This window comes from Bos grunniens, chromosome 13, assembly GCF_055505025.1.
Source record: "Bos grunniens cultivar Pamir isolate PY7600 chromosome 13, Bosgru_T2T1.0, whole genome shotgun sequence".
NCBI classification, from domain to species: Eukaryota; Metazoa; Chordata; class Mammalia; order Artiodactyla; family Bovidae; genus Bos; species Bos grunniens.
This window is the reverse complement of record NC_141177.1, coordinates 45,141,936-45,202,883: the sequence shown is the minus strand read 5'-3', so window position 1 is coordinate 45,202,883 and position 60,948 is coordinate 45,141,936. Positions and strand designations below refer to the sequence as shown.

General features: G+C 45.4%; 2 protein-coding genes across 5 annotated transcripts; both read left to right on the top strand.

The window, feature by feature from the left end:
- Positions 1-350: 350 nt before the first annotated feature.
- Positions 351-4,398, top strand: PET117 (PET117 cytochrome c oxidase chaperone). The gene is made up of 2 exons (XM_086333822.1): positions 351-533; positions 4,190-4,398. The coding sequence occupies exons 1-2, from the start codon at positions 438-440 to the stop codon at positions 4,337-4,339; spliced, it is 246 nt and encodes an 81-aa protein (XP_086189948.1). The 5' UTR covers positions 351-437; the 3' UTR covers positions 4,340-4,398.
- A 168-nt stretch (positions 4,399-4,566) lies between these two features.
- Positions 4,567-30,431, top strand: KAT14 (lysine acetyltransferase 14). Of its 4 annotated transcripts, none has more exons than XR_015139488.1 (10): positions 4,567-4,825; positions 6,886-7,004; positions 9,322-9,443; positions 13,843-14,024; positions 15,679-16,095; positions 16,208-16,776; positions 23,825-23,961; positions 24,818-24,993; positions 27,133-27,406; positions 29,393-30,431. XR_015139488.1 is itself a non-coding variant. In XM_086333821.1 (10 exons), the coding sequence occupies exons 1-10, from the start codon at positions 4,567-4,569 to the stop codon at positions 29,564-29,566; spliced, it is 2,346 nt and encodes a 781-aa protein (XP_086189947.1). In that variant the 3' UTR covers positions 29,567-30,431. The 4 variants fall into 4 exon arrangements, 2 of the variants coding, with proteins under 2 accessions (XP_086189947.1, XP_086189946.1); XR_015139487.1 differs by having other exon boundaries at positions 15,676-16,095; XM_086333821.1 differs by having other exon boundaries at positions 27,216-27,406.
- The last annotated feature ends 30,517 nt before the right edge of the window (positions 30,432-60,948 follow it).

Sequence of the window (60,948 nt, the reverse complement as noted above, 5' to 3'; positions counted from 1 at the left end):
GCGCGGCGGAGGGGACGCGCGCGGCGGAGGGTCCTCAAGGTACTCAAGCCCGGAATCTTGCCTCCCGACACTTCTGCCGCAGAGGACGGCGGATGAGAGGAGGGGGCTCAGGCCTCCAAACACCGTCCCGGGTGGTGATGCCGGGGCCAGCTCTGGGCAGGGGCTCTTGGAAGTTGTCCCTTTTCCAGCCCGCAGGGCAGGGAGATGATCTGGTCCCTCGGGTACCCGCCAGGCCCCACCAGAAGTCACGCTCTGCGGCGGAGTAAGGACAGCGCTCGGCGCTCGACTCCCCGCGCCTGGCGGCGACCGGGCTCTGCGCTCGAGGCATCGCGCCTGGCCCCGCCCCTGGCGGCGATGCTCACTCGGCGGCGGCGGCGGCCCCGGGCCTCAGGCGCTGCGAGCAGAGCTCGCGGCCGGCAGGCAGGCAGGCGACGGGGATGTCGAGACGCTCCAAGGTGGTGTTGGGCCTCTCGGTGCTGCTGACTGCGGCCACCGTGGCGGGCGTGCATCTGAAGCAGCGGCAGGACCGGCAGGTCGGTGTTCCAGGCCCGCCCGGTTCGGGCCTCGGGCCTGGCTCCGCGTGGTGCCTCTTTTCCTCGCCTTTCCTCCCTTCTCCGGGGCCGGGGGACCCCCTTCTCCTTGGGAGGAACGGTCCTGGGGGTGAGGGGGGAGTCCCCGGGTACACTGGGCTCCGAGACGCCCCCCACCCCGGCCCCCGGGCCCGCCGGGGTCGGAGCGCGGGAGACTGACCGTCTGCGTTGTGTCTCTCAGTTCTCGGGTCTTCCGTTTCCCAATCGGTCAGCGTGACCCCCGGGCGCAAGCCTTGGCCCCGAGCTCGTAGGGAAGAAAGAAGAGGAAGAGCAGCTGGTCGTGGGTCTGAGGGTCGAGCGAGGGGAGTGGCTCGGGGCGGCGGAGCCTGGGTCGCCCCGGGTGGGCACAGGCAATGGGGGGAGAGGAGTCGGTGCGTGTGCGGGTGGTGCGGAGATGCTGCCGGCGAGGCCTCTGTCCTGTTCCACTCTCTGGAAATCGGCAGACGAGGCCGACGGTGGTACAGGGATTTAGCGGAGGGAATGGAATGATTAACGATGACAGGACATGGAGGAGATGAGAGATTTGGGCTTAAAGTAGGGCTCTAAGGGACTTCCTGGTGGCTCAGAGGGTAAAGAATGTGCCTGCAATGCGGGAGACCTGGGTTCCATCCCTGGGTGGGGAAGATCCCCTGGAGGAGGACATGGCAACCCGCTCGGGTACTCTGGCCTGGAGAATTTCCATGAACAGAGGAGCCTGGGGGGCTACAGTCCATAGGGTCGCGAAGACTCCGGCACGACTGAGCAACTAACACAGCTAAGGGGATAGCTTTCCGAACAGAGGCAGGAGGCTTCCTTCTCTAAGAAGGAAAAGATGGTGATGGGAGGAAATTTGACAAGGGGGTTGAGAATGCTGTAGCGGATGTAACTCTGAGGTCAGGGAGCAGGGGTTTTTCCGAGTGTAGAGTAAGGCTGGGCTCAAGCTTGGTTCTGACCCCCAGCTACAAGTGCCAGTATTCCTGGGAAGTTTTTTTTTTTTTTTTATTAAATACCGTGAAACCGCCTGGGTCCTGCTCCAGACCTGTCAAATCAGAATCTCTTGCGGGTGTGGATCCTGCTTAAGTATGTTTTAAAAGCGACCCAGGGGTTCTAACATGCAGCCAGAGTTGAGAACTGCTGTTAGAATGCGAAAAGTGAAAGGTTTAGATATTTTTAAGTTAGAGGTGAAGGTTGACCAGAATAACTTGTGTTTGTTATCCGTCCAGTCATTCATGTGGCTTACTTCCTGGGAAAGAGGAGGACATGTGATTTGACATGGTTGGGTGTGTTGGGAGGTTCAGGGAAGCAAGAAATAAATCAGTGGTTGGCGTGGTCCCCCGTTGTTTCCTGACTGTCTACCACATACCAGGCACTGTACGGAGCACTCATCCTCACAGGAAGCCAGCAAAACTGGCAGTACTACCTGAGGAGTAAGAACTGCACCAGGAGCTGGGTTCCAGGTATAAGAGTTATGGTAATGAAGAGGTCTGGGTGGTCAGCACAGTTGTGAACTGGAAGTCCCAGGAAGGGTGTGCCAGGCAGTTGGCACAGATCTTGAAACTTGGGGGGGAAACTAGCAAATGATGGATGGAGAACAAGAACCTAAGCCATGTGCCAAAGTCTGAGAAAGGAAGGGAGGACCTCAGAGCAGGTGTGGAAGGTGTGGGCTTCAGGGGTTGGGTGGGGTGTGTCAATGTGTCCTGACAGGAGGCCCACAGGACAGGAGCTGGGGAGGGAAGAGTAGAATGAGAGCTTCCGATTCTGTCTGGAGATCTGGCTAAGGGCGCAGGGTTCAAGACAGATGGGTTTCAGTTGTGTATCAGTCCCAGGACTCTTAAATTTCTTAGCTCCCTGATGATGAGCACTGAAGCTCCAGGCCTGGAGGAGGGCCAGCACCGAGGTACTTGGTGAGTTGTTAAAGTAGACATAATAGTAAATTTAAAAACCAAAAACAAACAGATCTGTAACTTGGTGCTTGTTGATGAATTGCAAGCTAGCCTTGCAGATGGAGATACTTACCTTGTAGTTTATTTGAAAGAGGTCTGGTTTAAAATTAAAAAAACAAAAACAAAAAAACATTTACCCAGGTCCCATGCCCTGCCCCCATTATTCTGCCTCACAGGCCACTGTTAGGAGAGTATTTAATGACCTGTAAACTATAAAATGTTTGTTATTAATAATGACTGGATTGATGCTTCAGGAAGTCATCTTAGATGCCACATTCATGTTCTGGAACCTTCTGTCATTAGTGTTTGTGAAAGTAATTGCCATTGGTGGGCCTTTGTTTTTCCTCTGCTGATAGCTTTCTTTTTTTCCCCTTCTCTGCCCATTAGGTAATTGATGGTAATTCTGTGTAATTTTTACTTATTCTGTTTATGTAACAGAACAAGCCACGTTCTTTACTTTCTCGCATTCTTAAACTGTGTTCAAATTTTAGTACTTTTTTTCTATGATATTTATTATTCAGCTAGGACAATTGCTAATAGGAATGTAGTTCACAGTTACTTTAACTCTCATCAAGGTTTTTTTTGGGGGGCAGGGGACATAGGTGGCCTGCAGGGTCTTTGTTCCCCAACCAGTGGAAGCGGAGATTCTTAACCACTGGACCGCCAGGGAGTTCCCTCCTCAAATTTTTATTTAGCTCTCTTTTTTTCTTCTGTTTCTTTTTCGTTTGTTGTTTTTCACTTGTTTTATTTTTTTCCATTGCTCTCAAATTTTTAAAGTATCATATATCAACTAAACTTCTAAAATTCAGCACAGTGGCAGTTTTTCTTTCTTTTTTTAAAAAGAGATTTATTTTTGGCTGTTGAGTCATTGTTGCTGTGCTTGGGCTTTCTCTGATTTCAGGGTGTGGAGGCTACTCTTTGTTGCAGGTTGCAGTGCTCAGGCTTTTTACTGTGGTGGAGTACAGACTTGAGGGTGTTGAGGCACATCCGCTAAATAGTGGTACACAGGCTTAATGTTGCCCTGAAGCATGGGGAATCTTCCCAGCAGAAGCAGGGATCAAATCTGTGTCCCCTGCATTGGCAGGAGGATTCTTACCCACTAGACCACCAGGGAAGCCCCAGTTTTTAATTTTTAATTGTTATTTACCATATTTGTATTAAATGATGTGGACTTCCCTAAAAGACAATAAGAAGTCTGTAATAATACTATGACAGTCTACCAAGTTAATTTTATGGTTTCTTTATTACATTTATACAGTAAATTGGGAGAAGGCAATGGCACCCCACTTCAGTACTCTTGCCTGGAAAATCCCATGGACGGAGGAGCCTGGTAGGCTGCAGTCCACAAGGTCACTAAGAGTCGGACACGACTGAGCGACTTCACTTTCATTTTTCACTTTCATGCATTGGAGAAGGAAATGGCAACCCACTCCAGTGTTCTTGTCTGGAGAATCCCAGGGACAGAGGAGCCTGGTAGGAGGCCGTCTATGGGGTCACACAGAGTCGGACACGGCTGAAGCGACTTAGCAACAGCAGCATACAGTAAATTAAAATAGTAATTGGGTAGTTGGAATCTAAAAGTTTTAACTGTATCTAAACTGTGTTTTAGATTTGAATGATACAAGGATGGGAACTACCTGTTCCAGTTTTACTGAAATCTGTTTCTTACATTTTTAGAGGCTTCATGATGGAGTGATCAGAGACATTGAAAGGCAGAATCGGAAAAAAGAAAATATTCGTCTTTTGGGAGAGCAGATTCTTCTGACTGAGCAACTTGAAGCAGAAAGAGAGAAAATGGTGTTGGCAAAGGGATCTCAAGAAACGTGACTTGAAGTGTGTGTGAAGTATTGATGAAAGAGACAGCATTCAATGTGTGTGTTGATGGAGAACAGCTTAGTGAAATCTTTTTTACTCACTGTCCTTTTAAACTTGATCAGAAAAAGGACAATGGCTCATATATTCTAAATAATGTCTTTAGAGCCCCTTGTGTCTGCGTAGAGGTGTCCAAGGATTGGAGTTGTTCCTGAGAACCCTGACCCTGTGAGCCGGGAGGGATGGAGGGTAGCATCCACCTGAGCGGTTTGATTAGTCGGCACGACGATGAAGCCACGAGAACATCAACCTCGGAGGGACTGGAGGAGGGGGAGGTGGAGGGGGAGACCCTGTTGATCGTGGAGTCGGAGGACCAGGCATCTGTGGACTTGTCTCACGACCATAGCGGGGACTCCCTCAACAGTGACGAAGGGGATGTGTCGTGGATGGAGGAGCAGCTGTCCTACTTCTGCGACAAGTGCCAGAAGTGGATCCCAGCCAGTAAGGAGCTTCTCCTTTCCTTTGCTCTGTCAGTTCCTGTGGGAAGATGTGTTTTCCTAACCTGTGAAAGAAACAGGAATGTGAAGTAGATCTAAATAAAAAGATAACTCTTTGATTTATTACTAGTTTAGTTGCTTAACTGCAGGCTTATATAAAACATAGACACATTTGTCCTAATAAATATGACTGCCAACCTCTGTCACTTTGTTAAATTAACGTTCTTGATTGCCACCCAGTAAAAATTAGAAATTCTGTGTGACTTAAAGAATCAGCTGCATTTTTCTATCAGGGTCACATTATTGTGGATTTGCAACCAAATTCTAGGCCCAGCATAGAGCTGAAGTTCAGACTTATAACTCAGGTAATATTTAACCTACATGGAAAACAGCTGCGATAGTTTGCTGATATAAGGAATTAGCAGATTAGAAATGTGTTGTGCCTGTTTCTAGTGTTTTCTTCTTGCTGGCTTCCTTGATCTGCTGGTAGATCTGCTAGTAGATGCACACACACACCCCAGGAAGTCCTTTGCCAGGCATCAGGGCAGTTACCGAAGCAGGGCTTTCCCGTTAGATGGAGACTGGTAAAGACACATGTATCGGAGGAGTACTCTGTGTACTGGAACCTGTAACCAAGTCAGAGAAATTTAGATATATGTGTGTATGTGTATTTTTTGTTGTGAACTGGGTCATTTTCTGGTATGTGGAGATGTTTTTAAGATGGATTCAGCTGTTCAGATTCCTAATTACTATTTAATAAAGTAACACCATTTTCACAGAAAGCAAACCTAAAATTTACTACCTATAAGCTAGTTTTGGGGGCTTCCCAGGTGGCTCAGGAGTAAAGAATCCACCTGCCACTGCAGGAGACATGGGTTTAATCCGTAGGTCAAGTAGATCCCCTGGAGTAGGAAATGGCAGCCCATTCTAGTTATCTTGCCTGGAAAATACCACGAAAAGAGGAGCCTGACGGGGCTATAGTCCGTGAGGTCACAAAGAGTTGGACACGACTGAGCACATACAAGTATGCGTGCGCACAGGCACGCACATGTGCACTAGCTAGTTTTTGCTCTTGAGCTGTCTCTGCTTGTAGATCCAGGGTTCTGGATGGCTGGGTGGCTCTCTCCTGTCCTCACTGTAAACCGCCCTTCCTGCTGGGCACCTGCAACTGCTCCAGCCTCTCCTTCATGTCCTCCTCTCCCCACAGATAATCCCCGCAGAGCTCTGTAGCCAGGGTGACCTTTTCATTCTCCACGAGCAGGTCTTTCTTTTCCCTGGGACTTTGCACATGTGAATTTCCTTTGTGGAACGTGTGTCTTTGCAGCCTCTATCCTCCCTACACCCCCAGCACCTTTTTACACCTGCCAATTCTAAGCATCCTTCAGGCCCTAGTGCCCCCACTTTTTCCAGCTCTCCTGTCTTCCTAGTGTAGATTGGCATCTCTTTTATGTGCCCTCACGTTGCCCTACTGAGCACATCACATTCCACTCCAGGGGTCTTCATGTCTCCCAGAGCTTCAGCATCTCCTGGGGAACTTCAGAAAATGCCCTACATCTAGAGGTTGATTAACTGTGTGTGGGACAAGCCCAGGGATATTAAAACAAACAGCTTCTTGGGTGGTTCTGATACACAGGATGGAGAGCAGCTGTGGTGCTGTTACCTGCTTGCCCGCCCTGTGCCCCTCGCAGCAGCTATAAGCCTCTGAGGGCGCCCAGCGCATCTGCCCTGGGCATCCTGTTCCCAGTTCCTAGCCAAATGGCACAGTGGGAGCTCAGATATTTCTTAAAGGGTATGTAAGGAGACCTCTTGTAGGAGTCAGGAATGTTAACAGTTGGAACAGCCAGTGAGGATAACCGTACCTGTCTTCTCAATGTCTTCTGAAAGTCAGGGAACCACGGATCTATCTTACTGGGCGTGCACTTGATAGTAGAAGAATAACCTTCCGACTTGGGTTGGCTGAAAGAAAAATGGAAGACGGCCTGGGAAACTTGGAAAATGGTTGGTAAACTGATTAAACCTTTGGTTACTTTGTTCTAGTGATGTATCTTTTTGTTTTCCTCCTAGGTCAGCTGAGGGAACAGCTCAGTTACCTTAAGGGCGATAATTTTTTTAGGTTTACCTGTTCTGATTGCTCAGAAGATGGCAAGGAGCAGTATGAGAGGCTGAAGCTGACATGGCAGCAAGTGAGTAAAACCTCTAGAGTTTGTGAGGTTGGTCTGCCCCAGATTTATTGGAGTAAGTGTCTAGAGAATGAGGAACTTACATATGAGCTTTTGAGTTGTTTTGAGGGTCACTTTTTCACAATGAAAATCATACAGAATATGTGGAGAAAAGAGTTCTTAGTGAAATTACTCACTGCCAACTTAGCACACTGGGTTTGAGATTCTTGAAAATCTCACCCACACAGTTTCATTTATATATAATACCAAATTTCTGATTTTAATCAAAGAGGTTCACATTTTTCTGGCAGCTGTTTTTAGAAAAATAAAACCATTCTAAAAAATGTGAAGATGGTGAATCACTACACTACAGCTGAAAACAATACAATTCTGAAAGCACCTGTGCTTCAATTTAAAAAAAGTGAAGTTGGCCAACCTAACCCTGCCCAACTATTGCCTGAATAGTATCTTATAACTGATCTCCAGGTTGTGTTAATTTTGGGGGGTTTGTTTTTATATTAATATGTTTATAGCAAGGCACCAATGGTATATGCAGCCTTTTAAGTTCTAAAAATTATGAATTAAACATCACTTACTTGTGGCTCAGCTGGTAAAGCTGGTAAAGGTCTCTCGCCTGCAATGCGGGAGACCTGGGTTCCATCCCTGGGTTGGGAAGATCCCCTGGCAGAGGGAAAGGCTACCCACTCCAGTATTCTGGCCTGGAGAATTCCATGGACTTTATAATCCATGGGGTCACAAAGAGTTGGACATGACTGAGTGACTTTCACTTTCATTTTCACTCGGTTTTTATGTTTGTTCTTTCAACAAATACCGAGTGCATACCATGCACCAGGCACTGTTCTAGGCCTGGAGAGTAGAGTATAGTCGAGACTAGCTAATTCTCATCCAGCTCTTTCTTTTCTATGGTGAATGAGACAGCCAAGACAGCCCCAGGCAGCTGACTTTCTGGACATTTGTTTTAGATGATAAGCAGACAAATACATAGGTTAATTATCCCTAGCACTTTTTGCTATGAGGGGAAATAAACAGGATAATCAGAAGGTGATTTTGTTATACCGTCTAAGTCACTTATGGTGTCCTTATAGATTGTAGTTGTGTTTGCAGCCTGGGACTGTCATCTTAATTATTGTTGCTTTTAGTAGGACATCTAATGAAATCTGTCAATGGTGGTTTTAGGGAGCGTTTTTTGACTTGCCTGAAAATATGTGAGTAGAAAATGAAGCTTGTACTGAGGATGTTTACAGTCTAATGAATATTATAACTGGTATTGTTTTTTTTTTCCAAAGCATACATAGAATACTTTGTCTTGGCAAGATTAGATTAATATTACCATTATTCTGATGTGTGCACATATAGGCAGATTTGGAATTATGGAAGGACTCTCTTCTTAGATTCTCTGTCCCCTTTTCAGTTTCATTGACCCAAAATTAATCATTATTTTTATAAGGATGAAAACATGGTTTTGAATAGCATGTATAGATTCTTGTCCATTTATGACTACAAAACTTTCTTTAGATGAGAAGAGAAATGTCTGAAAGGACCGTCACCGAAAATGTTAAAAAAGATGATTTCTTGATGGTGGATTTAAAATGATTTTTACTTCTTTTTTTGTTCTTTTCTCTTCTATACAGTGTGTTATTTATATTTCAAGAAAGTACTTCCCCATTTGGGGCTGTGAATGCATTACCTGTGAAATACATGGTTGGGCCAGATGCAGTGGAGCTGGGGGTGTCATGCTCTCTGAGGATAAACAGGGCAGCCAGTCCCGTCAGGTCTCTATCCCTCGTCCATGCCAGTTTCATCTCGGGAGAAGTTGGCCATGGCTGAGAAAGGCTAAACCCAGAGTAGATGGTACCTCACATTGTCTTCAGTTCTGAAATTCTGATAGTCTCTTGTTTCTGCCTCTGAAGGGCTTAGAAAGTGTATGTGCAGGGGTGATGCTCAGAATATTTAGTAAAGGTCAGCACTGTCTGTCAGCAACACCGGATGGAGCAGCCCCTGGGGCCTCCTGATGCCTGTGGTTAACACAGCATTTAGTGCTGCCTTTGAGTGATGGAGGGGGCGGGCATGGGGGTGCTTAGGACAGTCCTTACTCTTCACCAGCTCAGCCACACAGCAGCCTGGCGTTGGTGACATGTGAGGAGCAAGTGCACGTGATTACAAGGCTAAGTGATGCTCATCTGTGGAAAGCAAACAGGAAGTAGAATTCTGTACTGAAGATTCTCCAGGGTGTTATCCTTCCCCTCCCCTGATGCCCACTCAAACAGCAAACGTTCTTCCTGTTGGTACTTTTCTCCCAGCCTGTGCACTTGTGTTCCAGGTGGTCGTGCTGGCGATGTACAACTTGTCCCTGGAAGGCAGCGGGAGGCAGGGCTATTTCCGGTGGAAGGAAGACATCTGTGCCTTTATTGAGAAACACTGGACTTTTCTACTAGGAAATAGGTAATGTGACTTTTAAAAGTCTTATCCTTGAATGAAGATGTAAAGAGCAAAATACATGCGACTTAAGACAGCCTAATGCAAGCCTTTAGAGCTTTAGCGTATACACTTGCGGCAGTTCCTAAAAATTTTTTAATCCAGAAGATGATTTCACTTTAAGTTAACAATCTCAGCAGAGGTGGGTATAATTACCAGCATAGATATAAGTGTAGGTTTCCATACTTCTTACCCTACATCCAGGGGAAACTACTGGTTTCTACTGAGCAGGAAGATGTTTGAACAGATTCTTAGACTGTTGAAAAACAGAGTTTGATTAAATGAAGCTGCATAATAGCTGGGTAGGTGACTAATTTGAGGACAGAGGACTATTATGTCCTTTTAGAGTCAGTGCCTTATAGGAGGTCAGAAGAAGAGAAATAATGGCAGTTATTGACTGGACTCATTGAAGTTGCTCTTCATTAATTACTAGTGTTTGTCTTTATTAGCTCTGGAAGGTAGAAACCATTGTGTACTTTTTGGCATTCATAACACTTTGCCAGGTCTAGGCAGATTTACATGCATGTGGTTTATTCATTTGTTACTCTTTTTTAAAAAAATTTACCTATTTATTTATTATTTTTGGCTATGCTGGGTCTTTGTTGCTGCATAGGTTCTCTCTAGTTGTGGTGACCAGGGGCTATTCTCTAGTTTCAATGCGTGGGCTTCTCATTGAGGTGGCTTCTCTTGCTGCGAAGCACAGGTTCTAGGGCACACAGGCTTCAGTAGTTGTGGTTCCTGGGTTCTAGAGCATAGGCTCAGTAGTCCTGAGCGTAGTTGCTTTGTCACGGGGGACCTTCCTGGACCAGAGATCGAACCTGTACCTCCTGCATTGGCAGGTGGATTCCTCATCACTGAGCCATCAGGGAAGCTCCATATTGCTATTTTTAAAATGGATAAGTGACAAGGACCTACTGCTGTATAGCACAGGAAACTCTGCTCAATATTCTATAACAACCTAGTTGGGAAAAGAATTTGAAAAAGGATAGATACATGTATATGCATAACTGAATCACTTTATACCTGAAATTAATACAACATTGTTAATCAACTGTACTCAAATATAAAAAGTTAAAAAAATAGATACAGACACTTTGGAGATCTGACTTAATATGAAGTATATTGCATTCCCTGGAAGATGGTACCTGTATATTCTGAGCAATATGTTTTGGGTGCTCAGTTGCTCGGTCGTGTCTGACTCTTTGTGACCTGATGCACTGTAGCCTGCCAGGCTCCTCTGTCCATGGAATTTTCCAGGGGAGAATATTGGAGTGGGTTGCCATTTCCTACTCCGCATTTGTTACTCTTTTTCATCATGATGCTTTGAGTTTGCCCCTCCTTTGTGACCCACTCCTTGGGTCATCAGATGTAGGGATGCCGGGCCACAGACATCCAGACCAGACGTTGAAGCTGAAGGTACATGTGCATCGAGCAAGATTTTCATTGCTCTCAGGGATTTAGCAAGTTGGCAGTTGCATTGGCGGATTGTTTGAGACTCTGATTGTTAGTTGCCTTCTGAAGTTCTGGGTGAGATGCACGAATCCTGCAGATTTGGGGCAATATGGACACGATAAAGGTGGGCACAGGGAGTTTGTGCCTGTCCTCGCCCATGTCCTCAGATGCCAAGAAGTCACAGCTGTGCCGGAGTTGCTGCGGGATCGGGGAGGGTGACCGTCTGCAGGCTGCCATGAGGAGAAATAGATTCAGTGCCTTTTTACAAAAGGAGCTATTTTTGTTCTGGAGATATTTAGTGGTACTAAGAAAAGGACTGACAGTTTAACTGGTTCTTTTTCTTAAGGAAAGGAAATCTGTTGTCTTAGTTTAATTATATAGGTCTATTTATGGAACTTAATACACCCCATTTGTAAGGGGCAGGGAAGGGAAAAAACTGATCAAATTAGATCTTGGCAGGTTTTCATGGTCAGTGCTGTTCTACTTGGTGGATTGTCCTCTAGAAGAAGCTGGACCATAAATTACAGTCCATTTGGTCAATTTTAGCTCTGAGTACAGTAGTGTCTAATGACCTCACATCCTTCAGCCCAGTGACAGACAGCCACACACGCCTTCCAGGAGCAGCTTGGCACAGTGTGGGGTCTGGATGCACACACAGGACCGTGTCCTCCAATCATATCTGTGCTCTGATCTCCCGCTGCTGCTTCTGATCACAGAAGTGCTGACAAAGGGGTAAGCAGCCTTTGTCATTGCACCTCCCCGCACTGTTGCAGGCCCTGCCTCTCTGGCTGGATTGACTTTAAAGGAACTTAAGGGCTGGCACCTTCTTCCCCACCTTCACTTTCCTCTTTGTCCCTCTTTTGGAGCCAGACATTGAAGACTGAAGATGTTTGAAAGCAACCATCTATACAGGGGCGATTAGTCTCCATGCATGCCCAGGGGAAGGCACAGGCTTAGACGTGAGCCAAGAGGACCTTGAGTTTTCAGTCCAGCTGATTTCTGGCACAGAGACAGCTTGCAGCCATCATGTCCAGTGAACCCTGGGGAAAGAAGAAAGACTGACGTCCAAATGTCAGATGTTTGTTTTCAACAGACAAACCCTAAGGAATACACAGAGCCAGAAAGTATGACCCATTTGAAGGGAAAAAATAAACCCAAAACTGTCCCTGAAGAAGGACTAATGGTGGAGTTACTAGTCAAAGACTTTAGAACAGCTTAGAGATGCCCAGAGAACTAAAGGAAGAGGTGGGAAACATCAGGCAGCAAGGTATGAATGAAACAGAAATACCATCAAAGAGATGGAAGTCCTAAGTAAATAAAAAAGAAGTTCTGGAGCTGAGAAGTACAATAACTGAAATGGGAAATTCACTAGAGGGATTTGAAGCCAAATAGGACAATGGGAAGAAAAATGAACAGAGCTCCAGAGACCTCTGGAGTAGGTTCCCCTGGTCAGACCTCTGGGTGGGGGTCTGGAAGTTTCAAAACCAGGTGAGATGGTAGCAGAAGAGAGGTACTCTGGGGCCAGAGGCTGGGGGTCACTCTCCCATCTCAGTGCTTAGGCCCTTTACAGTCTTTTTGTTTTTTTTGTGTGGAATTCTTTTGGTTTGTCTGTATTTGTCTAGTATATCTCTGTTCTTAAGAATACCTTTCTCCTTTGCCTTTTCAGCAGTATTTTCCATTGTTAGACTGGCCTTTGTAATTAAAGACGATTCTTCAGGATTTCTGGTCACTGGTTTATGTTTTTGAGGTGGAAATAGAACACTTTCCTTATATAATAGACCAACTTTTTACAGGAACCTGAGTACTTGACATTTTGTGTGCTGTGCATGCTCAGTTGTGTCTAATTCTATGTGATCCCATGGACTGTAGCCCACCAGGATTTCCCAGCAAGAATGCTGGAGTGGATTGCCATTTCCTACTCTTGGGGGTCTTCCTGACCCAGGGATCCAACCTGTGTCTGCTGCATTGGCAGGCAGATTCTTTACCGCTATACCACCTGGGAAGCCCCAGTTGACATTTTACATATTTAAAATTTTGGGTGTATACACTCTAGTGTAGTTATTTTTAAATGCTTGTTGTGTTTTGGTTGGGGGGTGGGGGATTTGGTTAGAGTTGATTATTCCCCTGAGGCTCGACTCTGTGTTTGTGGGACATACCGTATAGTTATATTCCTCCTCTGCTACGTGAAGGCAGGTAGCAGAATGAGGGATGCCTCCGACTCCGTGTGTAAAATGAACTACTTACCAGGGCTAAGGACTCTCCTGCTTGCTTTCCTGAGACTTGGTTTAACTGATACATAAATGCTGCTACTGCTGCTAAGTCGCTTCAGTCTTGTCCGACTCTGTGACCCCGTAGACGACAGCCCACTAGGCTCCTCTGTCCCTGGGATTCTCCAGGCAAGAATGGAGTGGGTTGCCATTTCCTTTTCCCCATACATAAAAGCAGCTCAAGTTAAATAAAATTAGCCTGTTGTTGTTGTCTAGTTGCTAAGTTGTGTCAGACTCCATGGGCTGTAGCCCACCAGGATTTCCCAGGCAGGAATGCTGGAGTGGGTTACCATTCCCTGCTCTAGGGGATCTTCCCAACTGAAACTCTATAATCATGTGGATTCTGATAAGAAGTGTTTTATGAGCTCTGTTTTATGGCATTATTCCATTTAATCCTCTCAGCAGCCTTGCCAGTTTTATTATCCTGATTTTAAAGATGAAGAACCTGAGGCAGCTGTTAATAGAAGGGGTGGTGGAGACGGGATTTGAAGCCATACAGAACCCTGTGCCTCTCCCTTACCTGAAGAGCTCTGTTCCTTCAAAGAGGCAGGTTCCGTAGCCCATCCCAGACCTGGAGGCAGAGACTGCACCATCTAGGTAAGGAGAGAGTTGTAAAGCCAATAATTTTTAAATCCTCGGACTCTCAGGAAGAAGACTTCCACCTGGTGGAGCACGGTCGCTGGCTGCCTCAGCGTGGGGAGCCCCATGTACTTCCGCTCGGGAGCTCAGGAGTTCGGAGAACCAGGATGGTGGAAGCTCGTCCACAACAGGCCCCCAACGCTGAAACCCGAGGGAGAGAAGCTGTCCGCCTCCGCTCTGAAAGTGAAAGGTACTGTCATGAGCCCAGAAATGCCAGTGTAGACGACCTATTTTTACCAGGCAGGCACTGTGGCCTCCCTGGAGCTGCTCTGCTCCACAGTTTTCTTCTAACACAGGTTTTTATTCTGTAAATAAATAGTGTACAAAAATATTTTGTAACTTCCTAATCAAGGAATCCCCTAAACAGAGGAGCCTGGTGCACTACAGTCCATGGAGTCACAAAAGAGTCAGACATGACTTAGCAACTTTATAAATTTCCTTGGGTATCTAAAAGGTTGTCTATTTTCAGTAAGTTTTTTTTATGTTTTTAACCTTTTTAGTATGGAAAATGTTAAATATACAGATGTGAAGAGAGTCATGTAGTGAATCCCTTCACACTTTTGTCTTCACTTTAGCTGTTAACCCTGGAGATCTCCTTTAATGTCATTTATCTGGGCCCCTGGGTGCTTCTTCCCAGCCCCCCACCCATCCACACCCTTGGGTTATTCAGAAGCAACTTCCAGGTATCAGCAGTTCCTTCTTAAATATTTCATTATTAGCCATAAGGGTTCTTTCCTGTAACCTCACCTTAATGGCATTTTCTCACTTATAAAAAACTAACAGTAGCTCCTTACTGTCACATATTGATCTGATTTTTTTAATCTAAAATCATTTTGATAATAAACTTTAACTTTTTAACAATGTAGCTGGGAATAAAACATATAATATTGAAGCTATAAAGTCTGAAAGTCCCTCTCCACCTCCTGCAGCTTAACTTCAGCGGGGCCACTGTTGTCTCTTGTGAGTGCTTTTAGAAGTCTTCTTTGTATATTTAAGCGTTTTCTTAAAAAAAAAAAAAAAAATCTGGTTCATACTATATTACCTCTTCTCCAATTTTTCCACACTCACCAAGTATATCTTGGCCATCTTTCCATAGCAGTACATGTAGGTCTATCCTGTTCCTTTTATTTCATTGCATTTCACTGAGTAGCTGCATGATAACTAAACCATTACCCTGTTGATGCACATTTTGGTTATTTCTATCGTTTTTGTTATTTAAACAATACTTTAATACATTTGCCAATATTTTGTGATAAATTCCTGGAAATAGGTTATTGTATCAAAGGGCATATATTTATTCAAAATTTTAGTCATATTACCAAATTACCCTCCAAAAAGATGTGATAAACTTTATGCTCTACCAAAAAGACACGAAAATACCCTATTCCCCTGTGCTCTCTGAGCATTATCAAACTTTTAGTGTTAGTCACTCAGTCGTGTCCAGCTCTTTGTGACCCCATGGACTGTAGCCCTCCAGGCTCCTCTGTCCATGGAATTCTCCAGGCAAGAATACTGGAGTGAGTTGCCATTCCCTTCTCCAGGGGATCTTCCCAATGCAGGCACTGAACCCAGGCCTCTTGCATTGCAGGTTCTTTATCATCCCTAAGCCATCCCAGTTTCTAAACTTTTAACCTTTACCAGTTCCCGTAAGTGAAAGTCCGTGTGGAAAGTGTTTGTATTTACATTATAATTCCTTTTTCCTGGTTAAGAGAAATCTTAATCTTAGTTCAGGGCATTCATTGAACATTTCTCTTTCTATGGTAGTAGATTCACAATAAGTTAGTAAAAGTAGCTAGTGCTGAATCGGTATTTAAAAATTTAGATCTTTTGTTCTTCACCAGCAGCCTCCAAACCAACTTTAGATCCCATCATCACTGTTGAGGGACTTAGAAAGAGAGCGAGTCGGAATCCTGTGGAATCTGCCATGGAACTGAAAGAGAAAAGATCACGGACTCAGGAAGCCAAGGATATCAGGAGAGCCCAGAAAGAGGCGGCTGGCTTTGCTGACCGGAGCAGCTCTTCCACACCTGTCAAATTCATCAGCCGAGGCCGCAGGCCCGACGTGATTCTCGAGAAAGGAGAAGTCATCGACTTTTCGTCCCTGAGCTCCTCGGACCGCACTCCGCTCACGAGCCCATCGCCCTCACCATCCCTGGACTTCTCCGCCCCAGGGACCCCGGCCTCTCACTCAGCCACGCCCAGCCTGCTTTCGGAAGCTGACCTCATTCCGGATGTGATGCCGCCACAGGCCTTGTTTCATGGTGAGCCGTTGTTCTGGGGTCTCAGGGCCTGTGTGGCCCTTGGGGCGGTGAGTGTGCTTTCCCTGGGGGGCGGTGGGGCCACATTTCCTCACTTACTTTCTGTTCCTCACAGATGACGATGAGATGGAAGGAGACGGTGTCATAGACCCTGGGATGGAGTACGTCCCGCCCCCTGCCGGTACGGCTGCCTCAGGGACAGGGCTTGGGGGCAGAAAGAAGGTCAGGGCCCCCGAGCAGATCAAGCAGGAGGTAGAGAGTGAGGAGGAGAAGCCCGACAGGATGGACATCGACAGTGAGGACACAGACTCCAACACGTCCTTGCAGATGAGGGCTCGAGAGAAGAGGAAACCTGTACTGGAGAAGGACCGGAAGCCCAAGGGGCCCAAGTTCACCCCCGTGAGCATCTATGAGGAGAAGCTGCTCCTCAGGCGGCTGGAGGCCTGTCCTGGGGCCGTGGCCATGACCCCCGAGGCCCGGCGACTGAAGCGGAAGCTGATCGTCCGGCAGGCAAAGAGGGACCGGGGGCTGCCACTCTTTGACCTGGATCAGGTCGTGAACGCTGCGCTCCTGTTAGTGGACGGAATTTACGGGGCCAAAGATGGAGGAGTTTCCAGGCTTCCAGCTGGACAGGCCACGTACAGGACGACCTGTCAGGACTTTAGAATCCTTGACCGGTACCAGGTGGGTGTTGTCTCACTCTTCAACTCCTGGGACTGCGGCTCCCTGGTGCGTTCTGGAGAGTGGAAGAACAGTGAAGGGAGAAGTGCAAAGACGACTGGGCTGTGTTTATTTTAATTGTCCAGCGTGAACATTCCTGAATACATCTGAGTTTGGGTTTCTGTTTTCCTTTTGGGTATTCTAGACAGAACCTAGACATTCTCTGCATATCTCTTAGTCTCCGAGGGTGGCTACTCATGTTCTGGGTTGTAGCTTTGACTGGCAGGTTTGTTGAGGATGTACAGTGTGCCAGTGTACCAGACGCTGAGCTGAGCAGGAGTGAAGGTGTGGTTTCATTTGTGTAGTTAGGAGACACCCTGCAGGAAGAGCAGCGAGTCGGCATGGTGTCCGCCTGGCCGGAGGACACTAGTGTGTGAGCGCTCCAGGGCCAGGTGATTGCACCACAGGTGCCAGAACTCCGCCTCCCATGGCAGGAGCCAGCCAGTCTCTCTCCCTGTGTCTTGCTGGCACTGCTGCTAACCATTCCTTAACTAATTTTGCTATTCTGATGGCTGTAAAATGAAGTCGTGTTTTTTTTGTTTGTTTTTTGGATGCATTTCTTTGATTACAGGTGAAGTTAGAACATTCTCCTGTTTCCTGGTTGTTTGTGCATTGCTTGTCTGGACTGTTTGCATGTTTCCTGTCTTCTTCTGTGGTGGGCTGGTCTTCTACCTGTCTTCTCTGGACACTGGTGGGGTGTGGACTTTGCTGCTGGTATTCTGGTTACCCAGCACTGCGTTGCATGTGGGGCTGTTCTTCCCGGTGCTGGGCCTTTCCCTATGGGCCTTTCTATTTGAAATGCTCTTTCTTGAGTTCTGGAATTTCCTGGCATCTATTTCTGTCTGTTCGGAGCACTCCTGTTATTTGGCTGTTGGACCCTCTTAACCAGAGGTGTGCAAGCCTTTTCTCTGAGGGGTCAGAGAGTAAGTAGCTGTAACTTCGCTACCCAGCTCTGCTGTGTGGTGTGAGGGCAGCATACACGACTGATGAAAGGCGTCACTGTGCGCCAGAAACAGTATGTACGAAAGCAGGCTGGATTCGGTCTCTGGGTTCTGTAGTTTCCAAAGACCTTCACTCCAGCTGGATCCCTGTAATTCTTTTCCTGTTTCTCCTTCCTGGGAAGCCGTAACCTGCCTGCCTGCATCTTAGGAACCTTGTGAGGAGAGCCAGGGGCTGACCATGCAGTTGTTAAACTTCCCCTGAGTCTCCCTGTTTTCTGGACAGAACTTCTACCCTTGGCTGCATCAGAATCTCTCATTGGAGCCTCCAGAGAATCTGGTCTGCCCTGAAGGGAGAGGTGGTTTCTGTATGTGGATGGCAGAAGTGTCATTGGAGCTTTAATACCTCTTGACCCAAGAGACCCCTCAGTCTATGGCCCCCTGCCCGCCCTCAGCTTCACTTGGACCTGATGTCCTTGCTGACCTGAGACACTGGTTCTGGCCTGTCCTCACAGCCACCTTAGGTTTGGGCTCTCCTGGTCTTAGTCACTTGCCACTTATTCATATGCTTTTGTGCTGTCATCTGGTCACCTGTTCTTTGTTCCTTTTAATCACTATACTTAACTGTTAAAATTATGAAAGGCATCTTACCCATACAAGAACACATACAGGTATAGTTTAGAAGTTAATAAGATCAGTAAGAAACAGGGCATTAAAACCACCTTAATTCTGCAGCCTGCCCACTCCCCCAGAGGAAGCGACTCTTTGACTTTTAGTGTTAACCATTCCCTCTGCCTTTTTAAACTCTTTATCCATAAACAGTGTAGGAAGCATGGATGGAGCATGCTGCTATTAGATGAAGCCTTCCAGAAGAAGACAGGCTTAATGTGTTTTGCAGGTCACTGATGTAATTGTGTCCCCAAACGTGTGTATTTTCCTGACTCCTGGTGCCTGTGCATGTGACCTCACATGGAAATAGGGCCTTTGCAGATACAAGTAGTTAAGCTGAGGTTGCATGGGGCAAAGTGGGCCCTTAGCCCAGCATGACTGGTGTCCTCCCAAGAACAGGAGAACCACTGCCAAGTGACGGCCCAGGCAGTGGTTCGAGCGGTGTGTCTGCAGAGCTGAGGAGCACAGGCCTTGAGGCCACACCAAAAGCCGAGAGAAGGGCCTGGCATAGGTTGTCCCTTGGAGCCTCAGAGAGCACAGCCCTGCTGAGGGGTCTTACTGCTCCACACGCAGCTTTTCAGTTCAGTTCAGTCGCTCAGTCGTGTCCGACTCTTTGCGACCCCATGAACCGCAGCACACCAGGCCTCCCTGTCCATCACCAATTCCTGGAGTCCACCCAAACCCATGTCCGTTGAGTCGGTGATGCCATCCAACCATCTCATCCTCTGTCGTCCTCTTCTCCTCCTGCCTTCAGTCTTTCCCAGCATCAGGGTCTTTTCAAATTAGTCAGCTCTTCACATCAGGTGGCCACAGTATTGGAGTTTCAACTTCAACATCAGTCCTACCAATGAACACCCTTCTTTGGTGTTCATTGGTAGGACTGATCTTCTTTAGGATGGACTGGTTGGATCTCCTTGCTGTCCAAGGGACTCTCAAGTCTTCTCCAACACCACAGTTCAAAAGCATCAATTCTTCAGCGCTCAGCTTTCTTTATTGTCCAACTCTCACATCCATACATGACTACTGGAAAAACCATAGCCTTGACTAGACGGACCTTTGTTGGCAAAGTAATGTCTCTGCTTTTTAATATGCTGTCTAGGTTGGTCATACCTTCCTTCCAAGGAATAAGCGTCTTAATTTCACGGCTGCAATCACCATCTGCAGTGATTTTGGATCCCAGAAAGGTAAAGTCAGCCACTGTTTCCACATCTATTTGCCATGAAGTGATGGGACCGGATGCCATGATCTTAGTTTTGTGAATGTTGAGCTTTAAGTCAACTTTTTCACTTTCCTTTTTCCCTTTCATCAAGAGGCTCTTTAGTTCTTCTTCACTTTCTGCCATAAAGATGGTGTCATCTTCATATCTGAGGTTATCGATATTTCTCCCAGCAATCTTGATTCCAGCTTGTGCTTTTACCTGCACCTTAGTTCTCTGCCTGCCTTATTCCTGGTGCCAGACAAAACTGGTGCTGCCAGTTGCATTGTAAGAGGATTCTGCAGTACAGGTTGGACTGGTTCTCACTTCACCCAAAGCCAGCTCTAGATTCTGGCTTGAAATCTCTTAATTTTAATCTATCTGCTTCCCAGTTACTGTGGTTTCTTCTGATCTTTTTGTTCTTGTGTATTTGTCTTTTATTTATTTATTTTTAAAGACTATTTCTATAGTTGTGGGGTTTTGGGAAGAAGTAAAATTAAATGTTTGTGTTTCATCCCCCATCTTAACCTGGAATGTTAGTGTCACTTTAATACAGTTATATAGGGGAGCAGCCGTAAATGCGTTTGTTCAATCCACTTGCCTTCTCGTCCTCTGATCAGTATATTCGTAGCTGTAACTGTCCCTGTGATATTTTAGCCATTACTCATGACTTTTGAAATGATGTGACTTTTTTTATAGTTCAGTATTTAGTGTTTTGCAATTTTTGTTAACCTTTCCTCTTTAACTCAAGAGTTATTTAGTGCTAAATAACTCTTAGTTTTCAGATACATGAGAATTTTTATACTATCTTTTAGTAATTGATTTAATTTCTAATCAGATTATTTTGTAGTCAGAGAAAATAGTCTATGTGACGTTGATGCTTTTCTATAGAGAAAATTGTTCCATTTTTATTCTTTTTATAGGTCTTAACTTAAGACACGTATTTCTTTTTCTGTATTATTTTTTAAATATTACCATGTGATCCTCGCCCTACAAACAAAAAACTACCTCTGCCTGCTCTCCTTTTCCTTTTTTCCATTGTGTTGCTTATTTAGTCAACAATAAACCTCACTAAACTTAAACTTTTCATTCACTTCCCATCATTTCTTCCAGGTTAATTTCTTGCTGAAGCACTTTTTGTAACAGTTCTTAAAATGTGGTCTTTTTGAAGTTCAGAACATCCTCACTCTCACATTTCAATGATAGTATAGCTGGATATAAAATTGTCATTTTTTTTCCCCTGTTGACATTTAGCATCACCACTTCATCATCACCTCACTATCAGCTTGTTCCTGAAGCTGCGTTGTCATTCTTAACACTTGCTTCTTTATAGGTGGTCTTCTTTTATTCTCCTGTGCCCTGGAAGCTTTCACAGTTTTCTCTTTGTTTTTGATATTTATTTGTATTCACACACTTTAAGTGCTTTTGCTTTCATTTATCTTGCCTGGCACCTCTGCCCTTTTGTTACAGGTGACCGATAGACTTCTTAGCATTTGTCCTCCTCGTTCTGTGAGCTCCTTGGATCTGTGGTTTTGGTTTGGTGTCTGATTAACTTGGGGAAATCCTCAGCTGTTATCATTTCAGGTATTTCTTCTGTCCTATGTGCTCCTCCTGCTATTCCCATTTTGCATATATTACACTTTTAGTAGTTACACCACAGTTTTCAGATATTCTTTTCCTTTCTGGGGGTGGGTGGGGCTTTTTTTTCCTCTCGGCTTTTCAGTTTTGGCATTGGGTCTCAGCACTTGGCTTAGAGTATTCAGAAAACCATGTTGAAAACAGATGTGCTGTCATCCAGGCTCTGTTGTTCCATTTACAGAGCACAGGCTGTGTAGACGGAGCATAAATCAGACGGTGAGTGAGCACTGGCTTCAGCTTAACACCACCAGCTGCATTAGCCCCTCCTCATAAGAGAGTCAGCCTAAGAGAAAAAAAAAAGTCAGCCTGTCCTTTGAAGCTTTGAAGCCTGAAGCCAGGCACTGACTTCTCCTCTCTACTTATTAAAGTCCTGGATGGCAGCTTCTTCCACTGGATGACTGTTCCATCTACATTGACATTCTGTGGTTTAGTGCAGCCACCTTCTGTCACTATCTCACCTAAGTCTTCTGTATGACCTGCCACAGCTTCTGCATCAGCACTTGCACTTCTCTCATGGAAACAGATGGCTTCTTGCCTTAAACCTCATAATCCTTAAACCTCTACAGGCCTCAGACTTTTCTTCTGCAGCTTCCTCACCTCTCAGCCTTTTTGGAATTGAAGGGAGTTAGGGCGTGGCTCTGGATTAGACAGTGACTTAAGACAGAGGAGGTCCCCGACACCAGGAGCAGGGAGATGACAGTACTGAACGAGCAGGGACTTTTCCTTCAAGTGAGTGCCATGGGGAGCGCGGCGGGAGGTGGACTGCACCTTTTGTGGAGGTGATGCTCCATGGTTCTGATCCTCAGGAGGAGCCCGTCCAGGAAGGTTTAGGGCAGGAAGGCCCCGAGGCAGGATTTCATTTGGCACGTGGGGTGGGAATGTCTTAATGGCAGAGGACCTGGCCAATGGGGTCGTGGATCCTGCAGGGCGTGGGACAGGAGTCTGTGTCGTATTCTGAATGCACAGCTGGAAGCCATGTAGGAGTTTCAGACCAGGAAGGTGACTTTTATTACTTTTTAAAAGTAGGCTCTGGCCTTGTGTTCAGATGGATGGGGTGGCATGAGTGTGGCAGGGAGGAGCCTGGTAGGGGGCAGGGGTAGTTCATGGACCAGGCAGAAGCTAAGGATGGTTAACCTGGTGTGGAAGCCAGGGAGACAGATAGGGTGAGGACTGTGCATATCCGGGGGTCTCACAGACCTCACCTCCACATGCTGACTTGACGCTGTTCACAGGCTCAGTGGCTGGTGTTACCTGTTCTCAAGTTGCATACCACCCCAAAACTTAGTAGCTTAAAACAATAACTATTTCTGAGTCTGTGGGTTGACTGGGTTCAGCTGGGTATTTTTCTACTTCATGAGCTGAAGGAAGGGGCACCCTGTGGCTCCACTTAGCTGGAGCTTGGTCCGCTAGAGCCTGTTGACATGTGGCCACCAGCCCTTCAGTGTCCCACCTGGGTACCACAGCAGCTGGACTCGAGGAGGAAGCCACCAGCTCCCTTATGGCCTGTGCTCAGAGGTCCCAGAGTGTTATTGCTTCTGCCATGTTCTGACCGGTCAGGCCTATGTCAGGCCTGCCAGGTTCCAGAGGAGGGGACATTGACTTCGTCTTTTGATACAGGAGATGGGTGTGCCTTCAGGCTCAGGAGGAAACGGGCTGTACTTGGAAATTGTGTACCCCAAGTTTGAATTTCACTTGAAAACTCAAAGTCCTGGCAGAATTTCAGAGTTGATTGGCCTCTGAAAGTTTTGGTGTCCAGTTTGGGAAAGTAATCAGAGCAAAATTATTAAGAAAGGAATTCATGTTCTTCTTCCAACAAAGTTATTTTCTAGCCCAAGAGCAAGCTGATTCTACAAAAACAACTCAGGTTTCTAAACTTCATCCAACCCCTGGCAAACCGCTTTGTAAATGTACTTTTTAATCTTCCGTCTGAGCTGTTTGCTATGAAACCTAATTGTCCGTGTTCTATTACGACATGACCGAGGGCCCTTGAGCAGCCCTGTGTGGAGAGCAGGCGTCTGCAGGCCTGTGGGGAGCAGGGACCATGTCCCCTCTACCCTCTGGTCAGTCCTCTCTGCTCACACTGAGGTGTAGGGATAATAATCTATGTCAGTCCTACTTTTGTGAGATTTACTCAGTAGAGACATATTGTAATAAATCCATATACACATGCAACAGTGATTTCTGCCATGGTAACAGAGACCCTTCATGAGACAGGAGCCGTGTATGTGTGTGTGCATGTGTGTGTGACCCACCTGATGCTTGGGCTGACTGATATTTGATGAACGGATTCAAGGTGCCTTATAGACAACATGAAACTTGGAGAAACTATACATAACTTAAAACTTTTTAATTATTTTGCCTTTAAACTATTAAACTGCAATTAGGTTTTCATATCCAGTTTTATGCAAAGGTACTTATGAAGTTTTTATGAACCTTAAATTTTCCAGTTAAGTCCTGCAGAAAGACCTACTTTCTGCCACATAAAAATGTCCTAAGTACTACTCATCTGTAGAAATGAAACCAGCCCTTTGAGTAATTTTATTTTTGTATAACTGGCCTGTCTTTCTCACAGACTGCCTTGCCATCCAGGAAAGGATTCCGGCACCAGAGCACAAAGTTTCTGTACCGTTTGGTGGGATCGGAAGATACGGCTGTGGACCAGAGCATCGTCAGCCCATACACGTCTCGGATCCTGAAACCCTACATCAGGTACACAGAGGACAGCTGTGACACTGGGTGTGGCACGAGCAGTGGTGCTTGGATTCTGAGCCAGCCCCAGCCTCCCCACATCTGTGAACTGGCGTTGGCAAGGACCAGGCCTCTGCTCTGTGTCTAGTCTCGTCCTGAAACAATATACAGTGTGTTTCAACTGTATATTATTATAGAAAGGTTGGTCCCTTTGAAATAAATATACAGGGCAACTCTGAGATTTCATTCTGATTATTATACTTATTGTTTTATTTTAAATTGTACATAGTTAGTTGTCTGCAAAAGGAAACAAGGGGACGGTGGGGCCTGTATGTGGACTGATGATGAATATCCCATGTAGGCAGCACCTGGACAGTGAGCTGGCCAGAGAGTTCCCACCCCCACCCGCACTGGGCTGCACATGACTGACAGTTATCTTTGCCACCCCAGTCATGTGTCCTCCTGGCCCAGCCCCCCACGCTCCCCCTGGGCAGACCCATGGGTCAGCATACAAGCCTGCTCCTTGCCCCTGGGTCTCCGGATGTCCAGGCGGAGTTGGGCCTTCCTCCCCGGGCTCTGTCCTGGGTCAGAGGGTGGAATTAGAAAGCCGTTTCTGTTTCCACAGTCCATTCATTAAGGCTCACCAGCACTAGTGGACTTCCTGGCAGGTTCCACTAGGTCTTGTCTAACGAACGTTAGTAGAGATAATTTTAAGTGTCATACCAGAAGAATACTATAGCTCTTAAGTCAGCTGACGTATAAAGTAGTGCGAATTAATTTAAAATTTTCAGCAGATCAGGGAGCATTGTGAATCAAATGGCTGGGAGTAATGGGTATTTTCCTTGTCTTCTGTGTGTTTCTTTTCTGGATTCTGGAGGCGTGATTATGAAACAAAGCCACCCAAACTGCAGCTGCTCTCCCAGATCCGCTCCCACCTGCACAGAGGGGACCCTCACTGGATGCCGGAGCCAGACGCCCCTCTTGATTACTGCTATGTCCGGCCAAATCACATCCCAACCATAAACTCCATGTGTCAGGAGTTCTTCTGGCCTGGTATGTTCTCCCTATTCAAGCTCAGCAGGTCCACCTTCCGTATCGTTCACTTCAGCAGTTTTTAAAACTAGTGTGTGTGTCATGTGACCCCAAAACCTTTACTCATATGGTTTCATTCAGTTTGTCTGCTCATATAGACAGTTTAAAATACGAACATCTCTTTCTCTCCTAAGATCAGGAAGAAGCGAGTAGTTCAGTTCAGTTGCTCAGTCGTGTCCGACTCTTTGCAACCCCATGAACCGCAGCACACCAGGCCTCCCTGTCCATCACCAACTCCCGGAGTCCACCCAAACCCATGTCTATCGAGTTGGTGATGCCATCCAACCATCTCATCCTTTGTCGTCCCCTTCTCCTCCTGCCTTCAATCTTTCCCAGCATCAGGGTCTTTTCAAATGAGTCAGCCCTTCGCATCAGGTGGCCAAAGTATTGGAGTTTCAGCTTCAACATCAGTCCTTCCAGTGAACACCCAGGATTGATCTCCTTTGGGATGGACTGGTTGGATCTCCTTGCAGTCCAAGGGACTCTCAAGAGTCTTCTCCAATACCACAGTTCAAAAGCATCAATTCTTCGGCACTCAGCTTTCTTTATAGTCCAACTCTCACATCCATACATGACTACTGGAAAAACCATAGCCTTGACTAGACGGACCTTTGTTGGCAAAGTAATGTCTCTGCTTTTTAATATGCTGTCTAGGTTGGTTATACCTTCCTTCCAAGGAGTAAGCGTCTTAATTTCACAGCTGCAGTCACCATCTGCAGTGATTTTGGATCCCAGAAAAATAAAGTCAGCCACTGTTTCCACATCTATTTGCCATGAAGTGATGGGACCGGATGCCATGATCTTAGTTTTGTGAATGTTGAGCTTTAAGTCAACTTTTTCACTTTCCTCTTTCCCTTTCATCAAGAGGCTCTTTAGTTCTTCTTCACTTTCTGCCATAAAGATGGTGTCATCTTCATATCTGAGGTTATTGATATTTCTCCCAGCAATCTTGATTCTAGCTTGTGCTAACTCCAGCCCAGCGTTTCTCATGATGTACTCTGCATATAAGTTAAATAAGCAGGGTGACAATATACAGCCTTGACGTACTCCTTTTCCTATTTGGAACCAGTCTGTTGTTCCATGTCCAGTTCTCACTGTTGCTTCCTGACCTGCATACAGATTTCTCAGGAGGTAGGTCAGGTGGTCTGGTATTTCCATCTCTTTAAGAATTTTCCACAGTATATTGTGATCCACACAGAAGTTAAAGCAATAAACAGTGCCGTTTGTTCCTCTTCCCTGTTTGTCTCTGGTTTCAGAAGAAATGGTTCACCCTGTTATCTCCCGCATGTATCGAGATCCCAGGCTGGTGGCTTGGATGTGTCTGGACACTTTTGATGTTTGCTTAATAATTCTGTGTGCTTTGTTTACTTAACTAGTCCTTGGTGTTAGTACAGCCAAAAGTTGTTTTTAAAAAGCCAAAAACCCCAATCACAGACTTTGAAAATAATAGACCCAATGCAATATATCATTTTATCAGCCTTACCACATTATATATAGTCTCTGAAGTCATCAATTAAAGGAACACTCTCTCATTGCTAAATGTATGTTCTTTGTGGCTCTGCTTTGAAATGTAAAGGAAACAATACGTCTTCTAGGGGCTGGATAAGATTTTGTCAGGATGTCAGTGCATGTAGTGGGGGGTGGGATGGGGCTGAAAGGAACGTGCTGGGAGTGTCTGTTTCTTCCTGTCCCTGCGCGAGGTGGCTTCCAAACAATAAGCGTGGAATTATGTGATATTTAACTCCTTTATTGTAAAAAGTGACATTTGTACCAAAGAGCTTGTCAGTGGTCTGTGTATGAGGTAAAGAACACGACAATTTGGGCGGTCTTAGATCTTCCCTTCAGGTCTGGGTATCTCTCATCTCACCTGAGGCAGATTCCCAAGGCAGGGCATTGGGGTATGTGCTAGCTGGCGCACATGGCCCAGAGGCCAAGCTCAAAGCCAGGTGTGCCCACTTCCAGCCTGCGTGCTCTCTCCTATCCACCCTGTCCCACTTCCCTTCTTTAACATATGTACACAGACCAGATGATGCTAATTTTGGTATTTATGTGTGGCGTCTGCAGTGGTGTCTCTGTCTGCAGTCTGGGTGTTTTTAGCAGGCAGGTGCAGCTGAAGCACAGACTGAACAGCCTGCCGCTCACTCATCCCAGAGCCTGGGCTGACTGATCGCTTCTCTGCATAGGCGTCGACCTGTCCGAGTGCCTGCAGTACCCTGACTTCAGCGTCGTCGTCCTCTATAAGAAAGTCATCATCGCGTTCGGCTTCATGGTCCCCGACGTGAAGTACAACGAAGCTTATATTTCGTTTCTGTTTGTCCATCCTGACTGGAGGAGAGCGGGGATCGCAACTTTCATGATTTATCATCTGATTCAGGTATGTTGTCTCTGCTCACTGTCTGCCTACCTGCCCTGAAAGGCTTGGAGTGCAGACGGGGCCAGAGCCAGGCAACACCAGGTGAAGGGGAGCCAGCTCTGTTGTCCACAAGGTTATTTACACCTAGACAGAAGCCTCACCCCCAAAGAGGTCACTCCTCAGACCCAAGTTTCAAAGAAATCAGTTTGTGGACATGTGTAATAAATAAAATGAGGTGCGTACAGAGGTAAGAGCCTGCAACACTCAGACCGTCTTTTTTTTTTTAGTTAATTTTTATTTGGCTGCACCAGGTCTTTCTTGCAGCACGTGGGATCTTTGATCTTCATTGCAGAAGTCAAACTTTTAGTTGCAGCACATGGGAATCAAATTCCTGGTCATTCCCTCACCAGGAATCGAACCCGGGCACCCTGCATTGGTTGCGTGGAGTCTTAGCCACTGGACCACCTGGGAAGTCCGGGACCGTCCCATCTTGTAACTGCTTCTGGTCTTGGAGTCACCACCGTGGTGACTCTGAGAAGTGGGGGTGAACATGTGATTTTTAGTTCTTAGGTATTTTTAAACATTTTAACAAAACCATTTATCAGGGATTTCCCTGGTGAACTAGTGATTAAGACTGCACTCCCAATGCAGGGGGTGCGGGTTCTGTCCCTGGTGGGGGAACTAGATCCCGCATGCCACCCAGCATGACCAAAACCAAAAAAACCTCATGCTATCAGCAGTAGGTATATTCTGTTATTGCCGCTTGTTTGTAGTTTTACTGTCACTGTGTAAGCTGCTGTGAACCTTCTAAGTAATCCATCCTTTGATGTATCTGTATCACCTTTGAGGAAGATAGACCATATATTTATATACAAACACCAGAAACACAGGCAAGGTTTTTTTTTTACCCCAGAATTCATCTGGTGACTTACTTAGAAGCCATTCGGTATGGAGCACTGTGTGTCATGTAGGCAAGGTTCTTTTTAAATAGGAGTTGGTGATTGAATGTTTTTTCCCAGTTTTTAATGAAACTTGCTCAATAATTATCACATGTTGGTGTCTGTCCACCTTTGATGAGGCATCTTAGTATAGGAAGCCTTAAGGACGGGGTTGTAAAACCTCCAAGACTCATGAAGCCCACAATCTCAGCACCTCCTCACTAAAGAGCCAATTCTGAGTTTATGTAACTTCCGGTGCTCTCTTCTGTGTGGCTAAAGAATCTGAGAACCTGCCTAGCTGCAGTAGACAGACACCCCTCTTTTCCCCCACTGGATAAGGCTGGTGCTACATGAAGAAACCTCAGTTCTGAGAAGTCTGGGAGTGCTGGGGCGGGGGAAGGGGGGAGGGGGTCGTCTTTGGGATTCGGAACGTCCCTAGGGGATACCCAGCTTGTATAATTAAACAGAAGTCTTGAGGTTTCATACCCGGTCACATAACTTGACATCTTTCCTAGTAGGTCCAGGGGGAAGCGTTTATGATTGTCTTGCAGGATGACATCTAGTTTTTAAAAACAGAACGTCTGGTTTCATCCCTTGTTTCTTCAAGGTTGTCATAGTGTTTGGTATTGTTACGCTGGATATACTTAAATGTAACTGAATTATAAAACAGTTGGCAGTGAAATATCCCCAGTGGCTCTTTGCTCCAGAGAGGAAAAAACTGGATACAAACCAGGGTCCTTAAGGCTTCGTATACTAAGAGGCCTCATTAAAGGTGGACAGACACCAACATGTGGGAATTACTGAGCAAGTTCCATCAAAAACTGGGAAAAAACATTCAATCAGCTTACCGTCCACCTCCTCAGTCTGGAACGTTTCATCGAGGGTTTTGGCGGCGGCCAGCGGGCTTGGGTCCCCCGACGGGCGCTAGCTGGTGGGGCCGTGCCCCAGCCTCAGGCCGGACTCTTCCAGCCTCCATACCTGACTGCCTGCATGTCAGGGACTCTCTCCACCCACTCCTTTTCCCCGAGGCTCTCTCGTTCTCACTGTGTGCTTCTCCACTCTCTTGCAGACCTGCATGGGCAAGGACGTGACCCTGCACGTCTCTGCCAGCAACCCTGCCATGCTGCTCTACCAGAAGTTCGGGTTCAAGACGGAAGAGTACGTCTTAGACTTTTATGACAAGTATTACCCCCTGGAGAGCACAGAGTGTAAGCACGCGTTCTTTCTGCGTCTGCGACGCTGACATGAGCGCGGCTCCTCATGGGGCACAAGTGCTTGGAGGAGAGGGCTGACGTGAGTGCAGCTCCTCACGGGGCGCACACGCTTGGAGGAGAGGGCTGACGTGAGCGCAGCTCTTCATGGTGCACGTGCTTAGAGGAAAGGGCCAACAGGAGGCCCGGCAGCAGCGCTCACCCATTGCAGGTTCTGAGCTCCGCGGAGCTGAGGGGCGTGGGCGGACGCGTGTGTGGTGACCCCCTGGTCAGCAGAGTCACTGGACAGGCCTTCGTCCGCACCTTGGACTCCCAAGGTCAGCCAAGACTGCCAGGTGTGCCGACTTCAGCCGAGAGCGCGTTCAGCCAGAAAGGCCTGAGCTGATCTTCCTGAGGAGAGATGTTCTGTCCCATTTAAAGTGAGCAGAGTGATTGTAGTCCAAGATCCCAGCTGTGTCCACGAGGCCTTGCGCTGTCCTGGTGACGACCACATGCTGACCCAGCCTGTCCCAACCCGGCTGTGCTGTCCCCAGAGTGGGGCATGCGCTGACTTTGGTCACAGTGTCTGTGTGTGACGTTGCCTCACCTTTCTCCTGTGAGCATTTCCGGCTGGGGCCCTGGCCTGGGAGGCGAGAGCTCTTCTCCTGTCCTGTGAAGTGAGGTCAGTTTGGGGCTGGAGGAGCCGGGCAGCCTGCCATTTGACTGTGCCCCTGACGGAGGTGTGCGGTGGTGGAGGGGTCAGCCATGGACAGACACACCTCGCGTCTGCCGGCCGAGGCTGTTGGCTGGCTTGTGGAGAGTGGAAGTAGACCATCAGTCAGGTGCTTTTGGATTTAGTAGAAATGCTTCCCACAGTATCAAATGTTCTCAAATAAAATATTTTCTTGTTACAACCTATGGCCAGTCTAACCAGTTTGCTTTCCAACTCTCTTAAGAGCAGTAGTTCTTATTTTGTGGGTGGTTGGTTGGGTGGGTTGGGGGTGGGACATGATTCCCTTTGAGAAGGCAAAGAAAGCTCTGCACGTGTAAAATTTTGCATCTGTGATCTTTGTACACCAGGACCTCTGTTCTGTTCTGGAGTCTGTGCTTAGAGGGAGCTGGAATCCCTTTATTCAAGGGAAATGTGTGTGTCTCCCCCAAGGGAAAAGTCTGAGACTGTCCTGTCGCTTGTTTCTGATAACTGGGATGGGCTGCAGGGCTCCCCAGGCTCCTTTCCCCTCCCCCTACAAGACCCAGGCTGGATATATGGGGTCACTCAGGTACCAGGTTCCCCAGGACAACAATGATCAGCCTTCAAGAAATGGGTCTTCTGGAGGGAGGTTCAAGAGGGAGGGGACATATGTATACCTATGGCTGATTCATGTTGAAGTTTGACAGAAAACAACAAAATTCTGTAGAGCAGTTATCCTTCAATTAAAAAAATAAAAAAGGGGTCTTCTGGGCTCTTCTCACCCTCTTCCCTTTCAGAGAGTCAGCACCAGCATTTCCCCAGCCTGGCCTTCCAGGGACCCCCCCAGCAGACTGGGAGGGGCCAGCTGTCACCTGATGTGCACTTGGCCTTAAGGTATAGGTATTTAACAATACAGGTGTGTCATATTCTACTCTCTGAGTGTATCTGTTTTAATGCTTAAGTGACCTCCTCAGTCAGTCTCTCCCATCAGGAATCTTCCATAAATGTATTATCCTTATCCATCAGAGGGCAGACAGAATGAAAACCACAATCACAGAAAACTAATCAAACTGGTCACATGGACCACAGCCTTATCTAACTCAATGAAACGGTGAGCCATGCTGTGTAGGGCCACCCAGTCCATGACAGACGGGTCATGGTGGAGAGTTCTGAGAAAAGGTAGTCCACCGGAGAAGGGAATGGCAAACCGTATTCTTGCCTTGAGAACTCCACGAACAGCATGAAAAGGCACAAAGATAGGAAGGACACTGAAAGATGAACTCCCCAAGTCGGTAGGTGCCCAATATGCTGCTGGAGATCGGTGGAGAACTAACTCCAGAAAGAATGAAAAGACAGTGCCAAAGCAAAAATAACACCCAATTGTGGATGTGACTGGTGATGGAAGTAAAGTCTGATGCTGTAAAGAGCGATATTGCATAGGAACCTGGAATGTTAGGTCCTTGAATCAAGGTAAATTAGTAGTGGTCAAGCAGAAGATGGCAAGAGTGAACATCGATATTTTAGGAATCAGTGAACTAAAATGGACTGGAATGGGCGAATTTAACTCAGATGACCATTATACATACTACTGTGGGAGGAGAAGGGGACAACTGAGGATGAGATGGTTGGATGGCATCACTGACTCAATGGACATGAGTTTGAATAAGCTCCGGGAGTTGGTGGTGGACAGGAAGCCTGGCGTGCTGCAGCCCGTGGGGTCGCAAAGAATTGAACACGACTGAGCCACTGAACTGAACTAATGGGTTTTTTCCAACCCAGAGCTCAAGGAAGAGCCGACAGCTGTACATACAAGCCCCGGGTGTGTATTTGTCCCCACAGATGGACCTGCCGTCTCATTCCTCTGCAATGAAATGTCAGGGATTCCAGACAGACTGATCTGTGCTATGAGTGATAACCTGCTAATTCGGGTCATCTTGAGAGAGAATTTTGAGTTGAAGATAAGTGGTGGCTGAAAAGCAAATACACTGCTTGTATCTTTGTGTATATGTGTGTGTGTGTGTGTGTGCGTGCATGTGCATGCTCAGTTGTGTCCGACTCTGCGACCCCATGGACTGTAGCCCGCCAGGTTCCTCTCTCCATGGAATTTTCTAGGCAAGACTACTGGAGTGGGTAGCCATTCCCTTCTCCAAGGGATCTTTCCAGCCCAGGGGTCACTCATATGTTTACATTTTGCCAAAATGTCAAGCCATTATCAGGAACCGACACATTCTCACTTAGCCCCCTTTTCTTTAGCTCAAGCAAATCGTTCTTCCCATCCCCAGTTCGGTTAGAGTGGGGGAGATAAATTCTGCTCATGCCAGTTGGTCGTACAGCAGTGTCAAGTCACATGGCAAAGGACATGAGGAATTATAATCGGTGGATTAGGTCAAAGATTGTATTACTTAACATTGTTAAATTCAAACTGTTCTCTCATTTCTCTCATTTCTTCTTTGACTCCTGGACTATTTAGAAGCAAGTCTTTTAGTTTCCATATCTTGGGGAAATGTTTTCATCTGTCTTTCTGTTACTGATTTCTAGTTTAATTCTCATGATCAGAGAACATACTTTGTATCAGTATTTAATTCCTTAAGCCAAAGGCTGTGCTGTGCTGATGTAATAGAACCTCTCTGTTCTTAGGAAATAGGTTCTGGAGTCTTTAGGGGTGAATGACCATGATGTATGTAACTAACCCTCACATGGATCATGAAAAAAAAATGTGTGTGTGTGTGTGTGTAGAAACTGCAAGTAAGTGAAGGGCGGGCAGGAAACATGCATATATCATAAAGCTAAAGGATAAAATGTGAACAGTGGATGAATCTTGACCAAGGATATGCATAGGTTCTTTGTACCACTTTTAATTTTGGCAACTTTCCTATAAATTTGAAATCTCCAAATAAAAAAATAAAGGAAAAGCTAATAATCTCTCCCTACTCCTTCAGTTGTGTGTCCTTCCGTACCCCTTCCATCCCTGAACAAACATATGTGAATATTTATACACTTAGATGGGGTTTTATCCTTTTATTAAAATGGGATTATTCTCAGTGCATTAAATACTGTGCAAATTGATTTTCTCTCTTAACAAGACATTGTAAAACTCCTTCTAGGTCAAAAGACACAGGTTTAGTTTATTTTTAAACAGAGGTGTGTAAGTATCAATTTCTTCAACCATGCCCCTAATGTTGGACATTCTGGCAGTTTCTAGTTTTTTTGTCACTACAAACAAGGCAGCAAAAACCATCCATGTGCACATCACCCACAGTATTGGTGCCGAGCCCATGACTCACTTCTGGAATTAGAATTTCAGTCAGATCAGCTCGTACGACAAATAGCTTCACAATCGACCGTGTTCAAGGCTGTCGGGCTGTGGGAGAGAGGCCTGTCTCCAGAGGCCACCTGCTCATAGCCTCGTGTCCAGTTGCACACAAGCCCCGCATTTTCAGAGGCAGCTGGAACAGCCCTCCCATGTTTGTCTTTGGACACAAGAGACTGTTAGGACCCGTCTTGCTGTCTGCGGCGGGGCCTCGTGTTGATATGGTGGGGAGTCCAGCCTCTCCGTGTGTCAGCCAGACTTGGAACATCCCTCTTTAGCTAGTTCACGCACCTGTTCATTACATAACTACATCAAGGTTTTGCTTGACATTTTAGGCAGAGCCCAGGCTTCCGGAGGTGGGGCCGCAGATGGCACCTGAACAGGTGGTTGGCTGCTCTAGTGGAGACGTCTGGTACAGTTGATCTGGCTGAGGTCATAGGTGTGACCTTCACATGGGACAGTCCCTCTCCAAGGATGGCAGTTAACATCCATGCGGTGTTGCCTCTTGCCTGGCAGTGGGCTGAGCACTTCTACACAGAGCATCTTGATTGACTCCTCCGTGACTCAGGTCATATAATCCCATTACATCACTTGCCTATGGCGTGGCCACAGTCCTACCTAAAACCAGTGCCAGCGTGTGGGCAGGCCATTTCCCAAGTCTCTGTTCAAGGCACCAGATTCCCAAGAAGACTCCTATCTGCAAGGAGTTTACAATCCGAGCCCACCTCACAGGGTGCTGAGTAAGGCCAGGGACACAGTCCTGGCTGATGGCCAAAGAGAGGCCCTCTCCCTCCCTCTTTGTGGGGTCCCCTGGGTGAGTGTGTTGTGGATCCCACATCTGTGCCCAGGCTTCATGGCAAGTATCCCAGTCCATCCCAAAGGGGTTTGTGGGGAAGGCCTTGACTCTGGTCTGGAAGCAGCTCCCAGCCATCTGCCTGCTGAGGAGGGATGTCAGTGTTGCCCCCAGAGGCACTCATTCAGAGTTCATGTCACTGTCTGTGACTCCATCTCCTCCCTGTAGAACTCTGAGGAGAGGGGACTGGGGCTGAGGGACCCTCCAGCATCTGGATGAGACCTCGGAGAGCCACAGCCTGAACAGCTGCCTCACCACCTGCCAGCTTCCACCCACCACCCCCAGGTCTGTTTCCTTTCAAATGCGTGTATTTTACTGGGTCAGCTTGACAATTTTTTTACCCAAATATATGGGGTGCCTAGTTGAAGACACTGGCCCCTTCCAGCACTGCAGAATGTCCCTGTGTCCTCCATTGTCCTCCTCAAGGTCACCAGTTTTCTGACCTTTATCCCTGAAGGTGAGTTTTGTGACTTCTCTGCTTTCTTAAAAGTTGAGTCATCCTGCATCTTATGCTTTTCCTTGTTGATCTGCACAGTTCCCACAGGGCTCCTTGAGGGTAGGAATGTTACAGAAATCAGGTCCAGCTGCTCAGTGCTCCAAAGCCAATACCTGAGAGGCAGGTGTTGGTGGAAAGGAAAGTTTGCTTTATTTCAGAGACCAGCAACCAGGGGAGAAGGCAGACTACTGTCCAAAGGCAAGCTACCCCCACCATCAGAGGGCAAGAGCTCTTATGGGAGGGGCTACATACAGAAGCAGCACAGTCAGCTCTGACAGTCATCTTGAAATTGGTCATCGGTGGTCTGACCAGCATCATCTTGATGGTTATAGGTATGGTTAATCTTCAGTTCCAAGGTCAGCTTGTTCCCATTTCTTTGAGGCCAGTTCCTGGAATTGTGGCAGCTTATGTCATGGCTACAGTCTGGTCATCAAGTAGTTAGCTTCTTGCATCTTGTGGGGGTTTCAGTATCTACAAGACAGCTCATAGGATATGGCTCAATATTATCTGCAGCTCTTGAGGAGGAACTGAAGACAGTTCATGACAGTTTGCTTCCTGACAAAATTATTATTTGGTCTTGGACTGCTTTCCTTTGTTTCTATATTTTCTCATCTCTCTGATGAAATTTATTCTTTGGCTAAAGATTTTGTACAGACAAGAGGGAGGTGGAAGACTTCAGAAGTCAGGGGTAGTCTGTCCTGAGAAGGCCCCATAGGGTCCTTCCCATCTCAGAACTGGGTCTTCATCACCTCAGTCCCTGTCCCCTCCCTCCAGGCTAACACAGAGCAGGGTGCCCAGTGTGTTCCTTCCGTGAAGGCCAGCCTGCCTCTGCACAGCACAGGGTGATGGGAAGAGCACAGGCTGCTTGCATTCAAACCCTGATGCTCCCACTTACCGCTGTGTGACCTTGGGCAAGTTACCTAACCTCTCTGTACCAAACCAGGGAGAATAATAGTAAATACTTGCCTAATATTAATAGAATCATTGTGATAATTAAGTGCATCGATAAAGTTCTTCCCAATGTCTGGGTGTCCCTTGTGGCTCAGCTGGTAAAGAATCCACCTGCAATGCAGGAGACCTGGGTTTCATTCCTGGGTTGGGAAGATCCCCTGGAGAAGGGAAATGGCCTGGAGAATTCCATGGACTGTATAGTCCATGGGGTCACAAAGAGTTGGACACGGCTGAGCGACTTTCACTTTTCACTTTCCAAATGTCTGGCCTAATGTGGCTGTTTAAGTGTTTGTTAAATGAAGACATGAAAAAAAGAGAAATTTTCCATCTGAACAGCTGAGGGCAAGGCCCAGCCCTGTTTTTTGACCACCATCTCCTGAGTCAGGAGTCAGCAAATTACAGCCTCCCCACCGCCGGGTCTTGTAGGTAAAGTTTGGCGCACAGCCACGCCCCTGGTTTGTGTGTTGTCTAGGGCTCCTTCCACACTGCAGGGGCAGAGACGAGTGGGGACAATATAGACCATTTACTCTCTGGCCTTTCCTGGAGTGACCTTACTGACCCTACCCTGAGTCTTCTGAACTCACCATCCACAAGGGTCTGCCACAGCTGCCAAGCAGACTGCTCTGACCTGGAAAAAGTGGCTTCTGTGGATGTCACCCATTTAACTGCCTCAACTGTCCTCTCTGCGAAAACCCCTTGCCTCCCAGGGATTTCCTGGGCTTCTTCATGGTCCTGGAGAGCTCTGGGAGAGGTCAGACCCGGCAGGTTGAAACAAGACTGTCTCACTGAGCATCGGAACAGTCTGGGCCTACATGGTTTGCTCCTTCCTCCCTCTGATCATTCATCACGAGTTTTCTGAGAGGCAACCGTGGGCAGGGCCAACATGCAGCAGTAAAGTGAGAACACAAACAAAAGGATTAACACAAAGGAAAAATTAATGAATTGGACTTCATTAGGAGGCTATTTCATGTAAATTGATGATGTTTCCAACTTTGCTGGTGAGGCACAGGGATTCTGAGTTATTTCAGAAGACAAAGAAGAATTCCTTGGTGGTCCAGTGGTTGGGACTCAGTGCTTTCACTGCCAAGGGCATGGGTTCTACCCCTGGTCGGGGAACTAAGATCCTGCAAGCTGTACGTGCGTGCTACGTCACTTCAGTCGTGTCTGACTCTTTGTGACGCTATACGCTTTGTGACTCCTTTGTGACCCATATGGTCAGGAGTATAGCCCGGCAGGCTCCTCTGTCCATGGGATTCTCCAGGAAAGAGTACTGGAGTGGGTTGCCATGCCCTCCTCCAGGGGATCTTCCCAACCCAGGGATTGAACCCAAGTCTCCTGCATTGGCAGGAGTGGGTTCTTTACCACTAGCACCACCTGGTAAGCTGTGCTTGCAGCCAAAAAAAAAAAAAAAGGAAAATGAAGAAACAGAGAGAGCCCGCTTGAGAAAATTAACAAGCAGATCCTGGTAAAACCCTGGTTCTGTTACTTACTGGGCCTTTACTGGCATGTGACCCTGGAGAGTTATCTCACTGAGCACACAGGGGCAATTGGACACAGAGGGCAGGAAGGGGTGCCCAGCAGCCACCCAAGCACAGCCCTGGGTGCCATCTGTTCATCCGCCAGCAGAAGACTTGATGAACTCCACCGCCCAGAGGCAGAGACAATCATCTGAAAATGCAGGGAGTCAAAACAACGCAACCTGCAGATGCTTTACTCAAAGCACAAGCCATGCCAAATAGGAATGTTAATTCAAAAGAACAAAAAGAAAAGCTTAACCTTTATGTACTTATTTAGACCTTCCTAGCAATATAAGTCTGCCGTCTACTGGAGAGACAATTGGAGTTTTTATTTAATGTTTATTTTATTTTTATTTATTTATTTGATTTTAATGTTTATGTGTCAGACCTTTATTTTTTATTTATTTATTTTTTAATTTCAATGTTTATTTATGTGTCAGGTCTTAGTTGTGGCATCAGAAGATCTTTGTTGCATCATGTGGGATCTTTCGCTGCAGGACAGGGACTCTCTTGTGGCTCACAGGCTCCGGAGCGCATGGCTCAGTAGTTGTGGTCTATGGGCTTAGTTGCTCCTTGGCATGTAGGATCTTAATTCCCTGGCCAGAGATTGAACCTGTGTCCCCTGCATTGCAAGGCACATTCTTAATCACTGGACCACCAGGGATGTCCCCGACAATGGAAGTTTAATCAGCTTGTGTATCTGGATGTCCTCACCTGGGAAAGAACAACCTAGGGTGGCTGGGTCTTAGCAACTGAAGACCAAGTTGTCAAAACGGAGCAGGTTTCTCTAGAAGTATCAGGATTCAAGGCAAGGGACAAAGATCTTAATAGTTAAAGATTGGTGGCCATTAAAACAAAGAAAACTGCCACAAAAGGTAAAACCACCTATTGTATGGGCTGGTGGTTAGGACTGGAGTTGAACATCCTTCAGATATTAGGCACGTGAATGTGTGGTCACTAGTATGATTATTACCGCTGTTACATAGTGAATGATTTGAATGTCCCATCTAGTCAGTTCTTTTAGCTCTGATAGAACTTCAGTATCATGTAGCTTTTAAACCTGGGGCTTTTGGTCAACTCTAAGCCTGGCCTGATCCTAGGAATTCCTATTGTTGCTACAGGACTTGCTATCAGTCAACAGGACCAAAAAAAAAAAAAAAATCATTTTCAAGAACCTAGAAAGTAGGTGGTATCTTGGCATCAGCCTAGTTTTATTCCCTCTCTGAGCCTAAGGCTGACTGTTGGCGGGGTTCTTGAACTTCAGTCTTCTGTTTTTTAATTCACTTTGCTTTTTCTTAAACACCACCCAGGTTTTCTGCTGGATCCCACGGGAAGAGTGCCCAGCGGTACCCTGTCTCATGCTTGGGACAAGTTGACATGTGTAAGACAGAGCTGCCAGCCTAGGGGCCTCGGGACTGGGGTTAAACCACTCTTGCTTCTTTACCGCTGCCTGCAAAATAAAATCTCTGGGCTGAAGGGTGGCAGGTCCCAGCGGAGAGTGGCGATTCTTGGATCATCTGTGTTTTTCTTGGCTGGAGGCCAGAACCAACATACTCGGGTAACATTTGCAGAGAAAAGTCCTTATGCTTGCTTACTTTGCTTTCTTGCTCTTTCTCGTCAAGATTTAAACAGTGCTGAGCCTGACAATGAGCAGATTTAGGGAAAAACAGCAATAACAACCTGGAAAATGAGCTGGGGAGCCCTGTTGACTGGGGACTGACAGGCTCAGAGGCCCTCCGGAGGTGGTGACTTTTTGACTTTCAGTTGAATCCCTGCTGTGTCCCACTGTCTTTTCCTTTACCTTTCCCATCCTGGGCTCTGGAATTAAGGTCCAGAATTGAGGGCTGTTCTGAGCATGAGGTGAACAGAGATGTGATGTATCCATTTTCTCTGGTGTCCTAAGGAAGAGAAACCTGAATTTAGCCAAGAGGATAATTTTTCTGAGGCTAAGAAAGAAAAATGCCCGTGTGGAACACGTATTCTCAGAGATGTTATATTATGACCTACTATGTGTCCTGTGAGCTTCCCCTGTGGCTCAGATGGTAAAGAATCCGCCTGCAATGTAAGAGACCTGGGTTAAATCCCTGGGTCAGGAAGATCCCCTGGAGGAGAGCACAGCAACCCACTCCAGTATTCTTGCCTGGAGAATCCTGGACAGAGGAGCCTGGTGGGCTATAGTCTATGGGGTCACGGAGAGTCAGACACGACTTAGCCACTGAGCATGCAGCACACATGTGTCCTGCACTGTTCTAGAAATTACCTAAAATGAATCAAACCATGGAACTTAAGCTAATTGCAGAGCCTCTGAACAGAGGTGATATGGAGGTCTAGGGTATTATTTAATCCTATCACGCCACTGTCGATAATTATATTTACTTTTATTCATGATTAATTAGACAGCAATATCACTTGTGCGTCTTTTCTTGCAGTGAGATGGGGAAAACACAAGGTGAGCCTGAAGCATAAATTTTTTTTTAAACTGGGGTATACGCGATTTACAATATTTTGTAAGTTTCAGGTATACAACATAGTGATTCACAATTTTTAAAGGTTATACTCCATTTACAGTTATTATAAAATATTGGCTGTAATCTCTGTGATGTACAATGTATCCTTGTACCTATTTATTTAATATATAGTAGTTTGTATCTTTTAATCCCTTATCCCTATTTTGCCGCTTCCTCCTTCATTTCCCCCTCCAGTAACCACTAATTTATTCTCTATGTCTGTGAGTCTGTTTCTTTTTTGCTATATTCACTATCTTGTTTTATTTTTTAGATTCCACATTTTTTTTTAATGTTATTTTATTTTTAAACTTTACATAATTGTATTAGTTTTGCCAAATATCAAAATGAATCCGCCACAGGTATACATGTGTTCCCCATCCTGAACCCTCCTCCCTCCTCCCTCCCCATACCATCCCTCTGGGTCGTCCCAGTGCACTAGCCCCAAGCATCCAGTATCGTGCATCGAACCTGGACTGGCAGCTCGTAAGTATTTATTTGGCTGCACCAGATCTTTATTTGTTTATTTGGCTGCACACAGTTGTGGTGTGTGAGACTTTTTAATTGAGGCCTTCAAACTCTTAGTTGTGGGCATGTTTGGTTCCTCAACCAGGGATCAAACCCTGGCCCCCTGCAGTGGAAACACAGGGTCTTAGCCACTGGACCACCAGTGAAGTCCCCTAGACTCAACATTTAAGTGATATCATGTAGTATTTCTTTCTCTTATTTCACTAAGCATAATACCCTGAAAGTTCAACCATATTGCTACAAAGGGCAAAATGTCACTCTTTTTTAAGGCTGAGTAATATTCCATTGTATATATGTGTCAAATCTCCTTTATCCACTCCTCTGTTCATGGTCACTTAGGTAGTTTCTATATCTTGGCTGTTGTAAATAGTGCTGCTATGAAGAGTCTGAAGCATCCTGTCAGACCAGTAAGGGAGGAAGTACTTGAAAAGAATGGGGATGTGGCAGATGGTTCAGAAACATGACAGAGCTTCTAATGGCCAAAGCTGGAGCAATCAATGGAAGCAATAAAATAAATAACAATGTTGAATTATAACCCAATAAAATAAATATCCATAAGCACATATTGATATAAGTAAATAAAGTTTTCAAAATTAACAAGTAAATAAGGGAGAAAGGCCAGCTCTTCCTTATAAAAGATTTCTAATTAATAAATGTAGAAAGAAAGAGGGGAACAGAAATCTCCTGGAGAAAATCAATCTAATAGTTCTCAGATCCACAAATGAATGTTCAAGTTGTCAGCAAAAGTTTGTGGAAAAACAAGATATTTGCAGTCTCAAGTATCCCCACCCACAAGATATTTATTAATTACAAAGAGGAAAACAGTAATCTTATGGTCAGGAGACAGCACCATAACCAAGTGATCAAAGGCAATACCACTGTAAAAAGATGTCAACATGCTGCTCCCCTGATAGGTACATGAAGTGAGACAAACCCAAATGGAGGGTGTCCTGCTAAATAAGTGGCCAGTGCTTTTCAGTAATGCCCAAGTCATGAAAGATAAGGGAAGAGAGGGAAAGTCACAGATCTAAGGAGATTAAGGATATATGACAGCCAAAAGCAGATGTGGGAAAACTGGTCAAGTCCAAATAAAGTCTGCAGATGGATTAATAGTACTGTACCCATGACTATTTCTTAACTTTTATATGATTATGCTAGATAGTAACATTAGGGGAATCTGGGTAAAGGGTCAGTAACCAACTTTTCTCTAAGTTGAAAAATATTTTTAAAGGACAGAATACATTTGAAAGTAGGTCTATTTTATGTTTAATAGGAAGAGAGTTACCTTTAGGTTCAGAACAGTCTGGTTTTACAAAGCACCTGCTTATCATGGACTTAGGGTCATCAAGAGTTGCAAACATGTGTATCTAAGGAGAAAGAGCCAAAAACCAGCTGTCAGGGTAGCTGAGACCTTCCTTCTTGCTTGGACACTTCAGTTTAGTTCAGTTCAGTCACTCAGTCATGTCTGACTCTTTGCAACCCCCATGAACTGCAGCACGCCAGGGCTCCCTGTCCATCACCAACTCCCAGAGTCCACCCAAACCCAAGTCCATTGAGTCGGTGATGCCATCCAACCATCTCATCCTCTGTCAGCCCCTTCTCCTCCCGCCCTCAATCTTTCCCAGCATCAGGGTCTTTTCAAATGAGTCAGCCCTTCGCATCAGGTGGCCAAAGTATTGGAGTTTCAGCTTCAACATCAGTCCTTCCAGTGAATACCCAGGACTGATCTCCTTTAGAATGGACTGGTTGGATCTCCTTGCTGTCCAAGGGACTCTCAAGAGTCTTCTCCAACACCACAGTTCAAAAGCATCAATTCTTCAGCGCTTGGCTTTCTTTATAGTCCAACTAACATCCATACATGACTACTGGAAAAACCATAGCCTTGACTAGATGGACCTTTGTTGGCAAAGTAATGTCTCTGCTTTTTAATATGCTGTCTAGGTTGGTCATAACTTTCCTTCCAAGGAGTAAGCGTCTTTTAATTTCATGGCTGCTGACTCAGTATTTCCAGGTCATTTTCATTTTCCAGATTTGTAATGAATCTGTGGCACATAAGTATGACAAATAATCACAGTTCTTTGCATCGGGTCATACGGCTTGTACCAAACATTATTCTTTGAAAAAAGAAAAAAGGCAATACAGAAACCATTTGGTGTGCATTTTGTTTATCTGAAATCAGACATCACATTGACCCTATAACTTCTGGCCTCACAGTGGTGCATCAAAGTCCTCAGACTACATACAGATAGACCACATCCCTCAACACAGTTGGTTACAGGGACCCAACTGATAGAAAGAAAAATAGAGAACAAGGGAGTTTTCCCTAGTAACTAAACAGTTAGGACTTTCTGAGAGAAAAATTCAAATTCCAAGTAACCAGAAAGTTTCACAGGTCATGTGGTTATGAATATCACTGTAATCAACAATTAACAGAAAATTTGTATGGTGCCTTTTGTATTGTATCAACTGAAAAGAGTGGATTACTCCCCTTATCTTTTGTAAGCTTTTCAAAGAAACACTTTTTTTTTTTTTTAAGGAAATTGTATTTTTAACAAAGGTGCTATGTATTCTCTCTTGGTCTGTGAAAAACAACATTGGTCAAGTAGGGGAAAATTGGCCCCAGGCAGAAACACCATGAACAGTTGTACATGTTGTGCACTGCAAAAATGGCACCCCAGTGAAGGGCTAGTGGGCCTGAAACCCGTCCTTCTTTCTGCCCTCCAGGCTGCATGACTGAGAGTCATATCCGCCCAGAGGAGTGGTTGCCTTATTCTAATTACACAAAGGCGCTGAGTAGGCTGATGTTGACTTTAGCAGTAGGTGTGGTGTGACCAGTGTGGGAAGTAGATTGGGAATTGTGAGTTTGGTGTGGCAGAAGGGATTTTGATGATCTATGACTGTTGAAAACACTTTACTATTTTATGGCAAATGTTTCTTTCTAAATCCAGAGTTTTTATTGAAAGAGTAAGGCTCTCTGTTGGGCTTCTTTAGTGACTCAGTGGTAAAGAACCCGCCTGCCAATGCAGGAAATGCGGGTTCATTCCCTGGGCAGGAAGATTCCCCTGGAGAAGAAAATGGCAGCCCACTCAAGTATTCTTGCCTAGGAAATCCCATGGATGGAAGTGCCTGGTGGGCTACAGTCCATAGGATCACAAGAGAGTTGGTGACATGACTTAGTGCCTAAACAACAAGGCTCTCTGCCATCCCAGAAACCCAGCATGTTCCTCACATGTCATTCAGAAATTTCCTATATACACATTTGTATGCACATAAATTTGTATAATTGGAAGCTTATTATTACATCCTTTGCTTTCTAAAAACATTAAATAATATTCTTTTATTAATCTGATAAAATATATATAATAAAAAATTTGCCATTTTAACCATTTTTAAGTGTACAGTTCAGTGACCTTAAGTATATTCATTATTGTACAGCCATACTACTTTTTATGTTCAGAATTCTTTCATTGCCCCAAACTGAAATCTATTCCCAGTACACAATAACTCCCTATACCCCTCTGCCCCCAGCCCATGGTGATTGCCATTCTACTTTCTGTGTCTATGAATTTGACTATTTCAGATACCTCATGTAAGTGAAATCATACAATATTTGTCCTTTTGTATCTTTATTTCACATCAAATAATGTCTTCAAGTTCCATTCAAATAATGTCATTTATGTGGTAGTGTATGTTAGAATGTCATTTCTTTTTCAGGCTGAATAATATTTCAGTGTATGTGTGTGAGTGAGTGTATTTCATATCTTGTTTATCCATTCATCTGTCAATGGATACTTGGGTTGCTTCCGCCTTTTTGGCTACTGTGGATAATATTGCTACAAACATGGATGTACAAATCTCTCTTCAAGAAACCCTGCTTTTTTATAGACCCTGTATATAAACCCAAAAGTGGAATTGATGGATCACATAATAGTCTTATTTTTTAGTTTTCAAGGACTCACCAAGCTGTTTTCCAGAACAGTTGCACCAATTTACATTTCCACCAACAGTGAATAGGTGTTCCAATCCCTTCACATCCTTGCCGACACTTGTTCTTTTCTGGGTTTTTGAAAATAGCCATCCTTATTGCTGTAAGGTTGTATATCACTGTAGTTTTGATTTGCATTTCCTTAATGATGAGTGACATTTGAGCATTGTTTCATGTGTTTATTGATCATCTGTGTATAGTTGAATGTTTTCCCTGCACCATTTGTTGAAAAGACTGTCCTTTCCCCATCAATAGTGTTAGTCCCCTCGTCAAAAATCATTTGACCCTGTATGTGAGATTTATTTCCAAGCTCTCTATTCTGTTCCAGTGGTCTGTATGTCTGTCTTTATGCCAGTACCATACTGAAAGTATGAATCCTCCAACTCTGTTTTTTTTTTTAAGATTGTTTTAGCTATTTGCAGTCTCTTGAGAGTCTATATGAATTTAAGAATGAATTTTTCTATTTCTGCAAAAATATCTTTGAGGTTTTGATAGGGAGTTGGTGATGGACAGGGAGGCCTGGTGTGCTGCGATTCATGGGGTCGCAAAGAGTCGGACACGACTGAGCGACTGATCTGATGTGATCTGATACTTGACTCTATAGATCAGTTTGGGTAATAGTAACATCTTGATGATATTAAGTCTTCCAATCCATGAACACAAAATACCTTTCATTTATTTGTGTCCTTAGTTTCTTTTAGCAATGTTTTATACTTTTCAGTATGTAAGTCTTTCACCTCCTTGGTTAAATTAATTCCTAAGTATTTCATTCTTTTTGTGCTACTGTAAATGAGATTATTTTCTTAATTTCCTTTTCACTCTGTTCATTGTTAGTATATAGAAACACAACTGATATTTGTGTGTTGATTGCATATCCTGCAGTCGATGGGGTCACAAGGAGTCGGACACAACCAAGCGACTTAACTGAACTGACTACCTCTTACTTTTTAAAACATATGCCTTGGGGCTTTTTCACACAATAAATATTTGGACATGCCTCGTCATACTCTGGATAGCATTTCATTGTGTGGATATCCTAGTTTGGTTCAGTTCAGTCGCTCAGTCGTGTCCGACTCTGTGACCCCATGAACCGCAGCACGCCAGGGTTCCCTGTCCATCACTGACTCCCAGAGTCCACCCAAACCCATGTCCATTGAGTCGGTGATGGATATCCTAGACCTGAGACCAAAGACATCTGTTTTCATATTTGACTGAGCATAGTTTTAAAGAAGTGCCTACATAATAAACTCTGTGCTGCTTCTTGGCCCCGGAAGTCTAAAATACTATCTGGCCCTTTAAGAAACAGCTTGTCAGTCCCCATTCTAGAGCACACTTGGCCAGGCTCTTACTGAAAGGCCAGTTGAATTGTTTCCAGTTTAGTGCTATTAAAAACAATTTTCAGTTATGGAATTCTGCCCTCAGAATCTGTAGAGGAAGAAGTGCCGGATGCAGAGGTACACGCGTCCAGTTTTTGACACTGAACACCAAAGGGCCTTGGAGAACACAGAGTCCTTGGCCTCTCACCAGCACCGCCTCTGGTGGTGTCCAAAGCCTGCGTCCAACGTGGATTATCTGTCATTTCAATTTTTATTGTCTGGTTGGGATTTCCATTGCTTTTATTGTGAATTAGGTCGAGCACCTTTTTATATACAAACTACCTGCTCTTGTCTTTTGTTCACTCTTCTTTTGGATGTTGGATTACGGATATTAACCAGCTCTTTCTGATTTTTAAATAACAGTTGTTCTTTCAGTAGTAAGGCAGTTAGGCCTTTATTGTTTTAGTAGCAAATGTTTTTTCCAAGTCTGTCATTTCAAAACACTTTTAGAAATAACTATTTTTCCCTAAATAAACTTTTTTCCTTAGAAAATTAATCTACTGTAAAAAAATATAGTTAATGTACAGTATTATATGTTGCTGCTGCTGCTGCTGCTGCTAAGTCGCTTCAGTCGTGTCCGACTCTGTGCGACCCCATAGATGGCAGCCCACCAGGCTCCCCGGTCCCTGGGATTCTCCAGGCAAGAACACTGGAGTGTGTTGCCATTTCTTTCTCCAATGCATGAAAATGAAAAGTGAAAGTGAAGTCGGTCAGTTGGGTCCGACCCTCAGCAACCCCATGGACTGCAGCCCACCAGGCTCCTCCGTCCATGGGATTTTCCAGGCAAGAGTACTGGAGTGGGGTACCATTGCCTTCTCTGGTATTATATGTTACAGGTACACAATATAGTGAATCACAATTTTTAAAGGTTATACTCCATTTATAGATATTATAAAATATTGACTGTAGTCTGCATACTGTACAATATATTCTTATAGCTTATTTTATACATAATAGTTTGTACCTCTTAATCGTCTATAAAAACTTTATGGGTATGAAAATGTAGCAGCCTTTTCCTTTATGGCTTTTGGGTTTTATGTCTTATTTAGAAAAATCTTCCCTATTTGGAGATGATTTAAAAAAAAAAAAAAACAACCCTCAAGCTTCTTTCCGTGCTTTTATGTTCTTAAAGTACTTTTCTCCATCTGGAATTTTCTTCAGTGTAAGGAGCACGCCATGGCTCCAGCTGGCACTCAGCTGTCCTAGAGTCATTTATTGAATAATCTACCTTTTGTTCATTGCTTTGAAATGTCATCTTTCCATACGTGTTGGGGTCTATTTCTGGACTCTTATTTGTCCCATTGATCTCACTGTACATTCATATGCTGTTTCAAGCACCTTTAAGTAAGTGTAGTTTTATGTGTGCTTAGTCACTCAGTCACGTCTGACTCTTTGCGACCCCCTGGACTGTAGCCCGCCAGGCTCCTCTGTCCATGGAATTCTCCAGGCAAGAACACTGGAGTGGGGTTGCCATTCCCTTCTTCAGGGGATCTTCCCAAGCCAGGGATCGAACCCAAGTCTCCCACATTGCAGGCAGATTCTTTACCAACTGAGCCACCAGGGAAGCCCAAGAATACTGGAATGAGTAGCCTATCCCTTCTCCAGGGGATCTTCCCGACCCAGGAATCAAACTGGGGTCTCCTGCATTGCAGGCAGATTCTTTACCAGCTGAGCTACCAGGGAAGCCCTAGTTATTATTATTTAAAAGGGCAGTCTCACCTATTAGCCTTCTTTTATAGAGTTTTCTTGGCTAGTTTTGCATGATATGAACTTTATTTTTTTAATGTCTAAATTTTTTCATATTTTCTTTGTGTAAATCTTATACTTCTACTTATTTATTTTTTTTTGGCTGCACTGGGTCTTCTTTGCTTTGTGCAAGCTTTCTCCAGTTGTGGCGAGTGGGGGCTGCTCTAGTTGCCGTGTGCTGGCTTCTCACTGAGGTGGCTTCTTGGGTTGCAGAGCACGGGTTTTATGCACACAGGCTTCAGTAGCTGCAGGCACATGGGCTTATTTGCTCCACAGCCTGTGGGATCTTCCTGGACCAGGGACTGAACTCATGTCCCCTGCACAGGCAGGTGGATTTTTAATAACTCTACCACCAGGGAAGTCCTCATATGAACTTTAGAATCAGCTTGTCTAATTAAGAAATAGATATTTTTTATTGAGATTGCATTAAATTTTTAGATAAGTATGGCAACCCACTCCAGGATTCTTACCTGGGGAATCCTATGGACAGAGGATGCGTAACAGTCCATAGGGTCACAAACAGTTGGACATGACTGAAGTGACTGGGCACAGGGAGGAAAAAGCATAATGTCAGTTCTTGTTATTAAAAAACTGGGTGTATTTTGCTATTTGCTCAATATTTTTTAAGTTTTACTGGAGCTATAAAGTTTTGATTCATTTAAATTCATCTTAATTGAGTTTATTCCTAGATATTCTGTCTTTTGTGGGCATTGCAAGTGAATTTTCCTTCTGTTATATTTTCTAACAGGTTCCTTGCACATCAGAAAGCCATTGCTTATTGAATGTTAAATTTGTAACTAGTCACATTACTGGATTTTCTTTTTATTTCTATTCATTTTTCAGTTGAATCTCCCAGATACACAATTGTATCACCCACAAGTAGCGATTCTTTCACCTAAAATTTAACTTATACAGTTACTTTTACTGTAAGATTTCATTACAGGGCCATGTAAGGGTTTTCCAATTTGTTGTCTTTGAAGGCTGAGTCTACAGCTGGGACAGGCAGGGTCCAGGTACTCTGCTTTCCACCCTGGGAACCCGTGGAGGAGTCCCCTGAGCATAAAACTTAACAGAGAGGAGCTCTAAGCAGAGGGTCATACCTGGAGGTGAGAAAACCACTGGGCATCTCCCAAAATGACCTTCCTCTCTGTACCCTTGAGCAACATTTTCCATATCTCTGTTGAAATGAAGATGGTTCAGATCACTCAAGTCATACCAGGCTTCAACTGAGTGATTCAAATACTGAGATTCTTTCAATATTGAAGGCATGTTCCCGGCTTTTAAAGCTACTAATCCCAGGCAGGAGTAAATTGGCACAGTTACCTTGGAAACCTGTTTGGCATCATTTCCTAAGTCTTAAATCACCTCTAGCCTCTGATCCAGCAGTTTCATTCCTAAGTTTTTATGCTCAAGACAAATGAAATGCTCACACCTAGAGTCAATTAATCTATGACAAAGGAGGAAAGGATACACAATAGAGAAAATACAGTCTGTTCAGCAAAGCTGGGAAAGCTGGACAGCCTCATGTAAGTCAGTGACGTTAGAACCCACTCACACCATATACAAAAATAAATTCAAAGTGACTTAAAGACTTAAACATAAGACACGACACCATAAAACTCCTAGAAGAGATCATAGGCAAAATGCTCTCTGACATAAATCGCAACAGTGTCTTCTTAGGTCAAATCCCCCAAGGCAACAGAAATAAAACAAAAATAAACAAACGGGACCTAATCAGAATTTACAAGCTTCTGCACAGCAGAGGAAGTAATAAACAAAAGGAAAAGACCACCTACAGAATGGGAGAAAATATTTGCAAACAGTGTGACCAACAAGGACTTAATCTCCAAAATACAAACAACTCATACAACCCAGCAAAAAAAAAGCAAACAACCCAATCGAAAAATGGGGAGAAGACCTAAATAGGCAATTCTCCAAAGAAGAAATACAGAAAGTCAACAAGCAAGTGAAAAGATGCTCAACATCACTAATTATTAGAGAAATGCAAACCAAAACCACAATGAGGTATCACCTCACACTGGTTAGAATAGCCATCATTAAAAATTCTACAAATAATTAATACTGGAGAGGGTATAGAGAAAAGGGAACCCTCCTACACTGATGGTGGGAATGTAAATTCATGCAGCACTATGGAGAACAGTATACAGGTTGCTCAGAAACCTAAAAATAGAACTACCTTATGACCCAGCAATCCCACTCCTGAGCATATATCCAGAGAAAACTGTAATTCAAAAAAAATACATGCACCCCAGTGTTCATAGCAGCACTCTTCACAATAGACAAGACATGGAAACAACGTGAATGTCCATTGACAGATGAGTGGATAAAGATGTGGTACGTGTATACAGTGGAATACTACTTAGCCATAAAAAGTGAGATGTCATTTAAAATAACATGGATGGACTTAGCGATTATCATACTGAGTAAAGCAAGTCAGAGAAAGACAAATACAATCACTTATATGTGGAATCTAAAATATGACCCAAATGAACATATCCAAAAAATAGAAACACACTCACTGACATGGAGAATAGACTTGTGGTTGCCAAGGGGAGGGGTGGTGGGGGACAGATGGGCTGGGAGTTTGGGATTAGCAGATACAAGCTATTACATACAGAATGGATAAACAATAAGGTCCTACTGTACAGCACATAGAAATATAGTCAATATCCTGTAACAAACCATAATGGAAAAGAAGGCACATATGCATGTAACTGAATCACTTTGCTGTACAGCAGAAATTAACCCAATTATAAATCTACTATACTTAAATAAAAAGTAAGAAGAGCGAGAAGTGAGCATACAGAGTCTCCAGTGTCACAGGCAGGAACATTTTCAGTATTTCTGCTGGCTCCATCTTCCAATCAAAACCAACTCAAATGTCCATCAGCAGAAGGACAGATAAACTGTGATCTATTCACTCAACATAATCCTTCTTAGCAGTGAAAATGCCTGGCAGAGACATTCACTATGATAATGACCATATTCCTGCTACACTCACAGCGTGACTGGTTCCACAGACGTGAAATGAGCCCAGAAGCCAGACCTGGCAGAGGGCACACTGCGGGTTTCTACTATGAACTACTTTTGTGTATCTTCAAAATTCTCCATAATAAAGGTTTTATTTTTTCAAGCTCCCCTGAAAGAAAAAGGTAAAGAAACATGTAAAGCCATTTAGAAAAATTTCCATCAAAATTGCTAAAATTAAGTCTGACAGTTGAAGAAGAAAAAATGGAAGGAAAACAGTAAAGCATTTTACAAAAACGTTAACCCAAAATATTATTTAAGAAGTTTTTGCTGTATGGAGGAGTGGGGTGGCATCGTCTGTGACCTGAATCGGGCAGCCTGGAAGAACTGGCCATGCTTATTCACTCACTGTGGGTGGGCCACAGGGACCAACCTCTAGGGCAGAGGGACAGTGTGCCCTGCATCTGCCACTCACCTGTGCCCACACTGCTCAGCTCTCCTGGTTCTAGACCAGCATCCACTTCAGTGTGTCATGAGGAATTAGAATCACGAACACAGGTGCTCTCACTTCTTGCAGGAAACCAAAAGCCATTGAGTGTAGGGGGGCAGATTTGCTTTTGGAATGATACTCTGAGTAGGCAGGGCGAGCAGATGGCAGTTCACTTAGAGAAGCACACAGAGCCCTGAGGTTGGAGTAGTTGGAAGATTAGTTTCACATGATGACTTGGCAGCACAGCCCCTGGAGCCAAAGCCTGAATACCTGTCTATGCCTCGAATCCCTGAATTCAGTATGATCTCAAAGACCAGGGCGACAGAATATGTGGGAAGGTTTAGCAGCCTACTTGGCCTGAAGGATACTTAATGCTGGTACTCAATGAACCTGCTTTCTATTATTACAATCATAATAGATCTGCCCCTTTGTTCTGATATGGGCTTCCCTTGTGGTCACCTGGTAAAGAGTCTGCCTGCAATGCGGGAGATCTGGGTTTGATCCCTGGGTTGGGAAGATCCCTGGAGAAGGGAAAGGCTACCCACTCCAGTATTCTGGCCTGGAGAATCCCATGGACGTACAGTCCACGGGGTCACATAGAGTCAGACATGACTGAGCGACTTTCAATTTCACCTTTGTTCTGATGTGCCATGGGCCCCTTAAGGATTTCTGGGGCCAGCCCACATTTGCAGAATGACCAGACTCCACTATGGGTAGCTTGAGGATCTTTTTGCTAAAGCTTTCATTGATTCAGGCTGCACCTAATCAACTTAGGTAGGCACTCGGAGTTTTTAAATAGCCAAACAGACCTTTAATAACACTTTTGTAGATCACATCCAGGGTCATGTGCCACTGTGACACAAACCTCCATTTGCTCTCCTGTGAAATGGGTGCACATCCTCCAGGTGCTAGGAAGGAGCAGCCTGTGGTTAACAGGAATAGATCCTTGCATAAGGGTAAGACTTAGAGGTCCCAGGAAGATGGCCCCGGGTGATTCCTCTCCTCTCTGGGTTTGCCCCAGACTCTCCTGCTCCTGACTTCCTCGGTGAATCAGCCGGGCGATTCACCAGGTTCAGTCTGGGAGCAGGCGTGAAGGGTCCTGCCCGTCTTCTCAGACACACAAGATCGCAGATTTTCTTCTCTCGGTCTTGGTGTCTGCCACAGATCCCGGGTACAGGCTGTAGACCGTGGGAGAATGGATTCCCGCCATCCCCGCCTTCTCCCCATGGGGCACAGGGCAGGCATTCATCACCGAGAACACCCTCTGCGCGTTTGTTCAGTGGGTGTAGCAGTAGACACGTTTCGCCCCAGCAACTTCTTTAGTATTGTCACTCTCATCTCAAGAAAGTCTCATCAAGCTGTTCCATTTACTCCAAAGCAGCGAAACGAAACGCTGCTGTGACCAGGGCTCGGCCTGCTCTTGATTTCAAAAGGCCTTGGGCGGCCCCTCCCGAGATCGTCTGGGCTCAGGATGTCCCTCCATGGTCATGCCCAGATTCTTGATGGATTTATTAAGTTTCATGGGAGAAAGCTTTTCTCTGTTGTTTGTTTAGCAAATCCTCCTGTTGGGAGATGATTGTAAGAAGTACAGGGAGAAGAAATCCAGTCACCTGTGGTCTCCAGAGGCCCCAGGGGCCAGGTGGGGAAAACGCGGATTGGACTGGGGTGAGACGTTTGCCTAAAGGTCTGCACTCGTTGAGGGCAACGCTGACCACCCCTCAGGGAGTCTCAGGCACCCGTGCCGCCAGGTCAGGCAGCAGGGAGGGAGTAGTGGTGGGGACCAGGCTGACCAGGAGAGCCTTGCTCCTTCCAGAGGGAGTCCCCACCTCACCTCAGGCCTGCCTGCCTTGTGGCAATGAATACCAGCTTCATGTTGGACACTTTTTTTTTAATTGAAAAGACATTCAACATCAGTCATCATTAGGGAAATGAAAGTCAAACGACAGTGAGATACCAGCTCATCCCCAATAGGATGGGTTATTATTTAAAAGATAATAAAACAAAGAAAATAAGTCTTGGTGAAAATGTAGACGGGCTGGAAATCTTGTACACTGTTGATGGGAATGCCGCAAAGTACAGCTGCTAGGTTTATTAAGGATAGAATTATCCTATGATACAGCAGTTCCATTTCTGGATGTATGATTTGAAACAGTGTCTCAAAGAGGTGTTTGTACACTCATGCTCATAGCAGAATTATTCACAATAGCTAAAATGTGGAAGTACCCCCGCTGTCCGTTGATGGATGAATGAATGAATAAAGTGTGGTATATTCACATGATGGAAATCTATTCAACCTTAAAAAGGTAGGATATTCTGACACATACTACAACATGGACCTAACATAGAACATCACTGACGTTATGATACAGGAAATAAGACAGTCACAACCAGGCAAATAGCATTGTTATTGTTTAGTCGCCAAGTTGTATCTGACTCTTTTGTGACCCTGTGGACTGTCTCAGGCAAGAATATTGGAGTGGGTTGCCATTTCCTCCTCCAGGGGATCTTCGCAACCCACGGATCCAACCCGCCTCTCCTGCATTGGCAGGTAGATTCTTTACCACTGAGTCACCAAGGAAGCCCACAAATCATTCCATTGAACAAGGTACTTAAAATCATAAAATTTATAGAAATTCAGTAGAAAGTAGAACTGTGGTTCTACTTTCTGTAGTTCTACTGTGGTTGCCAGGGGCTGGGGGAGTGGCGAATGGGGAGTTAGTGTTTAATGGGGACAGGGTCTTGTAAGAGGAAAAGAGTTTGGGAGACAGATAGTGGAGATGGCTAAACAACAGTGTGAGTATACTTAATGCCATTGAACTGTATGTACACTTAAAAGTAGTTAAGAAGGTACATTTTATGTGTATTTTCCCACAATAAAAAGCAAATTGGAAATAAACTTTAAGTATAGCCCACACCAAGGAAGACTTGTCTTTGGACCATTGGAGCCTGAGGCTGCTGGCTTGTCCCCTCTGCTGTGGGCGACGAGCTCCCACAGCAGCCCGGGCACCAAGTCCACTGTCCTCCTGGCCCAGCTGGGTGCCGTCTCCGGAACTGGGCGCACCTGGGTTTGAATCCTGGCTCTGCTTCTCACAGTTGTGAGATGCTGGGAGACTTCTAAGCAGGGGTCAAGGGTTACAGAAGCAGCTTTGTCTCTGTGTTTGTCCCCTACCTGAAGGTGCCTGGAGGTTCTGACCCCACATGCCTCAGCCCAGGAAACCTGGGTGATGGCAGAGGTGAGTTCAGCTCCTGCCCACGTGAACTGGTACCTGCACGCTGACCTCAGATGGTGTTTTAGAATCCCAGGCTCTCTTGGAATCTGTGCTTAACAGTTTAAGGGGAGGGCAGGTGTGCACGTGGGCCGAGCTCAACCCTGTGAAGAAAGCGGGGAGGGTGCATTAGCAAAACAAGTTTTACATAATTTCCCCTCACAGTTTCCCTGTAGAAATTGTAAGTTTTATTATTTCCTGTTTTCTTTAAGGAATTCCAGTGGACTTGTCTTTCCTGATGGCATAACATTTAGTAAAAGTAAATTAGAATGTTTTTGATAAAAGTAAATGTATGAGTTATATTCTTAAATTATGCCATCTTTTCTTGGACATTTACTGAGGATTTGAAAACAAATAAGTTGTTCAGGGCCCTGTCCTCAAGGAGCTTACATTCCAGAAAAGAGACAGAAAATTAAAGTACTTTTGTAGCTTCTGTGCAAGGGCGTACTAGGGGTCGGTGAGTGACTGGCTGGAGGGGAGAGGTCAGGGGACATGTCCTGGTGGATGGGAAGCCCGAGCTGACAGTCTCGGGGACCAGGACTGGGCCAGAGAGTCATGGGGAGGGAAATGGAGAAACACAGGAACAGAGTTCTCAGGCCTGTGATGGAAAACCTCAGATTAGGGCCTGGTATTAAGTGCACATATAGTGAAGCCACAGAGCCTCAAATGCCTGGGCCCCAGCCTCTCCTAGCCACCCTGCTCCCCAGGAGGAAGGCCCCCACCTAAACAACGCTCCTTGTCAAGAGGGACTAGCACGGATCCTGCTTATTTCTGAGAAGAGGGTGTCAGCCTGTGGCATTGTTCAGACAAGCCAGCCACATCCTCCAGCATGAGCCCGAGGTCACCCCGCCCCTCGATACCACCAAGCCCACCTCCACGAGCAATAGGCTGTTGGGGCCTCCCTGGTGACTCAGTGGTGAAGAATCCGCCTTCCAGTGCAGGAGACATGGTTCAATCCCTGATCCGGGAAGATCTCACGTGCTATGGAGCAACTCAGCCCATGCACCACAACCACTGAGCCTGTGCTCTAGAGCCGGGGAGCCACAACTTCTGAGACCACGTGCCACCACTACCGAAGTCCGTATGCCCGGGAACCTGTGCTCCATGACAAGAGAAGCCTCCGCAATGAGATGCTCGTGTACTACAACTAGAGAGCAGCCCCTTCTCTCAGCAACAAAGACTCTGTGCAGCCATAAATAAATAAAACATTGAAACAGGCTGTTCGCTCTGCCTCCAGTGCAGTCCCCCTGGGGTCCTCCCCCAGCTGTGAGCACAGGTGCGGGTCTCACCCATTCATCGAGTGTCAGTGTCCTCGGCCATCCCCATAACCTAGGACGGGAATCCCTTCCTCACCAGCAGGATGAAGAGACAGTTAAGCAATGCTCAGAACGATGTGTATGGAGGGCTATACATGACAGTTGTTGGGGGATTCCATGAAGCAGGAGCAGTGGATAGCTGCTCAGGAAGTGGGCAGAGGCCAGTTTATGACCGTTTTGGTGCCTTTAACCAGGCCGTGCAGACCTTAGTGGCAGGTGCCACTGGAGCTTGCCCAGCAGGGAGGAGGACTGACCCTATCTGAGTGGTAAATGGATGACTCTGGGCAGCGTGTGGGCTGGGTTTGGAGGGGCTGAGGCTTGAGGTCAAGCAAGTCTGATTGGGAGCCACTCTGGACATTCAGGTAAGAGAATGAGGACCTCCACCAGGACTGGGGTGTGGCGGGGAGAGGAGGCTTTGGGAAGGGTTTTGATGTAGGAAATGTAGTCAATTTGCCTCACTTGATCCAAAGGCAGCAGGTGTGTGTCGAATCCACTGGTGAGTGGGTGTTAAAGGGGCTTTGGCTGGAGCCCAGCAGACCACAGAGACTGTGCAGGTTAGCTCTTCCCTGGGGTGGCTGGCTTGAGGATGTGTGGGAGCCAGGGGCCCACCTTGCACTTCACTGGCCCAGGACAGCAGGGAAATTTGTAGGAGGTCACCAGGAGAGCTGAGACAAAGATATGGCCCCCAGGTAATGGTTTTGAACATAACCCCAAAAGACGACGTGATCTCGTGCTCAAGCGCTGACTCAGGCTGGGTGTGCAGAATTCTGAAAAGGCAAACACCATGTCTCTCTCCATTCTCCCATGTGAGATAGGAGTTGGAAGAAAAAACCTCTCATTTCTTCCCTTTGGGTATGATTAACCTTCAGCATGTTGACTCAAGTATGAATTAACCAACAGATCCAAATTTAGGTGTTTTATTCCCCCCAAGTTTAGGGAGTGTTTCCATGGTCCTTTGGACTATGACTTCAAGAGAAAATGCAGAAAGATGAGAAACTGAGTGAATGAAATACTAAAGAGTTGGATGGTTGTGGTTCTCAACCCTGGCTGCATGCTAGAAATATCTGGGGAGATTTTTTAAAAATAGTTAAACCCAGGTCCTCACCCAGAGGTTGTGATACAATCAGAGGGACAGAGCCCTGGCATCTGTATTTATGTTACCACCCCCAGAAAGATTTGTAGAAGGGGTGCCTGCCAGGTTGTTAGCCCAGGAACTGGTGAAAGAGAAAATACCGTTGTGGGTCCAGCAGGCAACGTGTTATATTAAAGGACTTCCACAGTCACTAGTTTTCATGACCGTGTTTCACTCTCATATCATACTAAACCAGTGCTCAAAACCCTTACTCATTAAATGGTTCTCAGACCAAGCATTTAAGATTTAAGCATGGGAGGGACTTCCCTGGCGGTCCAATGGTTGAGACTTTGCCTTCCAATGCAAGGGGTGCAGGTTCAATCAGGTCGGGGGGCTGACATCCACATGCCTCATGGCCAAAAAATCACAACATAAAACAGGAATGATATTGTAATGATAATGTAATGATATTGTAATGTATATTGAATGATATTGTAATGATAATGATAATGTATTCAATAAAGACTTTTTAAATGGTCCACATCAGAAAAATCTTTTAAAAATTATAAAATTCTGTTTTAAACAAAGATTTAAGTATGTGAAATCCTCAAGTTGGCGAAAGAAAACATTCAAGAAGTTTCCACCTTATTGTTCAAGCTTAAGCACATTATGAAGCACTTTGGAGGGCTGGTTGTTATCCAGTCTGTTAGCTGGGTTTGGCGAACCACTAGAGAATTAAACTGGAAGCAGTACCCCAAACTGGTGAAGGTTAGGTGGATGTTTTATAGTCTGATGACAATTTTTGTTTCACCTTCTCCCTGCCCCAGAGTAAACCATAAGTCAAGGTTTACAAGGACTCAGAGGATTTTTTTTCTTTCCCTAATAAGTCCCCCAAAAGGTGTGGTGGACTCTGGAGAAACCTGCTTTTCGTGTGCTCCTGGGTTCAGCTACTGATTCTTCCTGTGGCTCTGAGCAGTTTCTTCTCAATTTTCCCATCAGTGTAATTCCCCACCTCACACACTCACAGCAACATGAAACTCTGCCAAAGACTTTCAAAAACATAGAAAAGTCTCCTTCCCCTCCTCATACACGCTTAAATTCCAAAACAACACATTCATTTACATGGTGGTACAGTGAGCAGAGAAAATTACAGACTCCCAAGTAAATCTGACTAAAGACTTATGTATGTGTATATGACAATTTTCAATTTTTGTCTTTTGGTTTAGAATACTTAATTCATTCACACTTAAGGCAACTGATGGAGAAGACTCTTGAGAGTCCCTTGGACTGCAAGGAGATCCAACCAGTCCATTCTGAAGGAGATCAGCCCTGGGATTTCTTTGGAAGGAATGATGCTAAAGCTGAAACTCCAGTACTTTGGCCACCTCATTGGAAAAGACTCTGATGCTGGGAGGGATTGGGGGCAGGAGGAGAAGGGGACGACAGAGGATGAGAGGGCTGGATGGCATCACTGACTCGATGGACGTGAGTCTGGGTGAACTCCGGGAGTTGGTGATGGACAGGGAGGCCTGGCGTGCTGCGATTCATGGGGTCGCAAAGAGTCGGACACGACTGAGCGACTGATCTGATCTGATCTGACGCTGGATTTACAACTGCCACTTTGCTTTTTGTTTTCTATGTGTGTATCATCTCCTTTTTGTTCCTCTCTTCCTTCATTACCACTTATTCTGTGTTGAACAAATATTTAGGATGTCATTTTAACTACTTTTGTTGCTTTTATAATTTTTCAAAGTTTTCCCCCACTGGTTACTGTAGGTATTTTAATCAACATTTTTAACTTATCAATAATAACTCATTTCAAGTTAATACTGACTTAATTCTGATAAAATATGTCAGTTTTACCCCAGTATGGATCCATTTCCTCCCATTCCTTATGATATTGTCCTAAGTATTACACTCTATATCTTATGTTGCCTCACATACCACACAATCTTTATTATTTATGAATTATTCTTTTTATGCAGTTCTTCACAGGTTTTTATTCCACCTTGTTGCTGAAGCTTTCAGGTGGACTCCTGAACTCTCCTAGAGCTGTTTTCATTCCTAGATAGCTGTCTAATTGCTGATCTCTGTCAGAGAATGGAGGTTGGGGTCCCTTCAGTTCAGTTTACTCGCTAAGTTGTGTCTGACTCTTTGAGACCCCATGAACTGTAGCTCGCCAGGCTCCTCTGTCCATGGGATTCTCCAGGCAAGAATACTGGAGTGGGTTGCCATTCCCTTCTTCGGGGGATCTTCCCAACCCAGGGATCAAGCTTGGGTCTCCCGCATTGCAGGCAGAGTCTTTACAGTCTGAGCCACCAGGAAAGCCTTTATACTTTTAAAGAACAGATCTAACTACTGATTTTTTTCACTTAATAAATTGCGAAAGCAGGGATTTAATTTCAGATAAAAATGTTCATTCAACATATATTGACATATTTATTATATATTATTACAGACAAATAGAATAGAGAAAAAGAGATGATGCAAGCCACAAAAAGCCTAAATCCTCACGCAAGTTTGGTCCTTGACCTGCCGTGAATTAGGAAAAATGACTTCACTGTGCTGTGTTAGTACTTTTAGTGCCTATTTTAAAGTGTCTATAAAAGGCTTAATTAAAAACATTAAAGTAATTATGTTACTTACCCCTTAGTTCCTCTTTCTGTATAATCACCATTTAGGCAGAATATCTACCTCAGGGCATGATAAAAAATAAACAAAAGATAGACAAAACTGCAAGATATAAAATACTCAAATAATTAGGTTTCAAACTTCAGATTTAAGATTTCATTCTCATCTTCGCGTTTTCTTGGGGAAGCAACAGGATGCAGTTACAAGAGTGGCTCTTAAACAGAGACTGGTGTTTAAATCCAAGCTCAGTTCCCGCGACGAGGCTGGCACCCTCAGCTTTTTCTATCCACTGATGTAAAGTATTCTGTGGCCGGTCTGGGCTTCCTCTGCTGCTCTGCATGAAAGCCTGTTTCCTGTGAATGGCTGGAAGGACTGCTGCCTGCTTTTCACTTAAGTCCAGGGTTCCCTGTGTGTGTCAGTCGCTCAGTCGTATCCGACTCTTTGTTTCCCCATGGACTGTAGCCCACCAGGTTCCTCTGTCCATGGGATTTTCCAGGCAAGAATACTGAAGTCGGTTGCCATTCCCTTCTCCAGGGGATCTTCCCAAGCCAGGGATTGAACCCAGGTCTCCCACATTACTGTCTGAGCCACCAGGGAAGTCCTTTCCTCCAGAGGGTATAGTCTACAATGCTCTTAAGTGAAGTGACTTCTGCCCCCAAACAGGAGGAGTCTCAGCTTTCCCTGGACAGTACCTTGATTTTTGTGAGAGAAGTTTGCAGTCAGCCCTCTGTGTCCCTGGGTTCCATATCTGAGGATGCAACCAACAGTAGGTCAAAAATATCCATCCCCTTCCAAGTTCCAGAAAGTTCCAAAAAGCAAAACTTGAATTTTCTGGGCACTGGCAAGTATTTACATAGATTTTATGTTGTATTCACCACAGCATTTACATTGTACTGGGGGCTTCCCCGACAGCTGATGCTGGCTGCGGGCTGAGAAATGATGCCTGCTCCTTTAAGCCACCAAGGTTTGGTGTGATTGGTTCCACGGGAATAGGTGACAGTATAACCAGTTTGTTGGGACAAGTTGAGCATCTTAAAGCAAAGCCATGATCAGACCTGCCCACTGATGCTTAGACACAGGCTGCAGGTAAGTAACCATCACCCGTGTGCTTCCAAAGGCTCTCAGGGGTCTGGACCAGAAGAGAATGTTTCAGATTGAGGAGGTAAAGCAGTGATTCTCAGCAGGGTACCATTCCCCAAAGGTGTTTTGGAAGTTGGTAGAAGTGTGATTGGGGTGTAGGCAGAGTACACCACAGCCCAGCAAACTCAAGAAGCAGTTCACATCCTACAGGGCTTCCAAATGTGCCTTGCCCCAGGCTTATGCTGGATCTGGCAAAGGAAGCCCTGAGAGCACTGTGGAGGGTGGAGGCGAGGTGAGGGTACTCGCTTTTGGTATATTCCCACCCAGCAAAGGATCAGTTGTGGCCAAGTTCTCCTGCCTGAGGCTCCAAGACTCACTGCGTTCAGTCAACTGCTACTTCTGCTCTGAAACTCCTTCGCTTACCCCTCCAGAGCCTCAGCTGTCCCTGATAGCTGCCAGAGCCTGCCTTTACCTTCCTGGACTTTCCTTACATCCTCCTCCAAGCACGCCGTCTGTTTCTTGCTGAGGCACCTGCTGATAACTTGTGCACCCTCCGTTTCCCCTCTTTAGAAGTGTTATCCCTGCTTATGGTAAGATGGTTTCCCTGTTTCTCTGATGATCTTCAAGTGAGTCTG

Bases quoted from the DNA above. Each gene is read 5' to 3' on its own strand.
- PET117 (XM_086333822.1), top strand. From the start codon at position 438: ATGTCGAGACGCTCCAAGGTGGTGTTGGGCCTCTCGGTGCTGCTGACT. The intron at 534-4,189 runs GTCGGTGTTCCA...TTACATTTTTAG, and splicing joins AGCAGCGGCAGGACCGGCAG to AGGCTTCATGATGGAGTGAT.
- KAT14 (XM_086333820.1), top strand. From the start codon at position 4,567: ATGGAGGGTAGCATCCACCTGAGCGGTTTGATTAGTCGGCACGACGAT. The intron at 9,444-13,842 runs GTAATGTGACTT...TCGGACTCTCAG, and splicing joins ACTTTTCTACTAGGAAATAG to GAAGAAGACTTCCACCTGGT. The intron at 23,962-24,817 runs GTACACAGAGGA...TGGATTCTGGAG, and splicing joins ATCCTGAAACCCTACATCAG to GCGTGATTATGAAACAAAGC.